Source organism: Podarcis liolepis, assembly GCF_965112155.1.
Source record: "Podarcis liolepis genome assembly, chromosome: 1".
NCBI classification, from domain to species: Eukaryota; Metazoa; Chordata; class Lepidosauria; order Squamata; family Lacertidae; genus Podarcis; species Podarcis liolepis.
Window position 1 is genome coordinate 104,706,928 of NC_139554.1, and position 72,089 is coordinate 104,779,016.

A 72,089-nucleotide genomic window follows, 5' to 3' on the forward strand; every position below is an offset into this window, starting at 1 on the left:
TTTTTTAGCAGTGCAATGTAGATTTTTTTAAAAGATGATTTTCAAAGTCCTTTGTGCATTTACTGAAGTCCTTTTGGTTGTGCATCCCCAGAACAAAGAAGATATGCTTAGCTGGACTTTGTTAAGCATCCAGGGGAGTATCCAACCAAGGCAGTTTCAGAGTAGACTCACTGAAATCAATAGATGTGGCTCCCTTGCTGATTTCACCTGCTGATTCAGGAATGGGGAACCTGTGTCCCTCCATATGTTTTTGAACCACAATTCCCATCATCACTGACCATTGGGCCATGCTGGCTGGGGCTGATGGGAGTTGTAGTCAAACAACAACTGGAGGGCCACATGTTTCCCATCCCTGACGTAGACAAACACAACACATATATTGTGTTACCTAAATAAATACAGGCAACAAAGCACACAACATGCACACCCAATAATGCAGAAGGCAGTGGTGTGCAGTGAAATTTTTCCAGTGGACTAGGGGGAAGAGGCTAGTCCCTTACATGCTCCTGGTAAATCAGAGTATTAAAGCCTGGTGTCTCTTTCCCAAAGCCCAGGAAGCTTAAGGAGGGAGACATGATGCTCATGCACGGGACATCAAGACAACATGTGTGCAATCTCTCCCCTTGGCCCGCCACCCTCGCAAGCTGATGCCTCTGGCACAAACTGTTCCCTTAAGGAAAAAAATCACTGCACACCACTGGTATGAATAGTAGTCTTCTCGCTTAGGTGCCAGTGGCACTCAAATTTTGAACCCCCTGATTAGGAGCCGTTTTATGCCTAGAAAACATCCAGAATTTTGCATCTTGTAAAGCCAGGGACTATTCATCTATTTGCACAGAAATGTTTTGGAATTAGAAAGCCCTAAGAATAATTGCCTTTCATCATGTACATGTTAAGTACATGTTAAGTGCTCTAGAAATAATAAATGATGAATCACTTTGCAGTTTTTAGGCCTGCACAAGCAGATAATCCTGTAAAATATTGGCTGCTAATTTTCCACATTGAAGACAACACTTTCTGATTTCAGTAGATAATTTCTGGATGGCTGGAGATCCTCTGGTTTGCAAACTGGGCTTGGGTTGGCATGTTATTTAGAGTAAGACAGTTGATGTAAGTAGAATGGAGGTGAACTTGCAAATACTCTGAGATTCACTCTTCACTACTTATCAATTAATATTGGGAGATCTGAAAACATTTTCTTCTTGCCTGGAAACAACATACTTATGTCCCGTGCGTGCATGAAAACTTATACAAGCTTTCATATCAATTAGAAAATTGGGAAGGTATTCTTTCCTGTTCCAAGTAATTTAAGGAACCCAGTGCAAGAAAAGTGTAAGAAAAGCAACATGGTACCTCTTGACTACCCTTAGTCAGCTTTATTTAATAGGAAGCTTGAAAAATGGCTTGATAGCACGGGCTCTATTGATCAACATCATGTCAGGGTAAAAAGGGAAATAAGAAATTGTGCCTTAGCTTTCTTTTTTCCTTCCCCCTCCCAGTCCCTTTTCCTTATGTGTCATGTCTTTAGGTTGTAAGCTTGAATCATAGAATCATAGAGTTGGAATAGACCACAAGGGCCATCGAGCCCAACCCCCTGCCAAGCAGGAAACACCATCAGAGCACTCCTGACAAATGGTTGTCAAGCCTCTGCTTAAAGACCTCCAAAGTAGGAGACTCCACCACACTCCTTGGCAGCAAATTCCACTGTCGAACAGCTCTTACTGTCAGGAAGTTCTTCCTAATGTTTAGGTGGAATCTTCTTTCTTGTAGTTTGGATCCATTGCTCCGTGTCCGCTTCTCTGGAGCAGCAGAAAACAACCTTTCTCCCTCCTCTATATGACATCCTTTTATATATTTGAACATGGCTATCATATCACCCCTTAACCTCCTCTTCTCCAGGCTAAACATGCCCAGCTCCCTTAGCCGTTCCTCATAAGGCATCGTTTCCAGGCCTTGAGGGCAGGGACTGTCACATCAGTGACATCCGTAAGCCACTCTGGAAAACCTTTTGGTCAAAAAAGTGAGATAAAAATCCTTTAAATACATAAATAATAAAAGGGGAGCAGGAAGAGTATATGCTACTTTGTGAGGTGTGTTCACATATTTGCAAATGTGTGTTATATGGTTTCTCATCAGTGCTATTTTTTGAGAAAAAGAAGGGCCAGAATTCACCATGAATACCTCCCTTGTTCTCTTATAATGGCAGTGGCGCCCACCTGAGAGGTGCTGGAACTGAGTTCCAGTGAGTTCCGGCTGTAACAAAGCCCTGCTTCTCATAATACTATACACAGATCTACACACACACACACACACACACACACACACACACACAATTGCATGTACGTATACACACACTTTGTATTTATATAGACTCACTGTGTATATGTGCTATATATTATGCAATATGCTATATGTGATATAGGTAAAGGTAAAGGACCCCTGGACGGTTAAGTCCAGCCAAAGGTGACTACCGGGTGCAGTGCTCATCTCGCTTCAGTCCAAGGAAGCTGGGGTTTGTCCACAGACAGCTTTCTGGGTCATGTGGCCAGCATGACTAAACTATTATATATCTTAATACATACATACTTCTGTAAAGGTGTATATAGATACAGATATACATTCTCTCTCACACTGTTATGTATCCAACCCCAAGGTAATTATCTTCAAATATTGCTTTACGAAGCAGTGTTACAGTGCTAAAAGTAGTTGAAAAGGAAAAGCCCTAGTCTGTAGTATCAGTTAGTGGCTACTGCTGGAGGCAGAACATGGGATTAGATGGACTAGCAGTCTAATTTGGTATGGCAAATCCCATTGGTTTACATAATATTTGAAGACATTATCATTTAAGGTGTCTCTTCCATTATTCAAGCGCATAATCACTACAAAGAGAGAAAATGTAGCACGGACAATGGAATGCATTTTCTATCTTTGAAATGATTACACGGAATATAGAACAGCACAACAATCTTTCAGTTTGGCACTAAGAAAACCCCACAAGTATCTTTAACTATATAAAGTGGTGGTGGTGTTTTTTAAAAAGTGATATATAAATAAGTACTGTCAGAGTTTCCTCTGTGTGTTTAATCCTTGGTATTTCTGTTTCCTTAGTATACAGAACAATGCTTAGGGATTTGTTTGTTATGTTTGCAACCTGGCTTGAGTTCTTGCTTGCTAAGCTACAGAAATACTGAGGGCACAACAGTGCAAAATCCTTTAGTACCTTATTCAGGCAAAAACAGTTAACTATGCACTCTCCCTTAACTTAGGCACAGCATCCTGTCTCCCTCCTCCCTCTCTCTGCCCTTGTCCTGGGAGGAACCTTTCTGGAGGAGTGTGTGTGTGTGACCTTGCCAATAAAAAATTGACCCTCCAGATGTTTCTGAACAACAACTTCCACCAGTTTTGACCACTTTCCAGGTGAACTAAGGCTGAGGTGGGACGTAGTTCAAACAACTGGAACCCACTGCTGCCACCCTTAAATTCTACCTGTGGGGGGGGGGACAGGTGGGTGATGTTTGCAAGGAGGAATTTAAGTGTGCCTGGCTGAATAGGCTTTCAGTCAACTGGGCAGGGCTCCTGACTGTGAGGAGAAAGTAGTCAAATATACTTCAAATGCCCCTTCGCACCTCCCCACTCAGCGCATGAAGGTCTGGGGTGGGAGGGGTTCATACACAGTCTTACACTCCTCCACGAACAGAGACCATGTACACTGAGCACTGTAGCTATTCAGCAGATGGCATTCGAAAAATTTCATGCAACCATAAAGGCATGATCCTACCCACCTCTCTTCAGGTGGCAACATCCTTTGCACAAGGAACAGGCCAGTGCTTCTCGTCGAGAAAAAAAGTGCTGCATATCCTTGAGTACCTCCAGAAAAACAACAACCCCAGAGTAGGCACTCCTTCAGATACCCAGGGCCCCAGAAGCATAGGGCTTTAAAGAGAAAAACCAGCACTTTAATTTTAATCTCTTTTAGCAATCTCTCTTTTAATCTCTTTTAATTATTGTATGTGAATTCTTCTTGATTTTGCTGTTTTATCTTTTGTAAACCACTTTGAGGGGTTTTTAAAAATGAAAATAGATAGCTAGTTAGGTTGTTAGCTAGCAAGATAGCAAGATGATAGAGATAGATAGATAGATGATAGATAGATGATAGATAGATAGATGATAGATAGATAGATGATAGATTGATAGATAGATTAGATAGATAGATAGATAGATAGATAGATAGATAGATAGATAGATAGATAGATGATAGATAGATGATAGATAGATAGATAGATGATAGATAGATAGATAGATAGATAGATAGATAGATAGATAGATAGATAGATAGATGATAGATTGATAGATAGATAGATAGTCAGTCAGTCTAGAAATGGAGCAGAAACCAGGTTTCCTAGGTGCTCCAAATTCTGAAGAAACTTGGAAGAAAACCATGATCATGCCTTTCAACAGTTTGCATGATTCTAAGCACCTTTCTCTTCACATCTGAGAACAAAGTAAAGATGGAGTAATTATGAAAATCCCTAATACCAGAGGTCAGTGGTACACATGAGCAGGGGCATCTCGAAGTGGTGGGGAAAACCCATACAGTGTTATATGCAACAGGCACGCACCTGACCATTTCCACTGACACACTTTGCAGGCTGTGGATAATCACCAGATAGCAGACCGAGGGGGTGCAGGATTACCGGTGGTTGCTAATTGTCCACATGCCTTGTAAAACTCCCCATAGCCCGATAAGCTCCTTTTTGTGGGTTGCTGACACATTTCATTCATCCTGGTGAATGCTTACACAAAATATTCTGCCAAAATAAACAGCCGGATTTGAAATTTGTTTAAAATGGCCCATACAAAACGACTAAAGTAGTACAGTGGTACCTCAGGTTAAAGACGCTTCAGGTTACAGACACTTCAGGTTACAGACTCTGCCAACCCAGAAATAGTATCTCGGGTTAAGAACTTTGCTTCAGGATGAGAACAGAAACGCAGTGGCAGCAGGAGACCCCATTAGCTAAAGTGGTACCTCAGGTTAAGAACAGTTTCAGGTTAAGAATGGACCTCCAGAACGAATTAAGTTCTTAACCCGAGATACCACTGTATTAAGCAGATATTATCTGTCCTGGGTAAATTCAGGATTTCCTAAACACAGGACTTTTTATTTGCGCCACAGGCAAGGGAAAAGCATATGTAGCTCTTTGAATTATCTGGGACTGGAGCACGGGACCATATATTTCGATTCCGTTGATTTCAAGGTGCTCCGCTGTCTCAGGATGGCAGGAGATCTAATCTTTAAAAAATGGAAACAAAACAGCCCCGCCACTGAGGGCAGGTGGGTGCCTTCTAAGCTGAAACGTGTAAACAAGTTATCGTATTGATATGCTTAATCTAAAAGGGGGTGGGGGCATTCGCATGTACACTATAACAGAGTCGAGAGACTATACAGTAGAGAAGGCTGTTTTTAAAAGGCATCGCCTCATTCTGCCTTGCAGCGCAGGATTTAATGAGTTAAAGAAAACATGCCTTTTGTCACTGGAGGGAAGATATGCTTTGACAACACTGAAGCCCTGGCTGAGCCCTGGTTGGTGAAACTGAAGCATCTAGCAATAGTCTCCCTCTGCCCCCCACCTCCCACCTCTCCCTTTGGTATTTCTACTTCTCTCTTTGATGCTTGCGGGGGGGGGGGGAGGGTGGAAGTGTGACACTGTTAAGTACAATATCCAAAGTGCTTAATCTAATTATGCCTATTTTGTAAGATTAATTATAATTAATAATTTAACATATTTTATCGTTTAAGTCAGTATCCGTTCTGATCTTTAACTTTAGAGAGCGCACTGTATACGTACCACATAATTAGGGCTTATGTATCACATAATTAGGGCTAAATACTAGGAAATCAGGCTAATTAGACCAAATCAAACTGAATTATTTAAGGTTTTTTTTTTCCCCTTTCCTATTTTAGAGGTAGACTATTTTGTAATTAAAGACTGATTCCATTTTCTTGTTCTCCTCACACGTCTCACTTGTCTTTGAGATGCCTATTATAATGAAGCATTATAAAAGTGTTTGTCACGGAAGTGCAGCGATAGGCCAGCCTAACAAGCAGGCCAGTGACAGCATTTCCAAAGGACTGCAGAGTGTGACTAAAGTGTCCGCAGCGTATTGTTAAGGATCTGAGCAAAGTGGACCGGAGGGAGCAAAGGCCACACCTCCACCTGCACTTCAGCCAAAAGCTTTACATACAATATAGATTCCCTTTGGAACCAGAAACGGGCAATGAGCCAACGATGCACAGGAATGGGAAATCATGCTTTTGTTTTGTTTTGTTTTGTTTTTAATCTAAACTTCAGCGTCACATCCACACTCTCGTTGGAATTTGCATGCAGCTTCTAACAATTCACCAGGGGAGGAGAAGGAAATCCCTCACATTAATTCACGTGCTCCTGCCAAGCCATTTTCATCCTTCAGGAGAAGCCTGTCTATGCTTTACATTAAAACAAAAACAAAAACCGTTCAGTCCCTGCAGACCCTTCCAAGTGTTCCTATTTCCCAGCGACACAGTCCCAGATTTACAGAAGCCATCCCAGTTTCTGATTTGATCCCAGAATGTCCCTCTTTTCCTTAGAGAGAGAGAGCAGCGGTGGAAAGAGAGAGAAATAGAAAGGTGGGCTAGCAAAAGCAAGGGAGTGACTCTGGCCCTACTCACTTTTGGTTCTTACTCTGCCAACTTCTGGCATTTGGGACTAAAGGCCACAACACTTTCTCGACGTTCCAAATATCCTCACTGGCCCCATATGGCTGATGCCCCTTGAACTAATAGCATGCTGAACTGAACAATTGGTAGAAGAATGCAGACTTCTTCATAGGCGGTGAGGTGATCCATAGCTATGTGGCTCAAAAAGCTTTTATGCATGTATTTTAACCAGCTTTTAAAAAGCTGTTCATTGGCAGAGACTTTTAGTTATATTGCTAAAACACTATTAATACCGAAGAAAACTATCTCAATAATAAAAGCAGACACGCCAAATAAAATGAGGAGATGCTCCAAATAATTGTTATTATAGTGTTAACAAATGTGGAAAGCAGCACTACCGCACCTAAGCCTGCAGTCCTCCACTTTCTTGCTCAAAAGTAAGCCCTACTGGGCTTACTCCCAGATAAATTGGTATCAGGATCCCAGCCTTAGGAGCAAATTTCAATTCTACTGTCTCTTTCCAAAAAAAAGGGGGGGGGTTAAAAGTGCTTAGCTTTGGTTGGATTGTTGTTTAGCTTTGAGTAAAAAACAAAAGCCAGCAATAGATTTCTGAGGAGGATTCCTAGTACTGTGGTACCTCGGGTTACATACGCTTCAGGTTACAGACGCTTCAGGTTACAGACTCCGCTAATCCAGAAATAGTACCTCGGATTAAGAACTTTGCTTCAGGATGAGAACAGAAATCGTGCGGCAGCGGCAGAAGCGGGAGGCCCCATTAAATAAAGTGGTGCTTCAGATTAAGAACAGTTTCAGGTTAAGTACAGACCTCCAGAATGAATTAAGTATGTAGCCAGAGGTACCACCGTAAGTAAGTAAGTAAGTAAGTAAGTAAGTAAGTAAGTAAATATCGCACCAACTCCTTCACAGAGTTTCTAGCCTGACAGCTCAGAGTAATCATCTGAATACACAGTTGCTAAGGATTGGTTCAGACGAAGCCCAGCTCCAAGCAGAGCAATTTTCAAGCTTTCCCAAATAAAACGCATCAGCTGCCATTTAAAATTCAGGTAGCTAACCATTTTATCAGTGCACATATTTAATCTATTAGAAATATAATTAGAAAAATTAAAGCAGGCTTAATGTAGATTCTAATTCCAGCAACACGGGCCTTATCATTATGCCATTTCTGTAGCAAATTATAAAGAATGTCTAAATGGTGCCAGTTGGCTGCTGACTGATAGCTGAACCCAGATAATTAAGCCGTTAACCATGTACTTCAGTGGTCAACACGGTTATATATCTTTGTCCCAGCTCTGCCCCTCCTTCTTGCTTCCACAGATCTCAGGGGAACCAGATGAATGGCCCTTGACACTACCAGGCAATACAGACGACTGATTAGACATAGACCTGGACCACAGGTATACTCAATTATTCACTTTTCTGAGATCCAGGCATTTTCTGATTCCAGAAAAGGGTCAGGGCTGTGGATTTCATACGTTCTGTATTTTGAGGGAAAATGTGTTTAGGCTTGTTAAAGAACTTACAGCATTCTCTTAACTGAAAACAGAGTCGTTTTTATTGGTAAATAAAGCAAAGATTTTGTTCTTTCCGTTGCAAAAGCATCACCATGGTGTGTGTTTTTTTTGCAGTACAGAGCTTACTAAAAAGTGAATTTTATTTAGTGCCATTATAGTGTTGCTATGACTATGATTAGTCATTTTTAACATTTCAGAAAAGGCATCAATTTTGAAGTAGAAGAAAAAAAGCCATATGAGCTATAGAAAAGTCCCCAACAGCTCTTCAGGTTGCACTTCAAGGGACACATGTAAATGCCTGTTAAATTTCAAGTCCTTATGTGACACCAAAAACAGATGTCCTAATTGTGCGAAGACATTTTTTTAATGCAGGGCTTCTGAAGTTGCTATACATCCATGTGAAGTTTCCCGTTCACAGCTCCCCATCTTTGCACTGCAGGAAATCAGAGGAAATAATTGCTGAGGTGGACAAGTTGCTCACTTGTAACTGAAGTTCCTTGAGTGGCGATCTGTGTGGTAACACACAGAGAAAAGTTTGCACCTGTGCCATGGATAATTGTAACAAGCTCGACTACATGGGTGTCTTGGCAATGATGTCCAGCCCTTCAGCTCGACTCCATGTTTAATTATTGCATAGCATTATAGCGCCACTGTCCCAATAATCCAAGCATGTTCACAGAATTATAGAGTTGGAACGGACCGTGAGGATCATCTAGTCTAACCCCCTGAAATGCAGGGCCATGCAGCTGTTTCCATATAGGAATCGAACCTGCAACCTTGGCTTTATCAGCGTCACGCTCTAACCAACCAAGCTATGACAGATTACAAAGTTTTAAAACATTAATACATGCACACTAAATAAATAAAGGTAAAGGGACCCCTGACCATTAGGTCCAGTCGTGACCGACTCTGGGGTTGCGGCGCTCATCTCGCTTTACTGGCCAAGGGAGCCGGCGTACAGCTTCCAGGTCATGTGGCCAGCATGACTAAGCCGCGTCTGGCAAACCAGAGTAGTGCATGGAAACGCCGTTTACCTTCCCGCCGGAGCGGTACCTATTTATTTACTTGTACTTTAACGTGCTTTCGAACGGCTAGGTTGGCAGGAGCGGAGACCGAGCAACGGGAGCTCATCCCGTCACAGGGATTCGAACCACCGACCTTCTGATCGGCAAGTCCTAGGCTCTGTGGTTTAACCCACAGCGCCACCTGCATCCCACTGAATAAATAAGAGCAGGTAAAAATACAGAGTTAAGGTTGCCAACATAAAACCTAACAGCAGACTACTATCGCGCAAATGCCCAGGTAAAATACAGTGGTACCTCGGCTTACATACGCTTCAGGTTACATACGCTTCAGGTTACAGACTCCGCTAACCCAGAAATAGTACCTCGGGTTAAGAACTTTGCTTCGGGATGAGAACAGAAATTGTGCTCCGGCGGCACGGCGGCAGCAGGAGGCCCCATTAGCTAAAGTGGTCTTCAGGTTAAGAACAGTTTCAGGTTAAGAACGGAGCTCCGGAACAAATTAAGTACTTAACCTGAGGTACCACTGTAAACAGGTCTGAGACAGGTGGCAAAATGCCAAAAGTGCTGGCACTTCAATGGGGCTTAGCCAAAGGAGATCCCAAGCTTGCCCACTCACAGAGAGATGCCCTAATGTCAAGGCATTTTGTCTGCATGGGTCCTGAAGCGAGCATGAAATCATTGCAGGTGGATTTCCGGTTCTTTGTTGCCATCAACAGAAAAGGCCATACTTGCCAAAATCTATGGGTGTAATCTCTGAACTAACATGAGAGAAAAGTTTTCAAAGTTGCATTAGATGCAAAGCCCACACTGCTTAACACAAGCTATTCCTACACACTGGAATTCTCAGGACTTGCTTTTTGACTGTTCTGTTGAACCCCTACTAATTCAAAGTTCAAAATGCTCCCAGACACGTGCTCTCTTCGTGAGCTTTCTCTTTCATTCTCTTCTTACACAAAAGAAGAAGCAGAAAAAGCTTTCAGCACACACAGAAAACCGGCACTTTCAGTGGTGCAGTCAAGTAATTTTAGGCAGTGGATTTAATGTTCTTGGGGCAGAGTGGGTTAGGTGGCAATATGTATTTCTTGACTTCAAAATTTGACAAGTTCTGCTGTGTTTAGGGGCTCTCCTGTTCATTCTGCTGAATGGGTCCCTGGATTTCTGCCTCAAAGTGTTGCCCCAATGGCACTATGTAGCACTGCAGACCCTCCTAGTGGCCCTATTTTCCAGGGACAATCCTGGATTTCCAGAAGCCATCCCCATTTCTGATTTGATCCTGGAATGTCCTGCTTTTCCTTAGGACATCCCTATTTTCATCAGAGAAAAGTTGGAGGGAATGAGCACTCTTATTTCTGGGAGCTATTCCTTGGCCTTCCTTGGGTTCAGTCTTCCTCCATACAGACAACCTGTAGCCTGGTCCTTTGCATGTCAGCCAAACTATGTGCTTGCCTCTGTTTTCAGTTCTGGCAGGATCTGCCTGAAACAATATCCCTTTACAAAGCCTGATCCTGCAGAATGTCTTGATCTGCAACAGCTATAGTCAAGCTCCCAAATAACTATAGAGATGTCAATAGCTCACTGTTTCCTTTGTTTTGGGTTTCTCCTCCCTAGGCACTGATTTTATGCAGAACAGTTGTAATGCATTCTTTTACTCTCTCCTAAAATCTAGCCCAGGGGTCAGCAAACTTTTTCAGCAGGGGGCCGGTCCACTGTCCCTCAGACCTTGTGGGGGGCTGGACTATATTTTGAAAAGAAAAAAAAATGAACGAATTCCTATGTCCCACAAATAACCCAGAGATGCATTTTAAATAAAAGGATACATTCTACTCATGTAAAAACACGCTGATTCCTGGACCGTCCATGGGCCGAATTGAGAAGGTGATTGGGCTGCATCTGGCCCCCGGGTCTTAGGTTGCCTACCCTGATCTAGCCCTTTTCTGAGTAGTAGTAATTGTTGTTGTTGTTGTTGTTGTTTTACCTCAGAAAGAGTACCTTAAATAATATTCTCTTGTTACTTGGAAGAAAAGCAGGGAACAGATTTGAGGATGCTTCTCCTCAACCATATAAGTTATATAAGACAGAAAGTTGGGGGGGAGGTAAGATAAGCATTAAGAAAATGTGGGTGAATTCTGTACAAAATAAGCACATTTTGAATTGTATTGCATAGGAGAAAAGTTGTGGTCTCTACAACACCACTACAGAGGGCAGCAACAGACAGCACAGGCAAGGGCATATATTTCTACAAAGCGAAGGAGTTGGGTGTAGCCTAATAGTTTAGCCAGAGTAGGGAATTTTCTAGAATGCAACAAATGCTTGCTTATCATAAATTTAACCCTTCTTTCTATATTAGTAATCAAAAGAGTTAAGAGCAACCAGACCCACTTTAAAAAGTTAAGCTAGCTCATTCTTTCAATGTATAAATCCCAGGTTTCAAAAATAAGAAGCACAAAATATGAGTCATGTACCAGGCCATATGGCAGTGCAATAATGTCTACTTACACTTTACCATACTTCTTTTTAAAAAGAACTTTTTGTAACACATGCACAGAAGCCTGAACAAATATTACTTTCCTGTGTGACTTCCGGGCACTCGCCTTCTTGTACTCAGTGTGAAGAAGGGGAAAGTTACAGTATATAAGTTGTGGGATTTTAAAGGCATATTAATAATTTTATTTTGCCAGTAAAAAAGGGGGGGGGAGGATTGCTACATTTTGTTCTTACTCTGGTTCCATGCAAAGGAAGGCAGGAAAGGCAAGAAAATGACTGACAAAAACTGAAGCAGTTCAAAGAAACTAATGGAATAATTAGTCCTAAAAAAAGACTAAAAAGGCTGAAGAATTCATGATGTCATAAAAAAAGCAGAGCCACTTAAATTGGATTAGAAAATAAAAATGACATGAACATTGTAAATATTCACAGATCACATCATTGACGTGTAATGTGCCGTTAAATGATGTCAAATTAAAGGGGAAATTACATGTGTAAGGACTAGGAAGAATAAAGGGAGACATTTTAAAGATGCTCAATCCTTCAAGTGAAACCCCCCTCGTGAATCAGAACTCATCACTGCATGGACTGGGGATAAAGCATAAAATAAAATGCAGGAAAGAAAACATAAGGTTAAAGCATTCCAATTTAAAATTGGCAATGAATGGCAGTTCACTACAGCAAAGCCTCTCTAAAAGATATGATTCATCGATAAGATTCTGTGTGGTTCTAAGTGTTGCCCTGATTTGTTCATTAAATCCCTCTTCCCAATTAGTCAGATTTTGTGTGTGTGTGTTTTTCTGTCATGAAACTGTGCAGAAAAATATATATATACTTTCCCCAAAGAGATGCTACACAGAAAAGGAATTTTGCTCCCATGGTCATTTAAATTTGACTAGGTTTATCTCAATTAATATGCCGGTACATGATTCAGTAGGAATGTTAAGGTGGCATTTAGAAATCCCAGCGCTGCTATGCTGGTAAAAGTCATAAGGGAAAGCTTAGTGGTCTAAGGCATCAAGTTTGAAATATCTACTTTCTCTGGAATCACAGGTTCAAGTCCCAGTTGGGAAGGCACAGCCTTTCGTTCTTTTAAGACAGGTAAATTCATCACTATATAGTTTACTGTCTTGGGGGTCTGTGGGGGGGGGGAGTGCAGTGGAAGCAGGAGGAAGAAAGTACGGATATACAGACAGATTGACGTCCTAAATACAGGCATGTTTCCATTCTGAATTAGTTATTCCCTGTTTTATGTCCTCACTATTCCATTCACATGTAGGAAAGGGTTCATACATGGTGAGCTCTACCTTTAACGAAGGGCGATAAAGAACTGGGGCTGGAGGGGACACGGTCATAGGATAAAATAACTAAATACATGCTCTGAACATTTTCACTTGCCAGGCTATACAAAAAGCAGGAGGACATCCACAATGATAACCGACAAGCAGGCATGTTTTCCAAGAAAGTCAGTGGTCTATTTCACATTATGTATGTATTTATTTAAAATATCAGTAGTTTGTGGTTCTTTTTTTAACTTGATAATGTGCCTCCATGTTGGCATGTTGATGGTACGTTTATGTCTTTCCTGTGCTGGGCAACATATTGTGAAGCTATTATTAATAATAATTCCACAGATTAGGGGCCGTCACTGAAAAGGCCCTCTCCCAGGCTGCCAACCCCATTAAACTTCTGAAGGCAATGGAACAACCACTAGCGCCCCTCAGTTGATCTTTACATGCAAAGGGATCTGTCAGGGACAAGGTTTTTAATTGGGTTTTGTGTATTTATTTAGGAACTTATACCCTTCTTTTCAAAGCAAAACAAAAACAAAAAACCAGTCCTCAAAAAGTTGTTTGCATTATCAAACATTCTTAAATACCATAAATAGAGTTAAAAACAAATTTTAAAAATCAATTATCGGAAACGGTACACTAATAAAATACTGTAAAACAGATTGATTCATTGTTATTTGGAAAACAACTGCCAACAAATTCCTATATATGGGCAGTGGTTGGGAATTATGGGTATTATAGTCCAGTAACATCTGGAGGGCACCATGTTGGCTACCCTTGCTCATGGCCGGGGTCAGCAAACTTTTTCAGCAGGGGGCCGGTCCACTGCCCCTCACACCTTGTGGAGGGCCATACTATATTGGGGGGGGGGGAATGATGCAAGAGCACCATGAGCCCCGGTCGCTGCTTACCTGTGTCTTGCGAGTGGCAGGGGCCGGCGGCGGTGGCGGTGGGATGATGAGTGGTGCACAGAAGGGCTCCAGAGAGGGGCTGCTTAAAATGGCAGCCACTCGAGTGCTGCTGCTGCTGGCAGCAGCAAAGCCCAGCCCCCTTCCTCCTCTAGGCAGGGCAGGGAGAAGCCAGGAGGAGGGAGGGAGGAGCCACTGCCACCACCGCCATATGAGGGAGAGGGAAAGAACTGGCGATCCACATGGCAATTCCCGGACCATCCACAGGCCAGATCCAGAAGGCAATTGGGCCTGATCAGGCTCGCAGCCCTTAGTTTGCCGACCCATGATCTATGGTATCAAGGTGCCTTATTCTAAGTTGTTTGTATACTTAACTAATGTTCTCATCAGTCATGAAAATGTTCAGAAAGTGCAAAGCATGTGGCCCTCACCCCAACATTTGTGTCCCTGCCAGTTCTGCCCCAAATCTTCTTGAATTTAGCAATAGTTCTGAAAGAGAGTTGGAGGTTCCTCCAGGTAAACCCCTCACCTGATTGGATGACAGAGCCTATGGACATCCCACTGTGTATTCATAGTGCCCACCTTCAGAACTAAGGATGAATGTGCAGAGATGAGGCAGAGGCAACAGATACACAGGTCCAGCCCTGCTTCCCCTTCATTTTCCAGCACACGTCCTCTTTTCCATGGGCATGTAAAACGAGAGTCATCAAAGCGATCCATCGTTAAAAGTAGAAGTTGGAAAATGTGGCCCCCTTTTTGCTTTTCAAAATATGGCAACCCTAATATGCATATGATGTTCTTATCCTGCACCCCCCTGTCACCACCTCACAAAACATAGTGTAGCATAGTAATCTACAGTCTACGTATTCAAATGTCCTGCAGCCGCTTCTTTGAACTGCTTCTCTCCATGTGCCCAAGCTCTGCTTCACTCTATCATTTAAAAAGGAAGTTAAAGGAGTGAGCTATTTGGTGAGCTACCCAGAAGAATCCTTTCAGACTTAATTTCATGGTGGCTCCATGAGGAATAAAGGCTGAACCTAGAGGCGAGCTCTACCATTAGGCAAAGTGAGACAACCATCTCAGACAGCAGATTTTGGTTGTCGTAAAAGGGCAAGAAGCTGTTCATTGTTTAATTTAGTATTATTGGGTTGTTTAGTTTTGGTTTGGGGGGGTTTACAGCTGGGGTGGAGTGGAAGAGGGGCTTATGGGAATCTCAGCCTCAGAAGCTTAAATAACTTGCCTGGCATTGGATGCCACATATATTGGCAAGAGAGGGGACACACCATTTGGTGCTCTGCCTCAAGGCAGAAAAATGCCTTGGGCCAGCTCTAGCTGGACTACAGTTGCTCATGGGATGACATCAGTAACTAGAGATGCCAAAGACTGAACTTGAGGCCTTCTGCACGATAAGCATATGTTCCACCCCTGAGCTACGGTCCCTCACCCAGAAGGAATAGTTATAGCTTGATGTTTCATCATCAAAAGATTGGAATTAAATGTATTAATTTATTTATCCAACAATTCATACAAAATATTTATATACCGCTGTATCACACACACAAAAATCACAGGAATATAAAAATATAAACCCAGACAATAAAATCGTAAAAGGTTTAAAACAAGTTAAAAGCAAAAGAAATTGAAAACAAACATAAATAGGCTATTGAGGAGAATGTACTCTTTAATTGCCTGAATAGGCCTGGTGGAATAGAAAAGTTTTCAGGAGGCGTTTAAATGTTGGCACAGAAAGCGCCCTCTGATTCTCTATTGAGAGGGTGTTCTTCAGGACTGAGCCGATAACACGAAAGGCTTGGTTTCTCCTTGTTGTCAAATGAGCCTCACCAACTTGGGGAATGAACCAAGGCGCTCCTGCAGATGGTCTCAGTGACTGAGCTAGAATATAAAGTGGAATACCTCAGGCAATCCCTGTGGTAGAGTTGCCATGTGTCCTCTTTTTCCAGGACACGTCCTCTTTTTCATGGGCAGAGTCGTCATAGCGATCCATAATTAAAAGTAGAAGTCGGCAAATGTGTCCTCTTTTTTGCTTTTCAAAATATGGCATCCCTACTCTTATCCTGGACCCAAATTGTTCAGGGCTTTGTAAATCAAGACAAGAGCTCTGAACCTAGCGTGGCAGCAAATTCCACCCATCTTGCAGGAAGGGAACTGATCCACAAAGCAGAAAAGTGAATGGGGCCTTCTTGAAAGGACTCCCTAAGTCCCAAACAGGTGGATCAAAAAGCTGAGGTATCAACAGATTGTCTCTGCTAGCGCAGCACTTCAGCAGCAGCCAACTTTGGCCTCAGACCAAGTAAACTCTTGAACATCACTGTTCTGTTTTGAGTGCTGATTTCAGCTGAGGCAAAGGTATAGAGGACATCTCGATGAGGGGCTCAGCCTAGCGTCTCCATGAAAGCAGAGTTCAGATGGTGCTTCAAGCAGCAGCCATCCTCAAACCAAGTCATAAATGGGAGCTACAACTCAGTGGCCAACTTGCCGTTGATGAAAGAAGACTCTTCACTTAAAGGGGGCCAGGCTGCTTCAGCAGTCATTGCTACCAATGGAGTCATGGAGAAATTCATGTATCTCACCAAAGAACTCAAAGGTGATCTAATTGTGTTATGCTGTTTTATCTTCAGAGCAACCATGCACTGTCTGATTAGGTGAAGACAGGCATGGGAAGCCTGAAGCCCTTCAGATGTTGTTGGACTCTGCCTCCGAAAACTATAGTGCAACAGTATCTGGGGGAGGGGCGCAGGTTTCCCATCGCCTCCTTAACTTAATCAGCTGTGCATGGTTGCTCCGAAGACAAACAGAATAACACCATGAGGCCATCTTTGAGTTCTCTGGTGGAACACACAGAATCACAGAATGGTAGAGTTGGAAGGGACCATGAATGTTCTCTTGTCCAACTGCCCGCAATGAAGGAATGACTTGCCCATTATGGGGCTCATGTGTCTCTAATAAATACAGATTCCTTCAGAGACACTTTTCTAGTTCTGAAATATAACTGTAACACCTGTGTTCTTAGAACTAAATAAGCTGCCACAATCTTTGAGAAAATTGTGATCATGGTTTAGAATGCATAGATATTTGAAGAGTGTACGTATATTCCATTTCCATGTGTTCCGTATCCTTGTAAACCGAGAATGCAAAATTAACTTCCCAAATGAGCATTGTTAGGCACTGTGTATCACACATAGCACAAAGAATAATTCATCAAGTGCTAGGTCACAACCTGCAGAAACTCCTCTTAAAGATTGATCCTGATTCGCTACTCTTGGATTTAATTGCTGTGGGTGACTGAGTGGCAGTATCAATGTTGAATCACAAGAGTTAGTACAATAGTCGCTGCCTCCTGCATTACATCAGAGAAGAGTATATTTTGAGAGTGAAAACCTAGGCTCCTTTTCTGCATCTCTAAGATAAGCAAATCAGTACATTAGGAACTGGAAACCCCTTAAAAAAAAGACTACAAGCAAATAATTTTTCTGTCTTATGTAGGAAATAAATAAGTAATTGTAACCTCTTTTGCATGCTTGTTATAAAGTACTGTGGATTACAATTCTAGATTGGGTCTTGTTCAACTTAATATATTGTAGTGTAATTGCCAAATGCAAATGAGATACTGTACAGCTTTCCAGTAGAGTTAAGGCAAGCATTTTACATGTTACAATGAAGTGCTATTAAGAAACAAATCACAACAAGGCTTAATTTAGTTGGGAGACACAATACTGGAGCCCTATCATAGGTGACAACATAATATGCTGTCTTCTTGTTCTATTATACCAATGGATGTATACCTCATAGAAAGAGGCTTAAGTGATGGAATTGAGCCATTCGTTTCTTAAAAGTGATCCCATTACAGAGTCAAGTAAATTCTTTAAAATCACTTTCATTTCAAATATGCTTGAGTAATCATGACAAACAACCACAATGTACAAAACAATGAAAATTTAGCTGATTAGTATTATAATAATGCATACTGAGGTTTAGGCACAGTTATGAGTAGGACTGGTTGAAAGTGGCCAACATACTTGCCCTAAATACCTGGTTTATGCAATATTGCAGAATGTATGGCACCAGGTGTAGGTCTCAGGCTTAGAAAATATATTTGCTGAGCTGCAGCTGCCACCCTATAATAGTTAGAGACAGTTCTAGGGAATTCTTACTCCTGCCAAATCTGGTCCCCCCAGAAACCAATAGGTGCTTTGCCAGCTCTGTATAACTGTTGCTTTTTAAAACTTGGTACCTCAGTCTGGGCAACTCATCTGCGACAGAATTGTCTTGCTTTTTCTCCAGAATTTGATCTGCATCCCATCTTAGACATCATCCATCTTGGGTCCCTGCCTGATCCTTTTCTTCCTGTTGTGGACTCTGAGCACCAACTTTTAAAATCCATGCTTGTTTGCCTCCGACTGGCCCTGGTGGGCCTGAACACAGAATTTTCACCCAGCCAAATGAAGTCATTTTTTACCTAAATGTATACCTGAAGGAGCATCTCTACCCCCATCGTTCAGCCCGGACACTGAGGTCCAGCTCCGAGGGTTTTCTAGCTGTTTCCTCATTGTGAGAAGTGAAGTTACAGGGAACCAGGCAGAGGGCCTTCTCAGTAGTCGCGCCCGCCCTGTGGAACGCTCAGATGTCAAAGAGATAAACAATTATACAACCTTCCGTAGCCATCTGAAGGCAGTCCTATATAGGGATGCTTTAAATGTGCAATGTTCTATTGTGTTGTTGTTATTGTGTTTTTGTATACCCTGTTGGAAACTGCCCAGAGTGGCTGGGGCAACCCAGTCAAATGGGCAAGGTGTATATATATATATATATATATATATATATATATATATATATAACCATCATTGCTTTTACTTGTAAATCAGATTAATTAGTCCGTGCTGCAGATTTGTTTGAAACATAAAAACCGGTACATTTTTTTAGAAATCAAATGCCACTGTTCACCTCACTTCCATGTGGCATCGAATACAACGCAGTGTAAGAGATTACGTCATCATGTGATGCTTTTCCATGCATCCTGGCTCATATCACCAGCAGGGCAGGAGTAGCGGAAAACAAAGCAGACAAACATCACATCATTTGTTGTGCTGAATCAGACGTGATAAGGAAGAGAGAACAAAGAGATCCTGAGCAGTTGTCCACTTCTGCCTGAAACAAAATCTTCCCATCACCATACAAACCAGCTGTCGTCTTTTTTTCCGCCAACATTCCAGGCCCAGGATGAATGAATGGATGGAGGGGTGGATGGAGGGATAGATAGATAGATAGATAAATAAATAAATAAATAAATAAATAAATAAATAAATAAATACAAGGCGAGGCGCACACCAATAGGTTAGCTGCAGTGCAAAAGAGAATCCAGCTCGAAAGCAATTCATTATTAATGTCTGAATATTCTTGCTAAACAGTTCTGATTATTTCACAAGAAAGAGGTCAAGGTAGTGGAGAAAGGGATTTAATCAAATAAACTCTCAATCTCTCTCCAAATAGCATTTTCATCCGGCTGCGTGTAAATTCATCAGATGACTAGCTTCCAAAAGCACAGGCAAGGTTAATCTGCTATGACTGTTAAAAGTTCTGGGATGTGCTTACTGAATGAAGAATCAAAAACAGGACTGAAGCAACCAAGTTGCTCCAAATCTCTCTTTTGTCTTCCCTTCACTCAAAAGAGACCCAACACTTCGCTTTATTTAAAATGAAAATGGAGATCTCAGATCTAGCTAAACAGCTGTTTCACTAACTTCACAAAGAATTGTTTATTCTGGGATGAGCCTGTCATTTAACCATCAGAGGTATCAACAGGCCATTGCCAGTGAATTATCACATGAGTTTTAGAATCTTAAATGATTAGAAATTCCTAGCATAACTGAAGCAGTCACAATAAAAGGAGATGCTTTGAGGTTCCTCTAACAGCAATCATATATAAGTTCAATGGGGCTTACTCGTGGGCAAGTGTGTATGGGACTGAAGCCAAAACCTCCAGATTAATAATACACTTCTCTTATTAAGAAGCTGCGACCTATGAAATGTGGTGAATATTTTGTGCTGATACTGTGAGATCTGGATGGGAAGATGGTCCTTATTAAACAAGACTTATGTCAGCTTGCCTTCTTCTAGGCCTGATTAATCAAATTTGTTCGGGTGCCATAATGCAATATTTTAATTTAGGCTCACTCACAATGCAACTCTTTATTATTATTTAATAATAAAATAAAGGCAACCACATATTCCGAGTATTCTACTGTAAACTGATAGGTGCATAAACAAATAAGAAAATAGGAATAGGATTATTTAACCCTGTTCTGCTTAGAGTGCCTGCAGGTATTAAAAAAAGAATGTGCTATAGATTAGAGAACTAAAATCAGGCTGTGACAGATTGTCAAGGGTTTTATTTGAAAACACATCCTTTTCAGATATGCCAATACCTGAAGTACAATCAGCGATTAGCTAATAAACTCTGAAACAGCAATCTCAAGAACACTTATTAACAAATAAGTCAGTGGAGCTTTCTTCCAACTAAGCATGCTTAGTTTTATACTGCTGGAAATGTTTATGAGTAGCCTCATTCCTTTAAAATATCCAGGAAAAACAGAAGTAAACGTTGTGAATCTAAGTGGTTACTTGGCAAAAGCCTTGTTCACTTGAGTTTCTACAATATTCCCTTTGATCTAATTTGAAGAGGTTGTCCTCGATAATACAGAATGCATATGCATTCACTAATTAGACACACAAGCAGTTAAAAAGTCTGCCTGTTTCCTTTATGCACAAAATGCCTTTCTGGAACCTTAGATATCATCTTACATGGGGAATGCTTTCTAAAAAAGCAAAAGGGAAAAAGAGAGAGAAAAGTAACTGTCTAATTAGGAGCAGAATGATTGGCTAGTTCATGGACCCTGTGACAGTTATGACAAATACATATATTGGCATCGCCCTAACCTCACTTCACAGTTTGCAACACAAAGATGGTATTTTCAGAGATGTGCGGAACACCCCGCTACAGAGCTTCACCTTGTCTAGTGCTATTCCATTTAATTTTTTATTAACTGCCTGAACATATGCCATTCTACAAGAGGGTAATAGTTACAAAATGTCAGCAGAAACATTTAAACTGCTAAAATGTAAATGATTTTATAAATTTGTAATGAAATGTAATTGTCGTGTGTGTGTGTGTGTGTGTGTGTGTGTGTGTGTGTGCATGCGCGCGAGGGAAAAGAACAGAAAAACAGATATGTGTAAGCACACAAACTGTTTAAAAATGCACCTTATTGGTCAAAAGTAGGAAAGCTGTAAGCATACTTTAATGAGCACTACAGGCTGTGCTGAAATAAAATTAGATTCATAAGTCGAAAATGTGAATTCTATAATATTTTATTTTCCACCATTAGGAAAGTTCACTGTTCGCCGAAAAGACCTCGTGGAACTTTTTGTGTATTTTAATTCATTACCTCGGCAAGGGTAGTAAAATTCATCACCCTCTTTAAAAATACATGCACACACAAATAAATCACGGATAATATAAATAGAAAGGCATCTGTGCACATCAGGGCAGCTGAGCTTTAAAAGAACAATATTAGAATGTGGTTAGTTAGTTGCTTTACTTTCCACTAAAATGAAAAACAATTTGGTGATTAATCCCTTCAGCAGTAAATTGCTGGGTCAATGATCTCAGATATGTCAGGAAGGAGAAGACTACAGCAAAAGGATTGAGCCTTTCGCCCTCGTCCCCCCCCCCCTCTCTGAGCCACCACACAGAGCAACCACCTTCCAGTTAGGTTTGCGGGCAACCATCTTTAAATGCTTGAGCTGTTCTGCGTGGCCATGACAAGATTTGCAATTCTCTACGTTTATTTACACACCATCACCCCAACTAGACATCACATCGAAGTGGCATGGTCGCAGCTGACCCCAGGGTAGTCCTTGTCTCTGCCGATCCAATTTTATCCTGCTCTGCAATTGAACTGCAGTCATACAACCCACGATGTATGCACACTACTCCACGCCACAATAAAATTAGCAGAAGCTTGTCAGGGTATATTTTCTAGTTTTACTGTGACAGACACTGGACAAATATGTCTGCTTTTCAGAAATCCACAGAGGTTTGTACTCTCCTGAAACACTTACGATCCTACCGTATCTGCAGGTCAGTGTTATTCCGATATGGTTTTTTAAAAACAAAAAAACAAAAAACAAAAATAGCAGTTCCAGGGTAATGTTAAAACTGCAGTGTGTTTTATAAAAAAAAATGTCCTGTGCTGCACAGACGATTCAAATTAGTTCCCCTTTATGTTTTTAATTGACTGGCTCTGCAAATGTCCCTGTTTAAGAATGAAGAGGAGGAGGGTGGTTTTTTTTTTCTTTACACAGGAGACTAATATAATATAAATCCATCACATTCAGAATGCAAAAGTGAAGGAGACAAATTCTTATTTGTAGTTTGCCAAAAAAAGAAAAAGAAAAAAAGGGGGGACAAATTAAGAAGAGATGTTAGAAAGTGCCAGGTTATTGCTTTGCAGTATGTAAGGAATAAAATATTTTTAATGGCCGTTTTTTCCAAGACTTTTTTTTTTAAGATTGCAACAGATACAAGTATGATTATTTCATAGACCCTCACGAATAAATAAATGTTTCCAATTGTCAGTGGAATATTTGCATATATCACATAATGTTCTGTAATCTGCTCCGGTGTAATTTTATTCATTTTTTTGTGTGTGTGCAGCCCTTGCATCAAACAGCCTCAGAAGCTCTAGGATCATTTTATATTCACTGGAAGACAGAAAGAAATCCAAAACCTAGTTAAATAAATTGTTCATTTATTCCTTTCCTTTTATGCATGAAGATCTACATGTGGTCATTAATTATAAAGAGACTATTATAGCACCATATTTTCATTCAATACGATGTCCTGGTATATATCAAAGAAGTCCCATAATTAAAACAGAAGGGCCACAATGACAATTAAAATTACAATCTATATGGGGAAAGAAAGTACAGTTCTGCAATTTTTCACCCTGTCACTGTCAGTGCGGTGGGATATTCCAGTCACGTCTCTTGTAAAGCAGCCTAAATGCTTCCTCACCAATGCAACCTCGAAAGCATTATCAGCACCTAAGCAAAAGCCTATGCAAGTATAATTTAATACCAAGCCACAGTTTGCAAGTAATAGCGTATAAAGTGATATTTAAGTGGTGTTTTAAGCACACTTCTGATGGCTACAGCCGCTTTTTACTGGTAAATGCATTTTCCTTTGAGTAGTGATTATGAGTCCTGGGTGAAGAGGTCCTGTGTGCAGGTCTGCCTGTAAGCCTTACTTCCAGCTGCCAATCTTTACTTCACAGTGAAGAAAAAGCCACATAGCACCTTGTTCTTACTCTTGTACGCTGTCATCCCCTGAGCCTGATAACTGCAAAATCATTTCCACCTAACACTTCCCTGCCTCTGCCTCTTAAACCCCGAGACCTTCGCATTGTGAATACCCTTGCACCCTTGGCAACCGGCTCCCTAGAAGCGACTTCCTTTTGAACCGTCTCCTAGCCTGCCCTCCCTAGCCTATTTTAACACTTATCTTGGTAAACATCTGCCTTAATGGCATGCAAAGCCTTTTGGGGGTGGGGGAGAAAGGGGGGGTCTGCGAGGAGAAGGGGGGTTAGCAATATGTATTTGCTACAATTTATTGTCTATAAAAGTCACAAGGAGTGAATTATTACAGTTAAAACTGTGTTTTCCCCTTTATAATAACTTTAAACCGAGCACTCACCATCTGAAGCATGCAATGGAGATGGAGAAGGTTTTTTTGTATAATAAAAACTGTGACATGGTCATTTTTTCCAGTTTTGCATTACACAAGCACACTCATGCATGGTGCTTTTTAAATTCTTATTATATGTGAGGTCAGGGGGTCGAATGTCAGAAAGTACTGTTAATTTCACGGGGTTAGGGGAAAGTAAATTCAGAGGGAATACAGATCACTTAGCACAGAAAAGCAGCTCCTCTGAAGTTTGGTTTTTACATTTGTTAGCCGTATCCTTCAGCTGACGAACCATTGAGACCATGGTGACATTCTGGTCCCTCCTATAATGGTTTGACATGCTGCAGCGGGAAAGCACTATTCCGGCGCCCTCCTGGACGTGCCAGCTATAGGCTCCCTTGGAATCAATGAAGCACTAAAACTTCACACAACTGGAACTGAACAAAGCATGTTGCCATTTGGGCTGTGATGTTTAAATTATAGAGAAAGCAGTCAAGATGTCTTAAAGTTCAATCTGACAAGAAATGTAAAATATATTTCTGTCTTCATTCTCTGGGAAGGTAGCATCTTGCAGCGTACAAGATTGTTAGACAGAGGCATTTTTTTAAAAGGGGTACATAATGTAAAATCAAGGCTCAACTATAGTAAAGGAGATCTCAGAAGGGTCTTATATTTTCCTGCCAATCAAGCATCTTAATATTAACACCGGGGTGGGGTGGGGTGAGGAGGGGAGGGTTTGAGGAAAGACACCAATCTTTGAAAAAATCATTCTGATTTCAGCACTAATATTCAAGGAAGAGACAGAAACAGTGATCTGTTTCTATAGAGGAAGTCTATACGTTGCAGGGTGGCTGAGTAGCATTCTGTTTAAAGGCAGAGACACACAACCAGGGTGCCCATTTCACCCTTGTGTTTTTCACAGCTTTCATTACAATTTTAAACTGAGACTTCTTTCTATGACACTTTTCTTTGTGTGTGTGTGTTTTTTTTTTAAAAAAGCCCACACATTTGGTTTAAAGAATTTCCAATGCTGGGGGGATGGGTATCTTGCATTTCTGAAAATATTATTTCAATGACTGTGCAACTGACTGGGTTGTCATGGATAGCTGGTTCCAGGTTTGGCGGGGCAATTTCAGTTTTATGTGTTTGTATTCTCTCCTTTGTGGTTCCTGAATCAAAACCTCATATTGGGCTCAGCTGCCCCTTTATAATTAAATGTTAATGACTTAGGCTGAATGTTTGGGTTTTGGCGCACATTTAATAGTGTTAGCATTTAAATGGTCTCAAGTAGCCTCTGAAGGAAGAAGACATTGTATTAACACGGGGGGAGGGGCATTTGCTCTACCAATGATGTTTATGTTTGTCACATGGTTTCAGCAACAAGAAGGAGCTACCTAGTGGAAGACCTTCAGGATTAAAACCAGCCTTTGCTATGAATTTACACACCAGTGGAACCTATCGATCTTGCATAGAAATGGATCTAGGGGGGAGCCGTTCCCACCAGTTCTGTTCTCATATTCCACATCTGTTGTTGTTGTTATGTAGTCTTTGTCAAAATTCAGATCGTGAACACTTAAGGAACTCCTAGTACAAGGTGCGATGAAGCCAAGAGGCATGCCTGGTATGCTTGCAGCACTCCAAATATCCCCGAAAGCATGGATACCCAAGTTATCACATAGCACAATCCTGAATATGTCTAATCAGAAGTAAATCCTACAGCTCCAGGTAAGCGTGCATATGATATTGCCTCAAATAGGGTGGGTGACAAGTACCCCACTCCTGCATTGTAGGTTTTGTAAGCTATGGGTTAGATACAGAGGTGCCTGGCCATATGTGGAAACTTGTCTTCTCCTTGTGGAAGGGCTGTTTTACATTGTGTGCTAGGCCAGGGATAGAGAACCTGTGGCCGACCAGATGTTATTGAAATCCACCTCCCATCAGCTCCAGATAACATAGCAAATGTGTTGCTCCCCAACATCTGGCAGACCATAGGTTAGCCATGTTTATGCTAGAGAACTGGGCAAGAGCATTAAATCACACAAATTCTTGCTCAAGCAGAATCATGAGAACTGCAGTACAATCCAAATCTAACTCCTGTACTGAAAGACCACCTGCCCCCGCATGAAGTTCCCATGTGAAAACCATGGGAGAGGAGAGTGCTTTGCCATGGCCTGACTTGAACCACCACCACCCGCAGCAGCAGAAGCCCAGGGAGCAGCACCTGAGTGAGCCCGAGCATCCCCGTTTCCACATTCTCCAGCTCCTTGGACCACTTTCACATCTCATCCTCCACCCTGCCAGTTGACCCCCTGCACTTCACCCCTCTGAGTCACTGCCTGCAAGCTCATCCAGACCACCAGGATCCAACTGAGGATCCCTCAGCATCTTCATTGCAGCCTCTTCCTCCTACTGCCCTCAGAGGCCTCTTCTTCCTCTGTCACCATGTTGGCCAAGCTGAAGAAGTTGGTGTTGGATGGGCCATGGCACGGTGAGAGCATCCTGAGTATGGAGGCACTGCTGGACTTCCTGGTTGGCCTCTACATTGAGTGCAGCTGCAACTCACTCCAGAGGAACAGGCTTATCTCGAGCTTCCTCAAGTGGGAATAGACCTCCTGATTATCGAGAACAAAGGGGTGTGTTCCTGGGCAGGCTACCCTGAGTCAACATCCACCTTACCAATGGGTGTAGGCCCGAGTGCCCCACCATCTCCACTATGACCCACTACTTGAGGACCCTAGCCAATGTAGCATCTGGCTGAGTTGGCTTAACAATGGGCATTATGTGTATTTTGTGTGTATTTTATTGAACTGAATAGAGTGAAAGATTATGAGTCACAGGGCCACCGAGAGAGTGTCTTAACAGTGCTTAGCTTATGTTTTTTAGCTGCTATTCTGCTAATGTTGTTAACATTGTTTTATAGATTATAAATATCGTATTGCTTTGTTAAACATATACTATGACTTTTGCTGTAATTGTGATGTTTCGCTTTTTTTAGTTGCTGCTTTGTTAATTGTGATTTATAGATGGTAACTGTTTTATTGAGGATTTATTAATTATTTTATATGATTTATGCTGCATTGTGATGTTCTATTATGTTCTGTTTTGCTGTTGTTATTTACTGTTTGTAAGCTGCTTTGAGATTCATTCGAATGAAAAGCGCCGTAGAAATATAATAAATCCAATCAGAAACTTCTGTATGAAAACCTTCGTCTGATGTCCTGCTCAGAGAACACACCTTTGAAGTCAGGCACCAAGAGAAGGAGCTTTTTAGTCATGGAGCTGCACTTCTAGAATTCTCTTACTGTTCCTTGTCCTGGCTCTTCCTTAGAAAGCAGTCAAAAACACTGCTTTTAGTGTGAATGATAACACAATCCTGTACATGCCTACTCTGAAATACATGCCCCAAGATTTCAAAGAAGCTCAGTCACAGGGACAGTAAGTGGGCATAGGATTGCAGCCTCTGTCATCTTTGCCATCCTACCAAGAGCTAATGAGAAATTAACAATAGATCTGGTACAGATGTGGTGGAATGCATGCAGGCATCTTAATTAGATGTCAGGATAAAAAGAGTTGAAGTCAAGGGCTTCGTGTGGGCCCTTAGTGACTGCCCAGAGAGCAGCAGATGATGGGGTCAGTTGGTGAATGTGGCAAACTGGATCCACTGCGGCATGGGCATCCCCATCCAGGGGTCACTAGGGCTGATATGGATTGTCACAGCATCCTTTCTTTCTTTTTCTTTTTAAAGAAAACATTTAATAGCCAGGCAGAGGGCAGGCATGATACACGGTTATAGGTGCTCATTTTATTGGGTGGTATTCAGTGCTAGTCCTACTCAGAGCACAACCATTGAAGTCAATGACATAGAATTGCAGAGTTGGAAGGGACCCCAAGGGTCATTTAGTCCAACCGGCTAATTTAGGCTCACTAATTTCAATGGGGTAAGAAGCAATATGTTCACACTGCACTTAAGTTGAAGTCCTGTTCCTTTCTTCCTTCCTTCCACCCACTGTAGCCAAATAAGAAGCAGGTTACGTCTCTACCAAATCTTCTCGATTTCCCCATCTTCGTTTGAGGAGCTTCATCAAGACTTCTCTAACTTAAATCTGGGTTTTAGTCCGAACATGAATTGCACAACAGTGGAATTCTTCTTGCAACCTGAGAAATTTCAGGACATCCCCTATGCCAAGAGAACTCTCTCACACACGTCTCTTTTGTAGGTGAGTGGATCTCTTTCTGTGTGTATAGAAGGATTTATTTTTACCACAGTTAGCAGCATATTTTACCAGCTGCCTTTTATAATTAAAAACTTTCCCCTCAGATCCCCTTTCCTGTAAGTATCCTGTTGCCTGAAGTTTTAATCCTTCATTGCCAGTTAAAACAAAATCACCAATTAGGCACATGAACACGTCTGTATTAATCTCATTAAGGTGATGGCACCAAATAAATTGGAACTATTTTTGTGCTTTTACTGTGTTCCTATGGCTTTATCAGGCCCTGTGGTCATATACAAAGACCTTACAGCTTAGTCATTTAGAGTCATTCGGTTGTGGACTAAATGTGGCATTACCATCTATGGCTGAAAATTGCTTTCAGCTTTTAAACTGCACTGACTAGTCTGTAGTTAATCTTAGATCATTCACTCGCAAAATTAAATGAGCCAGAACGATGGTCTCTCTCCTTTCTTTCGTTCTTCCTTTTGCCTTTTCTTTTTTTCTTTCTTGTAAAATAATACATCACAAAACACTTATTTGCCCTGCCCAAAAGAGAGATCAAATTCATTTGAAATCCCATAAACCAGAGTTGTGAATTTTTAATTTTATTTAGTAGCACAGAAATAGAGGGTAAGCTGTTTTTTCTGAGCACATCTTTGCTATAAATTTACATATGGAATATAGTATGATGCGTAACCAATCTTTAATCTACCTTTGATGTACACTTCTACTTCAATGGAAATCACATGACACTCATTATTACAAATCAAAGGAAGACTGTTTGGGCTCACTTATGTAATTAATCTTAAACAATATTTTAAAATATACATGCATTTGTCACTGGAGCTGCCTATATAGCCTTTCTGTATGTGCTCATCACAGATGGATAACCTTAAGAAACTGAACAATTTCACAGATTCCTGTATCATCTGAACAAGGACTTTTTGATGTATATTATACTGCAGGTAGCAATAACCTAGGTCAGGTTTTTAAATACGTTTCAAAGGAAATTTCATATCAGTAATCCATTATTCCTGCCATACTTTCATTTAGCATAGCATGGTTTCAGCTGACTAAAGTAAGTCCAAAGGGAAGTGTGGATCAAGAAAATGCGCCCCCATATCCAAACAAGGTGCGGCAGGTAGCTACTGAATTGAGGGCCTTTTCAGTGGTGGCACCCCAGCTTCAGATTTTCCTCCCTAGAGAGGATCACCTGGTGTCTTCATTGAGACCTTCTCTGCGCCAATCGAATAGACCTTTCAGTCTTACAAGTTTGAACACTCCTTTTAAAAATTCTTTGGGCCACATCTAACGCTGCAGTTCCTCTGGCCCAAGGAACTTCTGTGCACGTTACGGAGCTTCCTTTTCCTCTCCTGTCTCCTCCACCCACAACACATGCCTTCAAAATCAGGTCCTGAGGATTAGGGGACAATTTCAGGCAGATATTTTGGGTAGGGAAGGACACAAGCAAAACAGAAGTCCCATTTCACCAGTGGAACTACACACAGAGCACTAGATGCAACCTTTATCACTAATGTTGTCTTCTGTTGCTGGTTTGATTTTTGGTTTCACACTGTTGCTGTGTTTATTCTTTTTTCAGATCTCATGTCTGTATTTTACTTTTTTCCTTATGGTTTTGCCTTTGCCTTTTCTTTTACTCCAAATGGTCCAAGGAACCCCTGCTCTACACAGGTTTCTACTGTATTGCTCCTTGGGCTTTCACCAAACTGCTTTCTTTCTTCGTGGAAATACAGAAAACCACGAGAGCATGAGAGATGACTTCATCTCCAAATGTCTCCAGGATATAGCCAAGTGAGAACATTTTGCAGATTGGTTCAATGATTCCTATGGTGGCCTACTGTGAGCTTTAGGGTCACCTATCGGAAATTAGAAGCGTGATCCCTGGTCAGAGGGCCTACATGAACTACATGGTCGATCGCAGAAGAGGGGCATGTATGGGCTTGGGAAGGAAAGGGAAGAGAGTGGGAAGAGCTAGTCAAGTAAAAAATATCTTTGTCTGCCGTCAAAAAGATGAAGCTGACATTTGTTGAAGGGAACCTTTTAAAAAACGCCTTTAAAACCCGTGATCTCTCATTTTAACATCAACACCGGGAGAAGAGATTTGACCCCCAAAACATGCAATTCCTCAACTGAAAAGTAAACATACCTGAGACAGGTCCTGCTCTTGATGAATGGGCAATTTGGCTTGTTCACAGTGCTATATCATGGTACACATAACGTTGCCAGTTATGGGCACAGAAGCTGGCCAAGATACCAGAGGGGAAGGGGCAGGAAAGAGACAAAATAGTTCAGTCTACAATAATGTCTTTGTAACAGTCTCCTCAAAACTTTATTTGCTTAAACCACCTGTCAAGCAATCCACTAAATCGATACCTATCTGTGCTTCAGGTATGTTTTTATTCCTGCAAGATGTTGCAGGGATAGGTTTGTTGTGGCTTATTCTACTTATTCAAATGCATCTTCCTCAATCTCAACATCTTTTCTGGAAGCTCTTGCCTATTTTGATTTGTTTTGCTTTTTGTTTTGTTTTCTGGCTATATAAAAGATTAGCTTTAATCTCCTTGTTATCCAAAATGCAGGCTTTAAGATTACATTCTTCCATTTGGCACACACAACTTTGAGGAATCAAAAAATCTGTTCCGGTTACATTGCTCTCTAGCACTGTAGGTATGTTGTGAGGAATAGGAGGGGGGGTGGAAAGAGAGAGAGGCATATTCTTCAGTCACATTTTAAAACAAAAGTAAATATTCAACCATTTAATGAATACTGATCTGTTAGTTGCTCTTCCCATTTTGTGTGGGTGGGTGGTGGGTGGGGGGATCTCCATATTTTGTTTATTCTGTAAAATATTCTCTCCCTTTTTTTTAATAGCCTGAACCAAATAATTTCTCATTTTTACAGGCTTCACTTCCCTTTTCTCACAGTGAATAAATTGCAACTTATTTCCATGAAATTCACAGATGACACAGATCTTTATTTTGCATAAAGGCATAAAGAAGTGTCTAATATCTTCAATATTCATCTGCTAAGTGGACATTTGCATTGGGTTAAAACAGGGGGGGAAAGAGCCACAACCCTCCCGCAGTGACAGCTGTACAAAGGGATGACATCTGACAGCTGTGACAGTGCTGAAGGGAGACTCAGATGACTCGCTGCATCCATGATCCAATTACAGCACACATCCCTCTGACAGACCCAGCAGCTTGACTCCAGCATTTGGAAGGACAGTATTGATCTCTTGTCAGAGACCAGTTGCCTGCCTGCAATTGTGCATTGCTGAACTTTGAAAAGCTACAGTACCCTCTTAAATGATAGGGGCAGGCAGGTTATAGGATTCAGGTACAAAGAGAGGTGCAAAGGGTATCTGCTAAATGCTCTAAACTTGAACAAATCATAACAATATGACAGTCCAATCATACCCAAGTAGCCTAGCTGATCTAGCTAGCTTACCGCCCGTACTAATGGAGAGACAGCTCTTTGTGGTTAGCTGGATGATCTTACTTGATGAAAAGGCCACTGCAATTAGTGTATGCTGGTTGGTTGTGCAGTGTGACAGCATACAGGATGCTGTAATGGCACCTGCCAATAACTCAAACTTCTAGAAAGCAGACAATTAGGCCTTTGATCCTGACGCGGCGATGCCTTCCGTTCCAGACCTCTCTGCTCTCTCCTTACTGTAGAGCCCACAAGGTCAGCATGCTACAAATCCCACCAGACAAACACAACCTGGGCAAAAGGCCAATTATTATTATTACCACTATTACTACTGCTTCCCCACTGCAGTACAGGATGGTGTATTCTTGCAGCCCACATCTGGACTCAGGTTTAGTACACGGAATACAAAAGGAAGGTGCCAGTACTTAGCATCCAATATTGGAAAGCAACTAATAATCACAATAATTTCTTTATTTGTACCGCCCGCCCATCGGAGTGTGTTGCCCCAGCCACTCTGGGCGGCTTCCGATGTTTATAAAAACATAACAAAACATTACACAATAAAAAGCTTCCCTATACAGGGAAAAACAAAAGAGTCAAAGGCAAGAGAATTAACCACAAAGTAATAGATTCAGTATGTTATTCGGGGGGGGGGGGAGGGTTGTAGCAAATGTGTATATATACACAGACGCACATACACATATATTCACATAAACTGGCACACACACTTCACTGTAATTAAAATCTACCACTTAACAATGGAAATGCATTTATTATATTCTGGTACAATAATCATGTCTAAAAGCCGTTTGTCAGATACAAAGCGGAATAGCATGGATTACTATCCCACTGATTTGGTATTCTAATGGGTCCCGATTGTCTCTTTCTTGTACATACAAAACTTCCATTGAAGTCAAGTACCCTTGACATGCATCTGAAGGATAAGATGACTGCACACCAAAATATAAAGGACGGAAAAGCTCAATGGAGGATTCAGAGTGCTCTTAGAAGGCTACTTCTGAAAGCACAGCACTGAGGTTGCTTCCTAAAATTTGTTTGAATGTATGTGTGTTTGCCTTTTAAACATTCAAAGTGAACATGAATGCACAAGAATGGCAACAGAAAGAACCGTGAAAGTGAAGTCAGTTCTCTATGCTAGACAGATATACATTGGGAAATGTTAGCCAAAACGCATGCATATTGTTTTATTTATATGTCCAGAAAGCAGTGCCTAAGCAGATTCCAACTCCCTAATGTATGGATCTAGTTGCCAGGCACCTAAGAAATGCGTATACAGCATGTGTGGGAAACCTTTGGCCGTCCAGATTTTGTTGAACTACAACTCCCACTATCCCTGGCCATTGGCCATGCTTGCTGGGGCTGATGGGAGCTGTAGTTCAACATCTGGGAGCCAATGGTTTCCCACCCAGGGACTACAGAATGGTCAATAGTGCTACTCCATTATTACCTGAATAACATCATTTAAGAGCACCACTGGCAGGTGGTTTAACTGAAGACGAAAGAGGCCTTACCAAGAAATGAAAATACGTACATATTTTTTTTAACATGCTTCATTAATACCTCATTAATTTGTTCTGAACTGAAGACTTCTTTCAATTGTGTTACTCCTTACTGGCAATTCTTAATTGTTGACATTAAAAAAAAACTGCTGAGCTGAGCAAAGAGGAGCGTTGGCTACAGTGCACACTTTACTTCTGAGTCTCAAAAATTAAGCATAACTGGCACAGTAGCTTAATAACCTCTCTCAAGAACCATAGTTCAATCCCTAGTGCCATCAGAAAGGTTAGGCATTTAAATCTTGGCAAATAGGCAGTTTATGAATCTCTCTGCACACAGGCAATGGAGTCAATACAGAAAATCTAGAAGAGGACAAAAGCTATTCTTCTTACTAAAAGGCAAGAGTTATCTCCAGACAGTCTTTCTCTTGTATATGGACTGTGTGCATTATTCATATGCTATATTTATTTCTGCCCGCCTCCCCCCCAAAGCTCCAATCTTCAAAAAAGGTTTCCTAATGCATGGACTCCTGAAATCGACCTTAACAGATGCTACCGGGTGCTCACCAAACTGCTGTTTGGTGAGGAAGAAAAGAGCCTAAGGCAAAAGGGTGCAGGGCAGGTCTTATATCAACCTAGCCTGCCCCTTGTACCAGCTCTTTGACTCCTCTCTCCTCAGCGAGTTTGATGCAACAATGCCAGCCTGACTCCCCATGAGCAAAGCAGTGGTAAGTGACAAGATTATGTGATGGAACCCCTTCTTTGGAAACACCTCCCCTCATATCTATTTGCCCCGCCCCTGTTCTGTTGAGATTTAGACATCAGTGAAGAAACTTTTAATGCATATTCAGGCACTTGCTGAAATTTCAGACAGCTGCTGTGGGTAACTAGAAAAATCAATTTTTTCATGTTTAAAGTTAACGATGATGATGATAGTAGTAGTAATAGTAGTAAAAGGTAAAAGTACCCCTGCCCGTACGGGCCAGTCGTGTCCGACTCTAGGGTTGCGTGCTCATCTCGCTCTAGAGGCCGGGAGCCGGCGCCGTCCGAAGACAGTTCCGGGTCACGTGGCCAGCGTGATGAAGCTGCAGTTGGCGAGCCAGCACCAGCGCAGCACACGGAAACGCCGTTTACGTTCCCGCTATAAAGCGGTCCCTATTTATCTACTTGCACTTAGGGGTGCTTTTGAACTGTTAGGTGGGCAGGAGCTGGGACCGAACGACGGGAGCTCACCCCGCCGTGGGGATTCGAACCGCCGACCATACGATCGGCAAGTCCTAGGCACTGAGGTTTTACCCACAGCGCCACCCGCGTCCCAGTAATAGTAGTAGTAGTCAGTGCTTTTTTTCTATTAAAAAAATGTTTAGGGGTACGCTCATTTTCCTACTCATATTGAAATACTGCCCCTAAATGAGGCCAAACTTAGATTCACAAAATGTTCAGGGGCATGCGTACCCCTGCATACCCCCAGAAAAAAGCACTGGTAGTAGTATTAGTACCCCACCCATCTGACTGGGTTGCCCCAGCCCCTCGGGCCACTTCCAAAAAATATAAAAGCATGATAAAACATCAAACATTAGAAACTTCCCTATACCAGGCTGTCTTCAGGTGTCTTCTAAAAAGCTATATAGTCATTTATCTCCTTGACATCTGATGAGAGGGCATTCCACAGGGAGGGCACCACTACTGAGAATGCTCTCTGCCTGGTTCCCTGTAACTTCACTTCTCACCATGAGGGAACCGCCAGAAGGCCCTTGGGAGCTGGACATCAGTGTCCAGGCTGAACGATGGGGATGGAGACGCTCCTTCAGGTATACTGGGCCAAGGCTTTCAAGGTTAGCACCAACACTTTGAATTGTGCTCAGAAACGTACTGGGGGCCATTGTAGATCCTTTAGATCCCGTTATATGGTCCTGGCAGCTGCTCCCAGTCACCAGTCTAGCTGCCATATTCTGGATTAGTTGTAGTCTCTGGTTTTGTAAACTAATCCTTCATTGTGCTATGTTGCATGTTATCTTGCATGTTGCAAGCCACCTTGGGAACCTCTGGCTACCAAGCGCCAAAAATGCGTTCAATATATAATTTCTAGTAAATGAGCAGCACTTCGACCTAAAACCACTAAGAAATGCAGTTTGGAAATCACGTTAAGCTATTTTGCTCTTTGGTTTCAAACCACAGTCATGCACTGTGAAAACAGAGTTTATGTTTTACTCTTTCCCTTCATAAGCGCCATTAAAAAAAAAATCCAACTGTTCTTATTATCACGTTGGGAAACAAGCATAATCTACGGCCCCTTATCTGAGCCTCTTGCAAACAGTTTAGCATATACATTTTTGCATTGATTTCCTCCCCAGTGCCCTCTCTCTTTCCCTCTTACTCTTTTTATAGACTCCTTGACATCAATACACTAGAACGAACATTAATGTTATCTGCCAGAACCATTGTATCTGGGAATTGCTGTGCCTGGTTACGCTAAAGCTTTTTCAGTCTCTTCCTAATGCCATGTGAAATTAGAAGTTATTTAGGCTGTAGAAGGATGCAGATGAAATGTTGCACAAATAATAAACTGTTTTAGACCATGTCCGACGAACCAGAGCCCATGGAGTTTGGGAGGTGCTATTTGGATCTTTCCTTTATACTGAAAACTGTGCCAGAATTGCTCAGAAGACAATCTAATGGAAGAAAGCATGCTTTCTCTTCAAATTATTCACTTTCAACACGCTAATATCTGAAGAAAAGTTCTGATCATTATTCACCATGGAAGGCTGAATTTGTGATTTTCAGCCGGGCTTAGTCTCAAATGAGGATCTTTATTATAACGAAGTGACTGCAAGGAGCTTTGCCCACAACAAAATATTTTTTTAAAAAAAATGTATGCAAAAATATTGTGCGCAGTTGAAGAAAATAGAATCGCTATGGAAATAAACACCTAGAGTTGGTACAATAAAAGATATCATCTATCTATTACATGGCTCTCCATCAGTTTATTCATGCACATTAAAAACCCTCTCACCACATGATCTGGAAAGTTCATTCTGCAAAATTCATTTTAAAAGCACTCAGCAGACCATAGTGATGCAGCACGAAGTCGATAGTATACTCTCCACATCCCAGGTGAAGACATGCTGCAATTCCAAAGAGGCAGAATATGGGGTTCCTTGCACTGTCTCAAACAGAGCTGCAGAACACACACTTGCTGCGTCAAGGAGACCTTCCGATGCTCCTGCTCCCAAGCAAACACAATTAAGCAAATTCTAGGACATAGAGAGCTACCTTATACTGAATCAGCTCCATTGGTCCATCCAGCTCAGTTACTGGATGTTACACAGAGAGACGGCAGCTCTACTGGGCAGTGGACCTTCCCAGCCCTACCTGGGGATAGAATCACAGAATTGTAGAGTTGGAAGAGACCACGAGGACAACCCCCTCGATGCAGGAATATGCAGTCATCCCATACAGGAATCGAACCTGCAACCTTGGTGTTATCAGCACCACGCTCTAACCAACTGAGCTATCCAGGCAAATGTCAAGGCTTGAACCTGGGACCTTCTACATGCCATGCTACACCCTTTCTCCAATCTCCATGTCCCATCGCCCTGCAATTATTGTCCAACGAAAAGCCCTGCCATAGCCAAGGGAGGTCTGCCCACCCTGTCTTTTTGTATTCACCCTGCCGTCAACACTCCCTACGCACTCTCCCTCCAATGTGCTTTTGATATATGGAAAGGAAGGCTAGTCAAAGTCTCTGCCTCCTTCTCCAAACCCTTTTTGTCTCACTAATCAACCCATTTGTCTTCCACCATCGCCCCTTCTTTTTTTCCTGTATGTCGGTGGCTTGCAGTCTTCTCCCTCTACTCACTTTCTCATCCTGCTTTGGGACAGACTTTGCAAATAACTTGTGACTTGTCTTTTACTTTTGCTTTCTCAATAAGCCCTTTTTTGGGGGGGGAGCCTTGATCTCATCTCTGTTAGTCCCCCTAGGTATCTTTCAAGAAGAGCCCTCCAGTACCTAGACCAAAGTTTCTAACATTGCCCACGCTGTGCTCTTGTTGATTTGGTTAAATCGTACCAGACTATGTACCAACAGCCTGTCATCCAGCAGAAACAGAGCTAGGACCATGGAAGGAAGAATGTTCCCTAGTACTCCCCAAGCATGAAAAGGTAGGTTTCAAGCATGTATACGTTCCAAGCAAGCATGATAACAAAGTCAATTCAACAAGTCGTCTCAACAGCGTGGTTCTTATGACAGGTGGACAGCATAATAGGAAAATGCTTTTCTCTGTTTAAAACTGTAAGCCACACTGTTTGAAAGCCTTGGGCAAAAGGAAAAGTTTAAATAAACATAATCCTCCTACACAAACTAAAATATGATATTTTGGTGACATTTAGTCAAACAGATTTCTAAACGGAGACAACTTCTGTGTTAAAGACCCGTTAATGTGAATTTGAGGTTTTTACTCAGATCCTGAACTTGTGCTGAACCATTTGCAATGAGCCACCAGGTTCCTGTCAGCGCAACACAGCTAAGCTCTGAAAAGATATACAGTCCCCATCACTAATCTCTGCAAATGTCATTCTGGTCACACACACACATGTGATGAAACGCAGAAATTTATTTTTGTCCTCATGCAACCCCTAGATGTTTATTTTTGGACTTAAAAAAATAAAAATGAAAATAATAAAAATGAAAAAACGCATATTTACAGAAAATCAATATCACATGGACAGTCAGATAGATACAAATATTTTAGAATAAAAGTGTGTTTGTGTGTGTGTGAGTGAGTGTGTGTGTGTGTGTGTGTGTGTATCAGAGACATATATCTAGCTTCTGGCAGGGATGGCTGACAAATTCCACAATCTTGCTAAATGCTGCAGCGTAAGAAGTAGCTAGATGGACAATTACTGTACAGGGTGGAAGCCGCAGTTCTCTCATCTCATGTACTCAAAAGTACACAGAATTTAAAGAACAGTAAAATAAAAAGGCCTGGAGGGACTCAAACCTTAATTTTATCCCTAGGCTAGATACACAGTGGCAAGGCACTGCCATATCCCCAGTCTTCTCTGCTAATACACCTCAGCCCTGACCTTCTTGGGAAACCAAGCACTCCTGGGCAATATGGTAATGTAACAGGAACATTCATATGTTGCATTCTGTGGGGCGGGCGGGCTTTGTGAAATAAGATGCAGTTTACTTTTAAGTAGAACTCAGCTGAGGCCCAGAATGGAGCAGGAAAACAGGCCTCCAATGGAGAGAGATAAATACCTAATTTACTGTCCCACTTAATTCAGCACTTTTTTTCTTTCCTTAAGTCATTATCCCCCAGTTCTCATTATTGTGGCAGTGCAGGGATGAAAGACAAGTGCAGTGAAACCATGATTTCAGCACTTCTGTTTACAATAGACACAGTCTATGCAATTTATCATTAAGGGGGAGGGAGGGGAAAATCTGAGCAGCTGACTTGTTACATGGGAAATTAAAGGCAAATATAATAAGGGATAGTAATCCCTTGACTGGCTCAAAAACCTTCTTATGTGTGTTGGGTGGGGAGGAATCATGCACAACTATGGTTAAATAATAGTAATAGTAATAAGAAATGTATTAATAATCATAATCATCTGTGGAAAGGCATTCATTTACACAATCCAATGACTAGGATTCTGCAAGTGCTTAAGGGTGTGTAGGGGGCGGTGTTTGTGTGGGTGGGTGAGAGAAAGAGAGAGATTGAATGTCTATTGTTATTTCCCTGTTTTCACTTAACATTGACTTGATTTTTCTAGTAGGCGTTCCAATACCTATGAAAACTATTTAACATGGATCAAAAGCACATTGTTGTATGCGGTCCGGTGGGCTGTCATCAATGGGAGCTTCCTTCCCACACTTTGCAAGGGGTTGAAGTAGATGGTCCTTGGGGTCACTTCCAACTCTGCAATTCTATGATCCTATGCTAAATAGCTGCATAGGAGCAGGAGGGTTTTAATTGGAACATTGGCATAGGAGGGGAGCATTTTTTTAATTAAAAAAAACCCTCCCCATATGCCATGGTCCCCATTCTGATCTGGCCCTCTAGCAGCTAATACATTCCCTCTTGAACAGTGTTTTACCAACTTGGGTCTCCCAACTGTTTTTGGACTACAACTCCTATCATCCCTAGCTGGCAAGACTGGTGCTCAGGGATGATGTGAATTGTAGTCCAAAAACAGCTGGAGACCCCAATGTGGGAAACACTGCTCTCCAAGAAAGTAATGTGCAACATTAAGCTATGAAGTTAATGTTACACACAGTGGCATAGCTAGCTGCTCGGGCGCCCGGGGCGGCGCAAATGACTTGCGCCCAAGGGGCAGGGAAAGCCAGGACAGAGCATGCTGCGCAGAACCTCCACAGAGTCCGCAAGCCCCACGTTGCCATTTCGGGCAGCACGGAACCTGCAGGTGCCCAAGCCACTGCGTAACTCCCCAGGAGTGACGTGTGACTCAGGCGTGCTGCAGGCCAAGCCCCGTGGTCACCCTCCCTCAGTAATGACACCAGAAGTGGCCCGCATCCACCGCACCCCCCTTCCTACGCCACCGGTTACACATACATTTTGGTTCTTAAAGTGGAATGTAAGGAACATGAGTCCAAGCCTCACCTCTGCTGTGGATTCATATGGATTTTGCCAAGTCACTTTCAACAAAGCGTTCTTTGATTTATTTGGGGCATGGGTAGCCAATGAGGTGCTTTCCAGATGTTTTTTAACTTCACCTCCCATCAGGCCCAGTTAGCATGGCCAGGATTGATAGGGAAAGTAGTCCAAAAACTCCAGAAGAGCCACAGCATTGACTATCGTGTCTTGCATAGCTTGCCTCAAATGATGCTTGACTTGGCTTACAAAGCCATATGAAAAAATAACATTGGCAACTGCATTTACTACCTCTGTGAGGACTCTGGCCAACAGGAAAGCGATGGTAGATGTACAAGGTTACCCAAGACTTTTATTTACCATTATTGCAGTCCCTGAAAACAAGCATCATATCTGATGCCAGCTTTATGAAGCCAAAACTACATTTAAAGCTCTCAAGTGGTGTGAGAAAAAGAAAAGGGGAAGATTATGCGTTTGTCTGTCTGCTTTATCAATCACTGATTCAGGTAGGCAGAGCTATAATGCTTCAAAGAGAAGAAGAGGAAATTGCAGCAAAGATACAATAGCAAGGATAAAGAACGCAAGATTCTGCCTGTCCAATGAATCATTTGAATTTAGTGTTTTCTATTGCCTGATAAATCCAATATACCTTCCTCCAGTACTTAATACAGTCACCTCACAGGGACTCTGGAGCCTGAACTAGGAACCTCATAGGCTGAGGCTGGGACAGGCTTGGGAGCTACTTGGAACTATGGGTGCTCCAGGCTTCAGAATCCATTTCAGACACAGAATGTCAGTCCATGATTGGCAGGCCCCTAAGACAGTATGAAGCTTCTAAAATACCAGGAATCTTCTGCCCTAGCTCAGTGGGAGAACACATGCTTTGGTTCAATCCTCAGCATCTCCACGTAGATCTGGGAAAGACTCTTGTCTGAAACCCTGAAAATCTGCTGCCAGTAGTGCATTCCAGTCGTCCACAACCTGTGGTAATGGGAGTTCGAGTCCAAAATATTAGGTGGCGCTAGGTTGGGGAAAGATGATTAGCCAGTCCTGAGCTAGACTGACCCATAATACTGACCTAACCCTACCACCATCTCACAAGCAAGCATACCATCACCATGAGGCATAGAGGTCTACCATAACAAAATCATTTATCAAAATCATTTATTAACAAAATGTATTTATCCTGCTCTTTTTGGATGCAGAGCAGTTAACAACAGACACATAAAACAAAAAAACAGTGCAAGTAACATTTTAACTGATAGTCAGACTATCAAACAACAGGGATGTGGGGGGGGGGGATCTACTGGGGATCTGATCCTGACCAAATTGCTTATTGTTGTTGTTGTTGTTGTTATCCCACCCATCAGGCTGGTCTTCCCCAGCCACTCTGGGCGGCTTCCAGCACATATAAAAACACAATAAAACAGCAAACATTAAAAACTTCCCTAAACAGGGCTGCCTTCAGATGTCTTCTAAAAGTCAGATACTGCAGTTGTTGATCTGTTTGACATGGGATGGGATGGCGTTCCACAGGGCAGGCGCCACTGCTGAGAAGGCCCTCTGCCTGGTTCCCTGTAACTTCACTTCTTGCAGTTAGGGAACCCCCAGAAGGCTCTCAGAGCTGGATCTCAGTGTCCAGGCTGAATGCTGTGGGTGGAGACGCTCCTTCAGACACACACTCCCTGAGTAGGACAGAGTCTAATGAGCATGGGAACTGGGTCATAATCTTTACTGAGGCATGGGAAGCTACCTTATACAGAGTCAAACCATTAGTCCGTCTAACTCAGCACTGTCTGCTCTGACTAGAGCAGCTCTCCAGGGTTTTTAGACAGGGGTCCCCCCTAGTCCTACCAGGAAAAGCCAGGGACTGGAGGTAGGACCTTCTGTATGCAGAGCACAGGTTCTCCATCTGAACCACAAGCCACCTGAGCTTTACTGACTTTTCAAGTCTCAAAACTAGTTACTTGCCTTTTAATAGTCACAGCAGTAAAATACTGAATTATCTGAAACGTTAAAGTTTTGATGTATTTACCCACAACTGTAAATGCTTGGGAATGTTGATGTGAGAAAGGCAATTTGGAATCCTGCAGGAGAAACGAATAAGAATAATGGCAATACTTTATCTAAATAAGATTATTATTCCCTAGTGGGGAATATTCCTATTTAGATAACTAGATCCGTCAGCGCCAGCTCCTAACAGCCCATTGCTATGCAGGCAAAGAAGCACTTCGGACAAGGGGATCCAACTGCCGCCAGTGATGTTGTTATGATGGTTCTGGAGGCAGATAATGCTGTTGCAAAGGTTTGCAAAGATAAGGTAAGCATTTAAAAACAAACCTTTGCATGTTTCTTCCACGTGCGAAGAATATAATATAGTAACACACATGAATGTAACTTGAGATACCCAACATCTTCAGCGATCTGATAACTTCTAGACTGGATTACTGCCATGTACTGTGCGTTGGGCTGCCCTTGAAAATGGTTCAGAATGAAGCTGGCACATCTTAAAAGAGACACTTCATGCAATCCCAGTTTCTAGGCTTCAGTTATAATGATTTCCTCCTGCTGCCCTTTCACCTACAAATCAACAAATAAACAGTTTTTATCCATTGCCCTAAAGCTCTTTGGCCCCAGATATCTGAAAGACTGCCTCCTTTCCTACAGACCTTCTTGAGTGCAAAGTTCCTCAAAGAGGTCCCTCTTGGTGGTTTCACCACTAACAGAGATTCAGGGGTTTCTGAGACCTAAAAAGGGCATTCTCTGTGGTGGCCCCTAACTTGTAGAATTCCATTCCAAAAAAGATGTGTCTGGCATCTTCAATGTACAGCTTTTGTTGTACGCTGAAGACACATCTGTTTACCCTGGTTTTTGATACTTGAGATATATAGATAGATATAGCTATAGATATTAAAAGACCCATTTTAGCTATGGTACTTATTCGTTTTAAACTGTTTTTAGTGCTCTATTTACACTGCTGCATCCCACCCTGGGACCTTCTGGTATTGGGCAGGTATAAGTCTAATAGTAGTAGCAGTAATAATATTAATAAATAATAATAGCAGCAGAAGCAAAAACCACACACCAGGTTCCACAGCATGTTAAACTGGTATTACAGAACATACAAGCAAAGGAAAGCTTCCAGTCGTCTTGGTGAAGCAAACCAACCAATCCTAATCTGTATACATTATTAAATTTATTTACACAGTTTATAAATGCACCATTACCTAACTGATTAAACTGGGGGCAAGAATGTAAAACTGCTAAGCCACCCCCCTGGGAAAAAATAGGCCAATCTACCTGTGGGGGGGGGGGGATACTGCGAGTCCAATTCAGAAACTGAGGGCAAAATGGGGGGAAACTTATCAATAGTGCTGATTTGATAAAGTTTCTGCTATAACTATTTTTTGAACTTTATGTAAATAATATTCCGACAATTTTTCAGAAATCCTACAGTTGTGAAATTCAAGGGGGATACCGTATACAGATCCTCTTGCATTCTGATCACCTTCTGCAAATGCAAGTCTCCCCAACACAGTAGAGAAAAATCCAAGCTCCCTCTCTACTGAGGAAAATATTTAGCTGACTGTCTGCTGAACCTTTCCCTAGAATGCGAAGACATACTTGCTCTCATCAATCATTCCAAGGGACTCTGGTGATTCATGATACCTGTCCAAATTAACAGACTTCCTTGTTCACTCCCTCAACCATGCTTCCTTGTTCTAGCCTTATTACACCACCACATCCATTACTGTGTCTTCAGTTCAGGAATTTCCCACCTGTAACTCCATAGTGTCAACAGAGCAGTTTCCACAGACTTCTGCAATCACTTAAACCTTAGCATGATCTTTGTTTATAAATCTATACTGATACAGTCTGCTTTGTACCTTCAGAGCTTACTGGTATTTACCAGCAGAAGTAGCTACTACTACACTGAGATAATTTTTTTTAATGTGCATTTCATCTCCATTACCAAAATATATTCTTCCTGTAAGTGTAGCCAAGTTCAAACTATGCTTTGAGTACAACCTCTTTAGAGGATCTCCACTTCTGCTGAGGCTGTTCATAACTGTCACTATTGGCCCCATCCAGACAGCACCATGTTCCATTTCCTTGTGTAGAGTCCCCTGCCCTTGTTGAAACATCTACAATATTCACACTGTGAAAGCTTTCCTTCCCCCACTCCACAGAATGTGTTTGGGGCAGGAAAAAAGGGGCAGCTTGATGGAGCCACATCACATGCCAAACATTTGGAAGTACACATAAGGAAGCTGGTATGGGGAAGATAAAGAAACACTGAGAACCAGATATAAAAGAAGCCTTCAGTGTCAATACCACTCAAGTGTCCCCATAAAACTGGGGCAACCCTTTTTTTCACATGAGAGCACAGCGGCCATTTTTGACACCGCAATCTCACCCTGAAAGATGAACTTTTTCAGGGCCACAATCTCATGTACTGCCCCAAAATGTGAGTTTTGGGATGACGGCCCTGAAAAAGCACGTCTTTCAGGGCAGTGATTGTGTGGGGGTCACTTGACTTGCATGGGAGCATGGCCCCTGAAGCCATCATCCCGATTTTTTGTCTCAACATGTAGGAGGGTATGCAGTGCTATTAAAGAATAAATAAACAAAGCAGGAAGAGAGGGAGTTAGCGGCACGCTCCCTTTCCTTGGCCACTTAGAATGTCTGCAGCCCACTCCCCTTCCAGATGCAGAGATGGCCACTTATGTCTTCCTCACATGGAAATGCTATACAAACATGATAAAAGGAAGCCCAATTCAAAACATAATCCAACTGCCTCCATTATTGTAAATGGGGATGTCCACAGGCATGCTGTAACACACATGGGAGATTTGGATCAGAATGAAGATACAATTCAATATATCTGGGCAGGACATTAGACACACTTAAATATGGAAAGTGGGTTTTGTTTTTATCCTTTAAGTAGGAGCCCTGGGGGAAGGGGGAGAGAATCAGGTTTTGCACATGGTGGGGTGGGGCTGAACCCTGTCCCCACGCACTATGGCCCCATAAGGAATCCACACCTAAAGCTACTGTACTGAATTTATTTTATTTTTTAAGAATATGCTGCCTGAATAAGCAGGAACACATTCAAAGTTAATTAAAGGTTTTTAATTGATTGATTGATCCAACCAATTAATCATTTAAAAGCTAATCAGTAAATCTGCATACAGTTTGAAAAGAAGACATATTTTTGCGGTTGTAAGTTGTTTGAAACTGTTTTTAATATTGTGTTTTAATATTGTAACCTGCCCTGGGACCTTAGCAGGTAATTATTAATAATAATATCAATTGCATGTTTGTTTCTCATAATCTGCATGCAAAAGAGATCATCAGTACTGCCAACCTCTGACAACACTACACAGCTGTTGGAGGGACAATGGTGTCTAGATTCAGCTCATCCTCTCCCAGCCAATCAGCACTGACATTACTAATGATTTGCTCCTCTAACCTGAGATGCAGAACCTCTCTTTGTATACATAGAAATATCTAGAGCAGCTTTATCCAACCTGGTACCCTACATATCTTGCTGGACTACAGCTTCCATCATCACTGACCATTATCCATGTTGACTATGGTTGATGAGTGATGATCATCCATCTGTAGAAAGTTGGCCTACAGTGAAATCTGTGCACAGATAGGTATCTTCCTCCACACACATATTGCATTGGGGGACATTGTGGCTATATATGGGTATTACCGTATTTAAATCAACTCCCCACCCTCACTCCACTGGACATATGTTTTTAATATTCTAAAACCTATCCCACAACTTGGGCAGCCAAGAGCTTTCAGCAAAGCGCTGAAGTCAACTTTAAGTAAAACACTGCATTGTGGGGTGTCCTACCCACACAAACTCCCCTTCCCAGAATTCAGATTTCCAATTCCTACCTGTCCAATTCCTCTTAACTAATAATACAGGCAGTGAGTCCGTAGCAAAAGAGAGACATGGTATACATAAAACAAACTGAAAGTGAACACAGACACAAGAAAGAAACATTCGCAAAAGCCAGCTGAAGAAAGCCGGTCACTTTTATTTAAATAGCGACGGCAGGCATCAAAAACAATGATCTGTGCTCACACGTGCCAATGGTATAGGTGTCACCTTACAATACTGGTATATGAATATCAAAAACCCATAGTATAGGCATGCCTAGATAAAAATATCATCATCAATAACAAATAAATTGTGAAAAATAAAATATCAGAATGCCATTAGGAAAAAAGCTACAAATCAAAATAAACTGCAAACATTTGAATAACATCACAGCAGGGATAATATACCTAAGGAAATCTATTGAAATATGCTACTGAATTCATCCTCTTCTCTCCCATTAAAACGGCAATTGACTGTAAACCTCCTACCCCTCTCCACTGAGACTTTAATTGTAAAGATTCCTGTTACATATCATATTAGAATTTAGTTAAAATTGTAGAACACATTATTTCCAATCAGACAGCCAACCATCACTCACAAAGATTTTTAAAAAGGTGATTAATAATTCATCTCAGATAAGGAAAAGATCTATATTTATACCATCTTCTCAGCCACCATAAACTACCTGACAATTGTTCAGTAATGATGCCCAGTAAATTCTTTAAAATGGTAATTTGTCATTCTGTCACTTCATTTGTGACCTAAAATTCCTCACTTGAGGCATCATCAAATAAATTAATCACTTTCCAGGATCCATTTCTCTGTTCTGCACGTTATTATGCCCAGGCTCTCGTGTGTTTCTGTTCATTTACATATATTTAATGGCTCAGCAGTGGTTCACTATGGCACATAGCACACACATCTCATTACAGGTGAAATATTCTAACTGCCACTATCACTGGGAAAGAAAATAACTCTCCCAATTTAATTTTCCTGATGTAACAAAACCATGATTCTTCACTATGAAATGTTGATGCCATCCATCAGTCACAATCAATAAAATCATCATAGAAGTACGCCTTCTTTAGCATCATTCCTTCACACACAGGGTATTATTTGAGGGAGGTAATTAAACTCATAATATGTAATGAATGTAAATGAAGAAAAAATCCTCATGTCCCCTTCTAACTATGCTTATTTTACTGCTTTGATTTAAAGTATTTTTACATCTTACAATCTATGAAATACACAAGGCCCTGAAGGAGAGCCATCAGAAGTACAGTAGGCAATCAATCAATATGTATAATGACTAATTAAAAAGGAATACACACACACACACACCAAAATGCTATTATTTATACTTTTTTTCACTTAAAACCAAACGTTCCTTTTGGGTCCTCTTTGTTTCTTGCAGAAATTTCATATTTCATTGCCTTAGTTTTATAGATACTGTTGCACCCATATGTTTTTATTCTTTCTCAGAGAACAACAGAACAACGAGGGGTGGAGTGGGGGCGCAGAGACAATTTCTGTTCATACTGCATGTCCCTATGCTATGTGTACAGGAAGACAGTTTGTTACAGGTGCTAACTTTTATGTTTAATTCTAAGAAAATCATTCAAGATTATGCAGTAGCTCAATATGCATTTTCATAAACGCAAAAAGACATCAACTCTTTTCATTGTACCCACCTGCCACAATTATACACACAAAATTGCTTTCTTCCTCTGTTTAGAAAGGTCAACAGGGAGGTGTTGGGGCTTGGTTAGGTAAACCAGTGTGACATAAATATTGTCCATATGTTTCGGCTTTGTAACCTACAGACTACCTTCCAGCCTCTTCCAGCATCTTGATTGATACCTTATTCACAGAGATCCAAGACTATTATTGCCAGCTGCTATAATACATGTATACAAAGGGCAGCAAGTTCTTGTTCTGTGAATGTAGAGAGAAGTATTTCCCAGTAAAGCCACTTTTCGCTAAATGAAAAATGATCCTTATTAACCATTCCAAATTAGCAACTTCAGTTTAATTGTTTGAAAGAGGCACACTAAATATGAACACAGGATTTTAAGGTGGTGGGGGGGTGGAATCATGAATTAACCATTTATAACTCTTACCTGATAAATTACCGTAGTTTCTCTTCTTCTTCTTTTAAAGGGCATTTATTTTAGAAAGACTACAGGCGTACCTTTCATCTGAAATTCAGCTGGCTATTAATTGGAAGCCAACATATTCCACAAGCAAGTTCTGTGCTGTCTTCCCTAATATATCAATGTCCAATACATTTTGCACGAGGTCTAAATTTTGAAGCTTACTTTTAAACGGGGGGGGGGGGGGAGAGAGAAGAGGGTGTGATATTATGCCTGCATGCGAAGATTGTTCTGAGCTTGCATTTCTGTGACTTTGGTTAAAGTAGAAAAGGAAAATAAGCTGGTTTATTTATTTCCAATATATTTCAGGCAGGCAGTTTTATACGGGGGAGGGTGTACATGGGGAACAGAAGAAAAGCAGGCAGGAAGTGCTAATATTTTGAGATGGGAGAATGGACCAAACCCTTCAGAATGACCTGTGTGTGAAAGATTAGCACCTAGACAGCAGTCTAAAGTATAATCCTTTCTCTCAACGCAGAACTCCACCACTTCATTCGCACCTTTCTGCTGTTCCACATGTACAGCAAGTTTAAAGCCCACTGCCTGAAACTGCTGATGGGCAACATCAAGGTCCCTGCTCTCCCTTCTTATCTTTATAGCAGACTAGAGGTTTGTGCACACCTAAGTTTGCCCAGCTTTGCAGCTGCTTGCATTCCCATTTCATGTGTGTAGCCCACAAGATGTTACCTGCAAACCACACCAATTTCAATGCTTCCCCCTGTAAATCTGTGTTTATGCAATACAGAGATAACCCAGTAAGTTGGGCTCCAAATTACTATTTCTCCTAGTTTCTCATCTCCCAGTCTTAAGTTCAGTTCTCCATTCTTGCACATCAGTGTGCTTTGTGAAAATTCACCTGCATTGTAGTGTGAATTTCTCCTAAATCGCACATTTTTATGCAATCTTGCCTAATATGCACATTGCTGCAAAGCGGTTTCCCAGTGTAGCATTAAAGGTTAGGGCGTTGGACTAGGAGCTGGGAGAGCAGGGTTTGAATCCCCACTTAGTCATGAAGCTCACTGCCTCTCAGCCTAACCTACCTCACAGGATTGTTGTGAGAAGTACCATGTACACCACCTTGAAATCCTTGGAAGATAAAGGTGGTATATAAATGTAATAAATAACATTCTATTCATACTTTACCTTAGTGCTTGCATGCATTTTTTTACCCACTGCCTGGAGACGTGCACTGAAAAAAATCAGAAAATTGTGGATTTTGAAGGGTGACTGTGTTTTGGTTGCCATATTGTTTGGTAGGTTTGCCTTTAAATGCAAGCTGAATTGCTATCCAATCCCGGCTGGACACAGTATAAAGAAGCATTTTAAAGCAAACCCACAGCAACACCTATTTAACTGTTTATTCTATTCAGTTTATAAACCCATATTTCATCATCATGACCCCAGGGTGGGTTACAACATAAAAACCAATGCAAAACAGTTGAACAAATCAAGCTAATGCAAATCACATTCAGCAGTGCCATAACAACAATTTTTAAACCATCACATAAAGTCACTGAAAACATTTGCCATAACGCAGTAGGTGGTAAACTCAACCTGAAACCAGCCAGATGGCCACCGCCCTCCAAAGGCTTGGCCAAAGAGGTGTATCCTTAACTGGCACCAAAAGAAAAGAATCAGCGTCGGCATTGCCATCAAGGCAAGGGTGACCAAAAGCGGAGGCATCCCACTAAGTGGGCACCCTATAACCCCCCTCCACTGAGCCATCTGAAATCTATACTGCTTTTTGTGTTCTTCGGCAGGTGTGACAGAGTTCATGGAAGACACACACACACACACACATCTTGAAGGTCAGTGCTACCCCTTCTTAAGGTTAATGTAAAGGGACCCCTGACCGTTAGGTCCAGTCGTGGCTGACTCTAGGGTTGCGGTGCTCATCTCACTTTATTGGCCAAGGGAGCTGGTGTGCAGCTTCCGGGTCATGTGGCCAGCATGACTAAGCTGCTTCTGGCGAACCAGAGCAGCGCACGGAAAACGCCGTTTACCTTCCCACCGGAGCGGTACCTATTTATCTACTTGCACTTTGACGTGCTTTCGAACTGCTAGGTTGGCAGGAGCAGGGGCTGAGCAACGGGAGCTCACCCCGTCGTGGGGATTCGAACCGCCGACCTTCTGATCGGCAAGTCCTAGGCTCTGTGGTTTAACCCACAGTGCCACCCGTGTCCCGCTTCTTACACTTCTTACACTTCTTTAACTTTAAACTAGACTTGGAAAAGTCTAAAATTTTAAACAGAGTATTTGATCAAACACAGGACTGCCCTCTGACAGCCCTTTATACCGGTGACCCCCATTTAAGGTGCAGCTGTGCTTACCTTTAAAACCCTGAACGGCTTCGGACCCAAATACCTGAGGGAGTGCCTCTTTGCATCCCAGCCTACCCATGTTTCAAGATTTCTTGTAGAGGTTCTTCTCCAAGTATTTTCCTGAAGATGCATATACTATGGAAATATTGTTTTGCATGAATTCTTTTCACGTTTTTGATAACTGGTGAAGACCATTATGCTTACCTACGCCTTCCAAACAACATACGCTGTTCAGTTTTTAAGTGCCTATTTTTAATCTTGCAATGTATGCTGTTTGGGTTGTATTTATATTGTTTTGACGTTATGCTTTGATGTTTGCTTTTATAATTACACAGGGAACTAGATAGATAGGTGATAGATAGATAGATAGATAGATAGATAGATAGATAGATAGTAAGCTGCCCAGAGAATTTTGTGTTATGGGCTGAGATGCAGATGTTGAAAATAAAGAAATAAAATACTGACCTGATGAAGGGCAGATAAGAAACATTTAAATAAATAAATAAAACAAATAATAGGTGCAGGACTGTTCTAAGCAAAATAGGACAACATGGCCACCTCATTTCAAGGCTAATTTCTGTCTTTCTAATTCATGGGGCAGAAAAAGTGCTGATTTATCTCAAGCCCTCGTTGTGCAAATTCAGAAAAAGAAAGCAATTGTCTGCTGTGAGTAATGCTTTTCTAGTTGGTCTGGTCAGTGGCTGTGTACTCTTCAGCATTTTTCTTCTGAATGTCCTGTAAATAAATGAGCCAAGTACCACCTCTGTATATTTTGCTCCAAACAGATTGATTGGAACTGACCATCACAACTAACTCATTCTCTATATTGTCTGTTTATTATTACTAGCATTTTGGGGGTGGTAGAGGGGAGAGTTTTTAAATCCTATTTTGAAAAGCTTTTTTGGTTTTTTCTTTACTCCATATATGCTCGTTTTAAAATGCTTGTCACACGTTTTTAGCTGAACCGAGAAATTTTGGGGTGACCTTTCAATAGGAAGGCTTTGCATGCAGATCTGTGTGGGACCAAAGTATGCCTAGTTTGAGTTACTGATCCAAATTCTGAATTTTTTTTGCAGACATAATCAGCAAATGAAGATCAAAGTGCACGCGTCCCTCAGCCTGCCCACACATTGCTTATACTGCCAGCATAGGAGCCTGGATGACATATCCCCCTCATACAGGAATGGTGAATCCGTGGCACCTGGATATTGATGGACAGCTCCCCATGATCACTGGTCACACTGTCGAGGGCTGATAGAAGCTGGACTCCTGCAACAGCTAGAAAGCCACAGCCTCCCCAACCTACTCTAATGGCGCACTCAGGAAGTCAAGTGTCTATCCGGTATGGAAGTGAAACAGGACCATAAAAAATAAGGCAGTGGTCCAACACAGAAGTACATATGTTTGTAAAATAAAATTTTAATCAACATATGGAGAAGACAGTGTGTTCTCACCTACCGTAGCCCTTCAGTATGCCTCATATCAACACAGTGTATTATAATTTTGGCATAGTAGCTTGTTTGCAATGGCATGAGTTCTACTCCACAAAAACATGCTATTCCACCTTGGAATGATTATAAGGGCCAAAATGTTCCTTTGTTCCCCCGTGTCAAAAGCTTACTTTGGTGGAAAGCTAGCACATCAGTGATATGGCTAAGCCTGAACCTTTGCCCTTTACGTTCTGGCTTTCCACTGGCAGAGTTTTTGATGTGGGTGCCTACTCATCTGTACTTGAAATGACATGTTTCCAGTAAGATTTTAACCTCATATTTACCCCCACACCCCTGTTTGTTTTAATTAGCTCTTGGATGTGTAACCCCCTTGAACAATTGCAGCTGCAGTTACCATTCCCCGGATCACCTATGAGAGTTCAGAACCAGACACACTTTCTACTGACATGATGCCACCTGGTGAAAACAAAACGAAAAAAGCAAATACGTTTAGAAACCCAGATATACTTCATATCTAAACACACCAAATTGCAACAGATATGTATTGCTACTAAGGATCAACTACGTGGTCATAGGTGACTTTGTAAGCCATTGTGTGAAATTTCACAAAACCTTCATGCACACAGAGATCCTGCCCAAACGTCAGGGACGGAACTGTAGAACATAGTGGCATTGAATCAGGAGCCTGCAGGGTGTGGACCCTCCATACTTCCAGTGAATTCATGGAAGCACAAGTGAATTGGGCTTTAATCTCCATACAATGCACAGAACATTTAATAATAATAATAATAATAATAATAATAATAATAATAATAATAATAATAATAATTTATACCCCGCCCATCTGGCTGAGTTTCCCCAGCCACTCTGGGAGGCTTCCAACAAAATAGTAAAATACAATAACCTATTAAACATTAAAAGCTTCCCTAAACTGGGCTGCCTTCAGATGTCTTCTAAAAGTCTGGTAGTTGCTTTTCTCTTTGACATCTGATGGGAGGGTGTTCCACAGGCAGGTGCCACTAAGCTACAGGGAACCCTCTGCCTGGTTCCCTGTAGCTTGGCTTCTAACAGTGAGGGAACCACCAGAAGGCCCTCAGCACTGGACCTCAGTGTCCGGGCAGAACAATGGGGGTGGAGACACTCCTTCAGGTATATTGGACCGAGGCCAGTATACTCTTAGCTCTTATACCAATGTTTGAGAATATAGAGCAACAGGTGACCCACAGCTATTACTCTTGGTTACTCGCAGTAGAGGAATCGAAAACAACGGTGACAGTCCCTGCTAGACCCAACTGTGTCTCTTGATTCTTGGAGGGCAGCTTCATCTTCCTTAGCCTTATTTGGGTGTGATGCTCATGGGTAGAGTGAACATGTCACCAGGTGCAGGTGTACTATGCTCTGGCCCAAATTCTCCAGTTGCTCCCCACAAGTTGGAGGGCAAAGTCTGAAGTGGGGAGCCTCTTCTGCTTGTGGAAGCTCCCTGTCTGGTTTGGAACCCTGTGAAACTGGGATTTAAAATCACACTGGAAGACTCCATGAGGAGCGGAGGCTCTGTGATTCAGACTTCGTTCTCCAACTCATGGAGAGCTATGGGAATATACCGGTAGTAACATGTGGAAGGGCAGTGGGTGCATGGGTGTGCAGAACACGGGTACTTCTCCTTGCTGGTGTATAGCTTTGACACATGAGCAGCATGGTCAGACTGGGCTAGTCTACTCAGACAGCAGATGGGGGGAGAGAGGTAATTACCTTTCTCACAGAATTTAGGAATTTTCTTCTACGTTTTGCTGCAGCTCTCTGTAGGCCAACAAGCCACCTAGTGGGTGTGCAGTATGCTACAATTTGATTTGCAATGCTTCGAAGTACGGGTTACATGTCTGAAATGGAGGTTTGCAGAAACAAAAGGAAACTGCCAATCTTATGTTTCCACAGTACACTGGTACCTCGGGTTACATATGCTTCAGGTTACATACGCTTCAGGTTACAGACTCCGCTAACTCAGAAATAGTACCTTGGGTTAAGAACTTTGCTTCAGGATGAGAACAGAAATTTCGTGGTGGCAGTGGGAGGCCCCATTAGCTAAAGTGGCACTTCAGGTTAAGAACAGTTTCAGGTTAAGAACGGACCTCCGGAACAAATTAAGTACTTAACCCGAGGTACCACTGTATAGTGATATTTTTACCAGCAGTTACTCTGGCACAAGTGACACTGTAAAACCCCAGGAACCTGGAGGAACTGGTCTGTTGATGCCACCACTGCCCCTTCCCCCCAACCAACCCCCCCACAACACACCTACTCACCCTCAGCACTGCTTCTGAAAAGGAGATGTGTGTAGGGGCTAAGATGATAAATGAGGGTTGAGGCCACGGGCAGTGGAATAGAGCAGCAATGTCTTTTAAGATTTCTATTGATTTAAGAACAATTTCTACGCAAAAACCCCCCAAAAAACCATAATAAGATTTGCAACCAAACACAATTAAAATATCAGCAAGTGAAAGACATTAAAAATTGGGTAACTATAAAAACCACATTGCTGCAGGAAACAAATTGAAGCTAAAGCAGATTGCATTTATTTGTTTTTTCCAGAAATCTGTCAATAGAGGAGGCCAATAGAAGCTTTTGTTACTGGACCCAGGAATAAAGAGGCAAGGCGTAAGTGGTGGGTGGAACTAGGCCCACATTTTATTCAAAACTATTATCTACAGGGAAAATGAGAAGAGCAGAAAGCTATCTTTGACCTTAAGAGAGCCAAACCCTGCCCATTCCACGGACTGTGACAAGGCATAGCCCCAAAGCCTGGGCCCCACTGCATGTTGAGTAGGGAGACCTTCCTGCCCTATTTCCTCACGGGCCCCACAACTCTGGGTGGGCATGGCAGGCAAGCCTCAATAACCTTTTCCATTCAGGCCTCACAGCCCAGAACAGTTGGCCTCCGGAAACACTCTTCACCTTCAAAGGCACCCAAGCGTGCTCGCCTGTTGCTTTATCTAACCTTGTCCTTTCCTGCACTGCCCTGCATGGCACCCAAAAATGCAGGTTTGGGGGCTCTGCACGAGATCGTGGACCCTAAAAAACACTTTTCCCAGGGTGAGATCTCACCCAAAATCAGGCTAGAGCAAGGCACCCCAAATGGCCACTGTACTCTTGTGGGGTGGGGAGACGGCATGTCCTGGTTTTCCCAGGGCAGTTGACAAGTATGGACACAGCACCGCATGGCTGACAGAAACAGACTTCCTAAAGGGAGTTCCGTAACCTGAGTGCTGCTACCAGGAAAACTTCGCCGAGCACAACTCTTAAAATGGTGGCACATGGTGCAGAGTCTCAGATGTTGGAGACTGTGCTCAAGAGGAAATTTCATCAGGGGTCACTTGTACTTGATGAAATTCCCCCTTCTGCAGTGCAGATGCCCTGTTCTGCTTTTCACCCAGCCAGCCACCTGTTCCTTATTTCAAAGCATGCTTCCTTGATCAAGAACACTACCTCGAAATATTAACTGTGGTGCGGCAATGATGGGATCTTTGTCCCTCATGAAAGGCAGACATCTACTTTCCAGTGCCGCCAGCTTTGCAGCGCATTGATTAACTCTTCCATTAAAATGAATGGGTCTTAACTCTTCTATTAAACTAAATAGTTATTCAAAGGTGCTTCGTTTTGCCTGCAACGTGTCCCTGGGGATGTCAAAGGTTGAGGGCAGCGTGGAGTATACAATTGAAAGTCTGAATGCAAGTGAAAACAAGGTAATAGCAAACTATGTTCACACACTTCGGGGATGAAACTGCATAAGGCTCCACTGGAAACAACACTACATCATCAGACCTGATAGGTGATAATTTTCATTATACTCAACATCTCCAGCAAAGAGACAACACAAGAGCATTATCCTCTAATATCGGCCGCTAAACTATGGTAAAAGCCAAATGAGATGTAACACTAGATGTTTGTGATAAAGATTTCTGTGTTTTAGGGTTTGTTTGGGGTTTTTTTTTAACAGAATAATAGCAGCCATGGGGGAGGGCAGGGGGAAATCAGGGCCATAACTTGTGAAGAAAGCCTTAACCCTTTCCTCTGCCCCACCACCAACTGTTTTCCTGATTAAAATCACATAGACACGCTCGTGACATGAAGCTGCTTATTTTCCCTACAGGGAAAAAATGTACAGGTATGATATCAGTGCCTGTAAGGTACACACACAGGGCAGCTTGAATGGCAAAAATCAGGAAAATTGAGGAGATAGTGTCATGGTCCTGGAACAGATTACAACTCCTGCAACCACTATCTTTTTTTTAAAGGAAATACTAATCATGTACTTCCCACATCATATCTAGTTAAACCCTAAAAGAGAAAAACAAATAGTGTTAGTATCAGCTGGGTAATTACAGGCAAGCTCTCAAATACCTGCTTTTCATTATCCATTAATAAGGCATCCTTTACATTCTCCTCCTCACTTCTGTATCATTCTTGAACTGTGCTGATAAATAGACAGGGCTGTGTCTCTCTGCAAAGTGGACTCATCCCTCCTATGTAGCTCCTCAACAGAAATCATGCAGTTTTAAAAGCAGATTGAACAGAGACAAAATGTGCGTCTCGCCTAACGCTGTATGTTTATTGTCCCAACGAACTCCTGTTCAGAAAATTGCTTGCATTCTGAACAGAAAGGTATCTGCCCACCTCTGCAGCCCAGTTCACAGATACAGAGCCCAGTCTGTGATACTGAGTTTCAGGTTTTGCAGAATGCAACAAATGGTGATATCTAATACAAATGTATCTAAGGGAGGCTCTTTTCGGTATATACTGAATGCAATGTATATTGTATTTAAAAAATGCAAAGGAAAATGCACACATATTGCTATAGCTGAAAGGCACCTTTGTTTATTTTTGAAATGTGTGGGTTGCCTTTCAGCATCACTTATACCTAGGGAATGCAGCAACATTAAAAGCAAAGAGCCAAAGCAAAAAATAAAAAAAACATTAAAACAGCAGCTCTTAAAAACAAAACAAAAAACCCTATAAAATTGCAGCAGTTGCATAACCACCTAAATATTCAGACAGAATATCCTGGAGAAATAAACAGGTTTTCATGTGAGGCATTCCAAAAGCAAGGTGCCACAAGTAAAAAGGCATTTTCTATTTCTAGTACCTTTTTCTTACTCAGTTGCAGAATGCTGACACTTCTCGTCTCCCTTTTTCTACTCCCTGCCCTCCCTGCCCTCAACCGATGGCACTGGGCAGCCACAGCCACTGACTCAAAGATGCTGCATATCCAACTGCATACCGAAAAGTATGAAAGCTATTATAAAAAAACATAAACACTTCATATTCTAAAAAGTCCTATTTCTGAAAGAAGTAGTAATTGCTATCCATTTTCAAATTGGAAGTTTGCAGTTTTGTTGATTTTTTCAACACTTTGTTATAGTCTCAAGGGATTTGGCCTGGTAGTCTGAAGTCTAATATACATCAAATTCTCAAGACTAGGGCAGATTTTTGTGATCATAATTATGTTTTATTTTCTAAAAACAAATTAACGCCCAGTGAGCAAAGCTCTAGATGAGAGCTTTTAAAAACTGTTATGTTTTCTTTTTCTAAAAACACAAATTAATGCCCAGTAATCAAAACTTTAGGTGGCAACTTGTCAAATGATGAGGAAAGGGGCCTTTGCTCAGCCATATAACCAATAGGAACAACAGAAACTGACTTATACCAGCTCAGGCCATTGGTCCATGTAATGGGTTTAGGGGTTGCTCGTGCGTAAGTTGCCGCCACTCCTGGCTAGGTTACCTGGTTAACCCTTTCTGACTGAGCAGCCTCCAGCATTGTGACTGTCTCAGTCGCTGGCAGAATCCGTCAGTGGGCGTTTCTTAAACCTTTTCCAGCATAAAAGTTGTTTGACGCCAAGTATCCTCCTACTCTCCCTGCGCGGAAGTCTTCTGCGCAGGGAGGGTGTGGGCAGCGGAGTACCCGTACTCTCTCCACTGGTCTCCAGCGAAGAGTCTTGGAGCCTCCTCCCCGATTCCCCCACCTGCCCCCCTTCTCCACTGGTGTTACGCTGATTTCCTTCCCCAGCAGATGGGCTGCCTCTCTCCCTACTGGGACCCTCTCCTGCATCCCTTTGGAGCCTTCCCTCCGCCTCTAGCTCCGATGGCAGTTCCCTGACAGTCCATGTTATCTTAGTGTTGTCTATACCAGTGGTTTTCAACCAGTGTGTCGTGGCACCCTGGGGTGTCTTGAATGACGGTCAGAGGTGCTGCAGGCAACAATGACCTCTGTCCCTCTTTCCTTCCCTCCTCTTCTGATGCCTTCTTGTGTCTCTGCCTCCCAAAGGCTTGTAAAGCTACAGTGGTACCTTGGGTTACAAACACCTCAGGTTACAAACACTTCGGCTTACAGACTCCACTAACCTCGGGTTAAGTACCTCAGGTTAAGAACTTTACCTGAGGATGAGAACAGAAATCACGCGGCGGCAGTGGGAGGCCCCATTAGCTAAAGTGGTACCTCAGGTTAAGAACAGTTTCAGGTTAAGTACGGACCTCTGGAACGAATTAAGTTTGTAACCAGAGCTACCACTGTTCTTGTTGCAGAAGCCTTGGCTACTAACTCCACATATGAATGGTGCCTCTAGAGCTGGCCAGGGGGTGCTGGTTGCCAGGAGCTGAGGCAGCCTTGGTGAAGGAAAGCAAGCGGGTGAGGAAGCCCAGACAGCCAGCTTGCTGTTGGGAATGGACAGACAAGGCCCAGGCCCCTTGTGGGGCAGTGTGAGAAGACACCTCTCTTTGGGGCAGGAGGGCAACTCAAAGACCAGGGGCTGCAGCAGTGGCTGCCCAGACTGAGGAGGCTGAGGGAACACTCCACAAGGGAGGGTATTCAAAAAGGGTGAGAGGCTGCCAGCTCTGCAGGCAAGGAGTGACATAACATAACTGAGCTCCAGAGGGTTGCCACAGAAAGATATAGTTGGTCAAGGGATCTGTGGACTCAAAAAGGTTCAAAATTTCTGGTCTATACTGATTGGCAGCTGCTTTCCTTGGTTTCAAGTGTCTCCTAGCCCTGCCAAAATGCCAGGGATTGAACCGGGGACCTTTTGCATGCAAAGCACGTGCTCTACTACTGAAAAGCTTCATTTTTGCAAGCCTCAACACAAGAGATCTACGGTAGCAAGACTGGGGGCAAAAACTCTGGCAGGGCTTTGGAAAGTCAGTGCCCTTAAAAGCAGGCATTACTGATGAACCAATAGTTCAACTCTGTATAAGGCAGCTTCACCATAGACAGTTTTAGAAGGGATGCATCCAAGTCTACCAATGGCTATTAGAATGCCCATGTGCATTCTCCAACTGAATACCAACTGCTAGGGAGCAATAGCAAGGTGGACTGTTCCCTTTCTGACCCATTTCTGGGCTTCCTGGATACAGCATGTAGACTAATTTGGGGAGAAGGTTACTCAATTCAGTGAGCCTTTGCTCTAATGTTCTCATGCTATGTTCTAAGTTGTGAGAGTCTTTCCCTCAAATATGGGTATACCCAAGGAGGACTACCTAAAACACCATCACTGCTGCAAATCTTGCATGCCCGATTCTCTCGCATCCTTTCACAGAAGCCTTTTTTAATGTAACATGGCTAGCTTGGATGCATAACCATTTGCCCCAGGACTGTAAAGCATCTATTTGTCAGCACATTTGAAGCCGGCTGTCTCTCAAATGCTGGCAGCGGCCACAGCTAATCGATATGCATATTCACCAGCAAAACTGACTAGTACATCTGTTCTGTGAAAAAACATACATTCCGCCTGTAGTACAATCAGTGTAATTAAAAATTAACATGCATTAATTGTTAGAGCTGATGTAAACAGCTGATGTTCCACTTAGGCTTGTCTTCTGTACATATCATTAGGCAAAGCCAAATATTGTTTAAGGCCACTCTTACAAAAAAGAGATAGAAAACTAATTTCAACTAAACCAATTTGCAAGGGAGTGCAAGGTACAATGAAACAGCCGAGGTAATTATTAGGCTAAAGGACTAACAGAAAGAAAAATTACTCAGAACACGTTTGTTTGAATCTCATTCTAGTAAATGTATTTAGGCACAGTATGAAATATAATTTGATCTACATGTGCGCAATGAACATTATGCTTCAAGGAATGGGATATGCAGAATGGCACAGCTGAACCAAAATTAGAACTCGTCGTTTGAGATACAGGGAAGCAAATAACTTAGAAAATGCATCATTCCTAACGTTGGTGGTAGACAATACTCTCAAGAGAAATCAAGGTAGGATGTGCAATTCTAAAGGGTTTGTTAATGCCCCAGGTGTGTCTGCACAGACAGGAGAGACATCTCCAGCCGAGCTGACAGGAAAATATGCTGCTTAAAAGTTTACTTCTTGTCATTTTTAAAAATATATATATATAATTGTTATTTAAATGTCATTGCAAAAATTATGTTTCTGCTTTGTGTAAAACAGCAAAACAACAACAGCACTCTAGCAAGTCTACCTTGTCCTGCATATTTCAGAATTCATGCCTCAGATCTGTGTGGCAAAGTTATAGATTGCCTGGGGGGTGTCAGCTGCTTCTACCCGCAGGCTCTCCTCTGCTCGGAGATGCAATGCTACTGTAGGTGCCCACACTGTCAGTCTCACACCACTTTCTTGGTTTAAGTGAAAACTGGAGCTTAAGGATTCTGCCAGGTAAATGGAGAGCACTGTAAAAGTGTCTTCTGTGCAAGTGAAGCCACCCCTCCCGTGGTGATGGTGTCTTTGCAAAGCATTTGTGCCTGGAGGAGCAGGGGACAGGGGACAATAAATCGTACGCCGTGACATTTATTACTTATAGTGAAACTAAGAAGCACATTCCAACTTCTGCAAAGAGGGTACACTAAGCAACAGCCGTTGCATTTCTGAGGGACAGGAAGCACAAATAAACAGATAGTGATTACAAGTTAATGTGTATGTTCTTTATCAGTCTTGCTTTGTAAGTCTAACCCGATTTTTATAAATGAAGTGGTGATTTTGATACGATAGCTGCATCAGTAGCAAAAAAACACACTTGGTGATTTAATTTTAAATGGTAGGTAACCTTCTGTAAATCAACGAGACAACTTTTTATTTGGTTGTTTAAAATATATTTAATTGCATTTCTTTGCACCTGCAGCATTTATACATGCCACCCAATAACTACTTTTTTTGAGAGGCTCCAACATAAATTTGTGAACACATACAAAAATTAAGGACTTGAAGGGAAATTGCAGATGGGCTAGAAATAGGCATCTCTCCCCCCCCTCCCCAATCCAGTACACCAATTTTGAATGGGTCCAATTAAAATGGATTCATTGGGAAGGCCTCTGCTAGAGTTTTGGAATTAATCTAATTTTAAATCTGATCCATGCAGACCTGATGAAACCTGTAGAATCTGTCATGCTCCCAAATGTTTAGATTACTGTATTACGTACTGTCTATAGTGTAAGACTTACGCCTGGCACAAGAGAGGTTCAAATTGGCATTTAGCCACAATGTTTAGTGGGCAACCTTGGGAAAGTCACTCCATATCTACTAGCCTTTACAAGGTCTTACAGGGCTTTTGTGAAGACAGAAGGATAGAACCACCCCAAAAAGAGGCACGAGAACATGAGAGAGCATGGCACCCAAAATGGTCACCATGATCTGACACAAAAAATGGGATGTCCCGTATTTTTCTGGCCACTTGGGAGGTTATGCATTTAACAGAGGGCCACAAAAATCAATGCTGAGAGTTCATTCCACTGGCATTCCAAAATCTAGACACTAGCCTTACAGGAATGCATTCCATGATCTTCACCCTTCCCCCAGTTCTGTGTCACAACACCCCAGCAATCATAAAACCACAAAGATGTCTCAAGATGACTGGTGTACTTATGGTCTTCACAGGTTTGTTTTTAATTAGACCGTTCATATCTGTCTAACTTTTCTTTAAATAAAAAGCAGCAGCAGAACACCGATGGAAATGTTTCTATATGGCTCCCTACTCATTTTGAAATCACAGTAAATGCTCATGAGCACTGCTGCTGAGCTGTTTCATATCAATATCAATCTAGTAATGCAGCAAATGAGTTCTGATTTGTGCTATTTAATGTCCTAATGGCTTGACTAGTTAGGTAGATAATTACACTGTATGATTTATCCAACCCATTTATAAATATTTATAATAATGGATAGATTAACCTTTGGGATTTCTTTCTTGAAACCCTATTGGTTGCGTCAGGATCACTTGGCCAAAAGTAGAGTGAGTAGCTGCCTGCAAATGAGCAACAGTGCAGATACTGGGAAGGCTTTTCAGCACAACATCCTTCCTGTAGCATCCTGAAAGTTTACGCAAAGATGGCGTCACAGCACTTTACCTTTGGTGCGATTCAACAACCTCAATCTACCCTCTCTTCCCCCTGAAAGCCCCAAACACATTTTCAAAAAGGATGTGTAGCCACCATGTCCAGTTGTATGTGTGTTAATGTTTTTCACTCAGTCATTAATACTCCAAACAGCAGCATTATATATATATATACAAAGCAACTAATGTAGGACATTTTACTATTACTTAGGAAATGTTACATCAAATTGTAAGACCACCTTGCAATTTGAATTATTAGAAATACTTGAAGGTCCATGACATTGCTGCTGCTGTGGTTGTTGTTGTTTGTACCCCAAACAGAATTAAAAGCACAATAAAACATTACACATTAAAGGCTTCCCTATACAGGGCTGCCTTCAGATGTCTTCTAAAGGTTATAGTTACTCACCTCCTTGACATCTGATAGGAGGACGTTCCACAGGGAGGGTGCCACTACCGAGAAGGCCCTCTTATTTCATTGGTGGATAGACATGGGATAAGGCTGAACAATTACTGCTGGAAACTACCAATTTCTAAAGAGATGGGCAGGATCTATAGAAATGCCAAAGACACCAGCCTTGAAGGTCCATGCTAAAAAAGTATTGTCCATATTTATTTTTATGTTACCTTATCAGAAGCCACCCACCCCATGACCAGTGCTTGGAATGAACTAGTTCAGTTGAACAAAGTTCAAAATATTTCAAAATATTCAAAATATTCTGAACTATACCAAAAAGTAGTTCCCATAATTGTCAAATTTACTAAAGATGAACTACATTCAGATTGGGAGCAGTACTTTGAATAATTTCTAGTTCATATTCATATACATCCCACCCCACCCCACCCCCGGCACTGGCAACAAAAGGTCCAGACTCTCAGCTTTCATTTTTCAAAACAGCAACACAATCGGACATCAATAAAGAAAGCAAAATGTGGAGGCAATGTTCTAAGGCTAATTGGGCAGATATAGAGGTAGTGCTGCTGCTAAGGACGCTTAGTCACTTAATGACTGTTGCTAAGTGATCCGAAGGAAGGAATGTGAGGCATTTCCAGTACATTCTATGTTGAAGAGATTCACCCTCTTCCAACAGGAGCAGCTTGAAGTGAGAAGTACAGGTGTGGCTTTACTGGACCTTGATTACTGCTCAGACACAGTGGTGGACAGGAACAAGGGCCAACAAGTCAAAACTCAATCTTGACACCATTGTGGGTTGCACCATTCCTGGGTCTGGGAATTAGGCAGGGTACCTGTTCTGGACCTCCTCTGAAGGAGCAGGAATGTAATCTGGGGGGGGGGGTGATCTTGGGTGCATAACCATTGGTGAAGGCACAAATGACCTTAACAGCTAAGAGCACCTTTTACCAGCTTCAGCTAATGCCATTTCTGGGCAGGGATAATGCCATTTCTGGGTAGGGATAGCCTAACCATTGTGGCCCAGGCAATGGTAACTTAAGCTTGGATTATTGCAATGCACTGGTTTCCAATTTGCTTCTGAGCCAAATTTCAGATGCTTCTGTTGGCACATAATGCCCTACAGTGGAGGACCTACACCACTCAGGAATTAGCTATCTGAAGGAACACCTGCTCCCATATGTATATACCTGCCTGTTGGTATACCCATCTGTAGAAGGTTTTACTATCCTGCAGAGCTCAGACTGTAGGGGGAACTGAAGGAGATTACTGAGAGTTGTCCTGTCCTGTATAATACAGGATTGTCACATATTTCAATGTAAAAAACTGTATTCCGTATTTTGTCCCGTATTTCAGGTCCCACCCACACCTCTCTTTCTCTGCGCCAGGTTAGGAATCCTCTCCAAATGCATGCGTTTGAAAAGATGTATGAAAGGCCATGTATTTAAGTTCTGGTTAGCCAAGCACACAGATAGACTTACAAATTCATGTGTATGTGTGTGACAAATTCCAGAGGGGCTATCCTGTTGGGCTGAAATAGATCGTAATGGGTTAATTTGAAGTTGCTTCAGCACCAGATGGGGGGGAGGAATTGCCCCCCAACTCCCCTGCCCCACCCTGTCCTGTCCTGTATTTTGGCAGAACAAAGGTGGCAACCCTAATCACTCTGGTTTACTGACTAATTTTTATAATTATTTAATTATACAATGTCTTCAGCTTAACAAGAAGGTCAAGGTGGATACAGTCTCCAACCACTTTATACAGAAGGCCACACACTTGGAAATGTTCCACCGCTGTGCTGTTCTTTCTCCTCAATACTTTCCACCCCCAAGAGTCATATTGCAACTGGCAATTCCAACTGCATTTACCTGCATGTGATGATTCAGCTGAAATTTTGGCAGCACTCAGTGATTAGTCTTTCTTGAAGGAATAATGAATCCCGTCAGACTCAGAAGGGTGGTTAAAACAACACGATGTCCACCCCATATATACATCTTACTCAGATACATACTCTCACACAAGGCCTAAACTTACAGTACAGTGGTACCTCAGCTTAAGTACTTAATTTGTTCCGGAGGTCCGTTCTTAACCTGAAACTGTTCTTAACCTGAAGCACCACTGTAGCTAATGGGGCCTCCTGCTGCTGCTGCTGCACCGCCAGAGCACGATTTCTGTTTTCATCTTGAAGCAAAGTTCTTAACCCAACGTACTATTTCTGGGTTGGCGGAGTCTGTAACCTGAAGCGTATGTAACCTGAAGTGTATATAACCTGAGGTACCACTGTATTAGGTTAGAGAGAATGCAAGGGTGCAAAAAAGACGCAAATTATGAATGCATTTATCATTTATTCTCAATGGATAAAAAGGAGCACATGAAGACTAAGTGAGATTTGTGGTCTTTTAAAATAAATAAATCCTTGGGGAGCAAAAAGCATGCAATGTGGCTATATTTTCTGATAAACCATTTAATAAAATATGCCATTCCTAGTACAAATAATTACTTTTGACTTTCCCTCATCTTACTGCCTTGTACACTACCAGCAGCTCTTTCAGTGATGTGAGAATATTCTGATGTATAATCAGACAGTTCATAAAATCCTAATGGAAATTAAGATTTTGCTATTTGGAGTGGTAAAAATTCCATTTTCAAACACAACACACATCTTGAAACCAAGGCTGACATTTTGGTTTGCTCTGAGTTTTAGGAGAATAGCAAATTACACAGAAAATCTACCAATTCCCTGTCAAGTGAACTATTATTTTTTTTAAAAAAACCTATTAGTTCACAGTTCGTCTAAAACAGAACCCTGAATAATAATTTTTGTTACATCACGAGAAACATTTTCAAATAGCTGTAATATCTGTTGTTTTAAGAGTGTGTGTGTTATCAGTCTGCTTGGAGAATAACCCTCCCTTTTTATTTCAAATAACCCTTGCGTCAAGTAAAGAGACAACAATAGAGTTCTAAGCCTCATATTATGAACCACACACTTATGGCAGATGGAGTGAAAACTCTATCAGGTCAGTAGGAATATTATCATTGTTTTTACTGAAGACTAGATGTCAACCAGGGAGTCACGGAAGATATGACTAGCATAGATCAGATTGTGCAATGGTGTAAATCAAGATAACTCTACCCAAGTCAATGGAATCGCCAGAGCTAGAAATAAGAATTTCTTCTGGTGTCATTGCCATTCACATACTCTGAATATACTTAACTGCATTAATGTTAGCTGTAGAACTGAAACCGATCTGTTTTCATGTATAGAATGTCAGCCTGCAATTTTGAAAGCTGCAAAATCCTGATTCTAATTCTATAAGGCCGCTTCCTTATTTAATAATAATACTTAACATTTGTTTAGTGTTTTCAAGTATTCAAAGCACTAATTGTAATCCCTACGACAATCCTGTAAAGTTTAATAAATTCATACACTAAGGCTTCAGTCCTATAGTCCCCTGGAAGGGCATTCCAGAATCTGCGGGATTTATTCATCTGCTTCTCTGGGGGCAAGGTGATCTGACCTGCTAGGTCTCCTCCATGAGGCTGCAAAAAGGCAGCCAATGGCACTTCAACATCAAACAGGGGGGAAAGGTGAGGATCCTGTGGGTTTCAGGAGTGCGCTGGGAGAGATTGTGCATTCGTAGACCTTCTGCCCTCCTGAAAGACACACAAAATGTGGGCACAAACTGCACCAACCATGGGGCTGCCTTAGTTTATCTTTCTGCATTGATTCCAATGAAAGGAACCTCAAAATCAAAGAAATGCAGAGCAGAAAGAGACGACCCAATTTCTCTCACACACACATTCCTGCTATCCTCATAGCACAGCCACCCCCCAATTTGGATTGCTCCATAAATGTCATTTATATAGGTAATTAGGGATGCAATCCTAACTGCATTTAAATGAGATGTGTAAAATGACACTTGAGTTACCGTGGGGTGACTACTGCAGTAACAAAGTAACATGTAGGATTGATAACCAGATCGTCTTTCCATTTCACACTGAGGGCTAGGAACTTGGGTTTCCCCCCATTGTGAACAGCAGGTAGGGGGTGGGGGTCTAGTTCTCATTGGGACTGTGGCAGGGCAAAAAGGTAAAAGCACGCAAAGGTCCCTGTCTGCTTTGTACTTACATGCAGATATACCACCAGCTAAAAACTTTTAAACAGATGCAACCATTGAGCCACATGTTCCATATTCTGGAAGGTGTATATGAATTGATGCTTTTGAATTATGGTGTTGGAGGAGACTCTTGAGAGTCCCATGGACTGCAAGAAGACCAGACCTATCCATTCTTATGGAAATCAGCCCTGAGTGCTCACTGGAAGGACAGATCCTGAAGCTGAGGCTCCAATGCTTTGGCCACCTCATGAGAAGAGAAGACTCTCTGGAAAAGACCCTGATGTCGGGAAAGATGGAGGGCACAAGGAGAAGGGGACGACAGAGGACGAGATGGTTGGACAGTGTTCTCGAAGCTACCAGCATGAGTTTGACCAAACTGCAGGAGGCAGTAGAAGACAGAAGTGCCTGGCATGCTCTGGTCCATGGGGTCACTAAGAGTCAGACACGACTAATTGACTAAACAACAAGAATGTGGGCAAAGTATGTGAGAAATGTCACATCTAGTTTGGCCCTTGGGCGTGCCACATTGCTGCACGTTGCTGGAGTGGCTGATGCAACCACTGAGCGATCCCACATGTTTCATATTCTGGAAGGTGTATGTGGAAGCTGAATAGATATGTGGGTGGTAATTTATGACACATCTGCTTCCAGAGAAGAAAATGTGTGGTTCTGTCTAATGTTAGGTATAAGCAGGGCTTTTTTCCCGGCCAGAACTCATTGGAACTCAGATCCAGCACCTCTCAGATGGGCGCCATTGCCATTGTAATGTTCATGAGATGTTCACTGAGACCTTCATGGTGAGTTCTGGGACCTCTTTTTCTAGAAAAATAGCATTGGGCATAATATAAACAGCCAGTACCAAGAAAGCATGTGTTCTATCGATAATTGGAAGATCATAAGCTACTGCCTACATCACAATAAAGAAACTGCCCCAATATCCCAGGAAACAGTAACTACTTGCAGAAAATGTTTCCACCCAAAAATCCTAGCTGGTTGGTTTTTAATTCCTGACAAGCGGCAAAATCATGACAGACCAAACTAGCCTGACTGTGGACTTGTAGACAGCACAGAACGCGCTCTTCATTGTCAAGGGAAGTTCAGTGTAGCTCCTTACACTGTGATGCAAGAACAGGTGCATAAATTAATGCACATCCCGACGTTCACAGTATTGATGCACAACCACTTCACAACATTCCTACCAGCAGTCCGATCATTTGAACATAAATGCTAAGCTTTTGGAGATGAGGCTTATATGTAAGGCAGCAGTCAAACATCTCTCCCTGGTATGATAGATGGCAGACATGATCAATGGGTTTGCCTCCTAGTATAATAGTAAACAAGATTGTTAATCCAGGGATTGGAAGGTATTTCTGCAGGAAGAAAAGCATTGGGATTTCCCTTGCTGCACCAGGTTTCCTAATACCTCACTACCAAAGTAAAGCATTTTGCTCTATTTCTGCCAGCAAGCCGTCTCATCCGTTCCCCTGTATTAGGGCACTCAGCTACTCTGCCTTCAGTGAGCTGTGTCACTGCTAGGCATTTTGCTGAATTTGGGGGCTTTGAAAGGTGCTAATGCTACCACTTACAAGGACAGCATCCCAATTAGGAACAAAGTCGGTCATTGCGCTGTGCACTCTGCTCACCAAAAAAGGGAATTTCCCCCCAAAAGGTAGTGTCAGGAAACTGACATCAGAGCAACAGGAGAAGGAGAGGCTCTCCGATTCTGCAGGGGAAGGTACCAGCACTAGGGGGAGACGCAGCTTGATGGAGGGGGAAGGAAATCAACGTAACACCGAAGATCCAGGAGAGCAAATGGGAGAAGAGGTGGAAGGGCTCCGGGATTCTTCCTTGGAAGTCAGTGAGGAGAGCCCTGGTCCTCCACTACCCACGCCCTCCTTGCGCAGGAGACTCCCGCGCAATGAGAGGCGGAGACGATTGGGAGTCAAACAACTTTTATGCTGGCAAAGGTTTAAGAAACGCCCACAGACAGATTCTGCTAGCGACTGAGGCAGCCACGCTGAGATGGGCTGTGCAGTCAGGACGGTTTAACCCAGGCAGCCACGCTCCAAAAGGGGACAGTTTACGCACGAGTAACTCCAAACCACTACAGGTAGCATTCTAATCTCTTTTATGAAAATCGCCAGGTTGGCTTGGTAAAAGAAAATGAAAAGTTGCTCATTTCAAGCTTTACATCACACCCTTTAATCTTACACATTTGTTGATTTCACTTTTTATCTGTGAACATTTCTATACTGCCTTGCAGCTGCAAAAAGGAGCCCCCAAGGCTGTTTAGAACAATAAAATAGCAAAATAAAAAAGACTTGAAAAGTATCATTGGCGTTCGTTTTCTAAATCCTCTATAGCATTGCTTGTATTCTTATACCAAGGTTCCTCCTTTATTCAAGTGAGACAAAGAAGATGCTGCTAGAGAAAAATGATGTTTAAATGCGCTTTTTGTTTTGCCTCCCCCACCCCAACAAATTCTGTTGTTTCCCTTTGCATTATATGTAATGATTTGTTTATAAAACATAACCATCATGTATACCATGGTATAACATCGCGTACTGAACTCTAGCATTGTGTATAGTGTAGAAACAAGAGTTAGCAATTGACTCTTATTTTATTAAACGCCAAAGAATTAGTTTTCACAAGTTGATTACAATGTAGGCAGATGATTCACACAAGATAGAATTCTGGGAGGGTGCCTTGTTAGTTAGTTAGTTCTTGTTAGTAATCACTGGGTTTCCCATGCCTCCTCTAGAGTCCTTTAATTACCTCCAGGCAACTAAAACAGAAATAATAATTGTTGTTGTTGTTGTTGTTGTTGTTGTTGTTGTTGTTGTTGTTGTTATACCCCATCCATCTGACTGGGTTTCCCCAGCCACTCTGGGTGGCTTACAGCATAAATAAAAAGGTAAAGGTACCCCTGCCCGTACGGGCCAGTCTTGACAGACTCTAGGGTTGTGCACTCATCTCACTCTAGAGGCCGGGAGCCAGCGCTGTCCGTAGACACTTCCGGGTCACGTGGCCAGCGTGACAAGCTGCATCTGGCGAGCCAGCGCAGCACACGGAAACGCCATTTACCTTCCCACTAGTACGCGGTCCCTATTTATCTACTTGCACTTTGACGTGCTTTCGAACTGCTAGGTTGGCAGGCGCTGGGACCGAGCGACGGGAGCGCACCCCGCCGCGGGGATTCGAACCGCCGAGCTTTCGATCGGCAAGTCCTAGGCTCTGAGGCTTTAACCCACAGCGCCACCCGCATATATAAAACATAGTAAAACTTCTAACATTCAAAACTTCCCGATAAAGAGCTGCCTTCAGTTGTTTTCTAAAAGTTATGGAGTTCTTTATCTTCTTGACATTCAAAGGGAGGGCATTCCACAGGGAAGGCGCCAGCAACTGATCTTTTTTCTCTCAGACCATCAGAATGCCACAATATAGAAACATACATGGTCAAGCAAAATAAAAGGAAAATGCCTAGGCCATTAATGTTTGTGGATGACATGTTGCAAGAGTGGGCCATCATGTTATGCAAGCTGTTTCTCTGGCTTCTTTCATTCCAGAGGTTGTGATATCTTAAGTGACTCGCTGCATTTTTAAATTTCTTTATTTCTTTTCTTCTTTTTTAACTAGACCAAAGCAGAGCTGAATATTGACATATATATAAAACTCAACCATACCGCTTTGAGATTTCTTTCGCATTAAGCTACATTTAATATTCATTTCACATTTTTTTCCTATTAATTAAAAGTAAACCGTGTATTGTATGGTACATTATCCCTCTAACAGCCCCATGCGGTGATCATGAAGTGGAAGACTAATGGTGTAGACTTTAGCATTTAGTTTTAACCAGAATAATTTACATATCTGTAAGAAGAGTCCAAGGCATATGTAAATAAGCAAAAGTCTGATAGCAAGACCCTTGCCTGGTTTGCTATGGACAGGAGAGCCATGGACTGTGTATTTATTCCATCAGTCAGCTAATTTAATGAGACTTTGCATGGCATCTCTTTCTGCAGAAGAGACAAAACTTATTATTAAGGAGAGGCATGTGGCAGTAAGAAAAATGTGTTTGTTTGCTTTTTCTGTTCTATTACCCCAAGAAGCAAAGGTGATCCCATTCGCTCTTCATTAAAAGTTTACCTTTCTAATAGATCAACGAAGGCCCACAGTTTTATGCTGAGATTTAGAATTCTAAAGTGATTACATTCTTTGCTTTCTTTTTGAAAAGGGCCATATAGATATTTTTGGGAGGGAGAGGCTAGGGTACCTTGCTCTACAACTTTCCTATATACATTACATTGCAGTATTATACTTTAACATGGAAAAAGTGAGGTGTAAATGAAATGAAATTAAATGGACTTGATTTAAACATTTGTGTGTGTTGTAATTATTGAATAACAACAACAACAGCCAAGGCTCATTCTACTTTAACCCTCTTCTAAGAGGTCTAAGACCTAAGTCTATGAGTTTTCATGTCCTGCTGCAAGATCTATTGTACCTTACCATGCTAGACACAGACGTTCCTGGAGATGTCTAGTACTGGTATGAAAATTCTTCTCAAAGGTCACAGCAAGTTAATTTCACATTGCCATTTAAATAAAGAACATACATTGGTGCTGGTTTTTAATTTTGCTGATGGTTTTTAGTTTTGAAATTGTATTTTGTAGTTTATGTGTTTTAGGGTGTTTTTCTTTTTTTCAAAAGTAAGTCATTTTGTGAAGGCCATTTGCCCCGAAATGTGGAGCAGAGATACATTAAATAAATATAAACTGACCAAAAATTCCAAAGTTTAGTACTAAAGTTTGCTAGACTCTAAAGTGAAGAACATACAAGAGGATAAAAGGGTTAGTTCACATAAGTCATCCCTTTACAGATGCAGAAACATCAGCTTCACAGCGCCCCATCCTTCAATAAAAACAGCTCTTCAAAGATCAGAAGAATATTATGAATCTTCACATGTTTTGTTCCTTTTTTTACTTTTATTATTGTGATGGGATTTCCCAGTCCAACCAAATATACAGATTGCTCGACCAATGAAGTAGAGAAGGAAAAATAGCCCACGACAGTTTCACTCATAGTTGCTCAAATGGTCTTTGAGGTGACTCTTTCTTGGGTTTCATCACAGATGGTAAACTCTCCTCTTCACCCCTAGTCTGAGACTTCAAAGTCTGGGGCTTCTCTTTTGAACCTTCTCTGTTCCAACATGAACAAACTGAGCAAGCAGCGTCTCCTAATTCTCTTTCTAGCATTGCAGGGTAAGAGGAGCTGCCTGTGAAATAAGTTGTCTGTACATCAAGAGACTGCCATTTCTTCCGTGATAAGGTCAAGAGGAGAAACATGTGGCTAGGTCACCCTTCAGTTGCAGCCTTGTGCACAGCCCACAGGTTTTCATGCATAAATCTGTCAATTAGTGTACTCATTTTGCACTGTGTTTTCCAAAACATGATCTTCAGCCTAGATAGCACTCACGTTACCTGGTGCATCTGACGGGAGAGGGGGGCAAAGGGAGTGTCATTCCAATGAATTGCCTTAGAATACCGTTGTAAAAATGCACACCAATGGACTGCATTGTTTCTGATCTGCTGATCATTCTAAGAAGTAATTACAAATTATAGTATTGGGTGATGTTCTGAATCTTCCACTAGGTCAAAAACACAACAACCCCAAACTCTTCCTGAAAAAAATATTAAAAACTAACACAAGGTTCTAACCACTACTACTCCCTTCAGTGCTAGTTTTCTGCTAGCAGGGTGTTGTACTTTGACATGAGGAAGAATGAAAAAATGACAGCCCCACCGTCCTCCAGGTGGATGTAGAACAGACCACTCTGCTGTCTCAGGACTCTGGACTGGATTAAACTCAAGCAGTACCCTAGAAA

General features: G+C 42.0%; 1 long non-coding RNA gene across 1 annotated transcript; it reads left to right on the forward strand.

Moving 5' to 3' along the window:
* The first annotated feature begins 54,037 nt into the window (after positions 1–54,037).
* Positions 54,038–60,244, forward strand: LOC310703271. The gene is made up of 3 exons (XR_014524052.1): positions 54,038–54,138; positions 54,958–55,063; positions 59,826–60,244. It is a non-coding gene; the product is annotated as an uncharacterized lncRNA (long non-coding RNA).
* The last annotated feature ends 11,845 nt before the right edge of the window (positions 60,245–72,089 follow it).